General features: G+C 37.7%; 2 protein-coding genes and 1 long non-coding RNA gene across 8 annotated transcripts in view; 1 reads left to right on the forward strand and 2 right to left on the reverse strand.

Annotated features, from left to right (window-relative positions):
- Positions 1 to 24810: 24810 nt before the first annotated feature.
- FHL5 (four and a half LIM domains 5) lies at positions 24811 to 53764 on the reverse strand. 6 transcript variants are annotated; one of them, XM_035320018.1, is made up of 8 exons: positions 53574 to 53764; positions 53275 to 53418; positions 36053 to 36119; positions 35795 to 35976; positions 33209 to 33383; positions 30893 to 31062; positions 27471 to 27657; positions 24811 to 26495 (listed from the first exon to the last, which is right to left on the reverse strand). In XM_035320018.1, exons 4-8 carry the CDS (start codon positions 35951 to 35953, stop codon positions 26344 to 26346), a joined length of 843 nt encoding a protein of 280 aa, XP_035175909.1. In that variant the 5' UTR covers positions 35954 to 35976; positions 36053 to 36119; positions 53275 to 53418; positions 53574 to 53764; the 3' UTR covers positions 24811 to 26343. The 6 variants fall into 6 exon arrangements, with proteins under 6 accessions (XP_035175909.1, XP_035175910.1, XP_035175911.1 ...); XM_035320019.1 differs by lacking the exon at positions 36053 to 36119 and adding an exon at positions 51604 to 51664; XM_035320020.1 differs by lacking the exon at positions 53275 to 53418.
- Positions 31749 to 55740, forward strand: LOC118163439. Its single transcript, XR_004749054.1, has 3 exons — positions 31749 to 31786; positions 42768 to 42882; positions 55687 to 55740. It is a non-coding gene; the product is annotated as an uncharacterized LOC118163439 (long non-coding RNA).
- A 1150-nt stretch (positions 55741 to 56890) lies between these two features.
- Positions 56891 to 72089, reverse strand: part of UFL1 (UFM1 specific ligase 1) — a 22695-nt gene continuing 7496 nt past the window's right edge. Inside the window, exons 8-19 of the mRNA XM_035319986.1 lie at positions 71632 to 71778; positions 70260 to 70435; positions 69553 to 69732; positions 69070 to 69190; positions 66235 to 66357; positions 63774 to 63894; positions 62981 to 63144; positions 61527 to 61657; positions 61304 to 61384; positions 60483 to 60568; positions 59849 to 60029; positions 56891 to 59142 (exon numbers count right to left, since the gene is read on the reverse strand). Coding sequence (XP_035175877.1) covers positions 58939 to 59142; positions 59849 to 60029; positions 60483 to 60568; positions 61304 to 61384; positions 61527 to 61657; positions 62981 to 63144; positions 63774 to 63894; positions 66235 to 66357; positions 69070 to 69190; positions 69553 to 69732; positions 70260 to 70435; positions 71632 to 71778 — 1715 coding nt within the window. The 3' untranslated portion in view covers positions 56891 to 58938. The remainder of the gene's footprint in view (positions 59143 to 59848; positions 60030 to 60482; positions 60569 to 61303; positions 61385 to 61526; positions 61658 to 62980; positions 63145 to 63773; positions 63895 to 66234; positions 66358 to 69069; positions 69191 to 69552; positions 69733 to 70259; positions 70436 to 71631; positions 71779 to 72089) is intronic.

A 72089-nucleotide genomic window follows, 5' to 3' on the forward strand; every position in this document is an offset into this window, starting at 1 on the left:
TTTATTAAATAAATATTAATCATAACTTGCAATTAATTATTAAAGAATAAAAAATTAGGAAGAGCAAAGTCTTCTTTGGTTTTGACTCTGCTTAATAAGTTACTTGCTCAAATTTGAGAACCACTAAGAGGGGGAGGACATTATTAGGATTAATATTGAAAGAATCACCTTAAACAAACACATAAGAAACCTTTTTTTCTGCACAGTGGATCAAAATGGTGATGACTTCAAACACAAGATTGCAGGATTGTTCACTATAAAGATAAGAATTAAAATTCCATTTAAAATATACACACGGCAAAACAGCCTGAAAATTATTAGAGCGATCCCAAAACTCAGATAAAACGTATGACAAAAATTGGGAAATGGGAATTATTTCATCAAAAGAGATTTGTGATAAATATACCTCCAGGTAAATATACCTCCTATATATAAACATAGAGAATATTTGAGAAAATATTCTCTATAAAAAGAGAGAAGGCTTTTTTTGATTTTTATTTTATTTTATTTTATTTTACACAAGAAGAAGCCATTGTAAAAGATCCTTGTGGAGCTTACATCACCATCTTCTCCTGCTGAGCTCTGGAGTCCAACACAAAAAAAACAAGCACCGAGCTCATATTACTGGAAAGTTGCTGGATTGTATTTCTGGTTTATGTGGCATAGCTCACCAGAGTATTGTGAAGGTAGAGGGAATTTCCAGAACACTTAGTAGAATCCATTGCTGAAACCCATACAGCAAAAATGGAGAAAACTGAGATGGTTTACTACATTTAGAGCAATTTTTTTTGCATACTTTTTCTCACATAAAGGGGAAATCCTGGTGTCTGCTCCCTGCTCCCGGGCCTTTTTGGTGTTCCAGGTATTGGAGTACCCTTCAGCACTCTCTTTGACACACTAAGTTCTCTTCACTGAACATAATATTTTTAGGTGAAACAAAGAACGAAAAAAAGAAAAATATTAGGGGAATGTAACATATATAAATTGTTATGCAATTGAAGTAGCACTCCATATCCTATGCTCCTTAAAACACCTACCAGGGAAATGTTAAAGCCAGAAAACTAGAAAATGTAAAGTTCATGTCTTCCTCATGCCCTTACGATGATGTGAGAGTTACAATAAAAAACAATGAAACACCTCATAAAAAAAATAAGAAGTGATATGATTTACATTCAAAGAATGTTTTCATTATACATTCTGTCATGCTTCTTCCTACTCTTCTTCAGTTCACTTTAGGCCAGAAAGGTTTAATTTTCTGTGTTGACACAGAAAGGGAGCTAGCCTGTCAGTGAATGTGCAAGGGGAGTCTCCAGGGAAGGAAATGCAATTATGTTGAGTAACATTGTTTTACTTTATTTGTAATAAATATAAAGGCTTATGTGCCAAAGGACTGCAGTATAGCTGCATAAAGATCGAATACAATTGATAAAAGAAATAGAAAATATAGCGTGGATATATAGTGAGCTTCTGTTTTTCCCCAGTTGCTATAGTAATGTTTGGCACCTTTGTTAGTTATTCCAGCAAGCTCTCTCATGCTACGACCCTGGGAGATTTGTCAGTTCAGGAAGACTGAGAACAATCAGCCTGCCTTGGATCTGGAGACAGACCTCATTAGCTGTGAGGATTAGACTCAATACCTAGCGTGCACAGCTAACCAACCTTTAGGGGCAGGGGCTTCTGTGCAGAGGGATCCCAGCATACTTTTAATGAGGCCACTCAAACTGGAGGTTGGATTGCTCTTCGACACTCCAAAGCTTGCTGACCCTACAGAAAGTGCCATCCTAATAACTGTTGTTCGTGTTTAAGCACAGACTAAAACAGCTCAAAGGCTTCTACAACTTCAGGGGAGTTGCACTGACCACATAAATATGTAAGTACCAAGAGGCTGCTTTTTGCTACCAAATCAAGTTGTTGAAACAGTTTTGCTCTCAGATGTGCAACTTCCCAAGGAGTTAATCTGCAACAGTTCTTTATAGGTGTTGGGCCTTTCCTTTTGTCTTTTCACTGTCAACTACGTTCTCAGTGTTTCTCTGCTCTCTTGGGAGGGATGAGAAAGAAGTGGCAAGCAGCACTGGCACTCTTCTCCATTTCCCTGCCTGGCTTGTGAAGCAGGTGTTTTCTTAGTAACAAGGACTTTGGATGATTCAGTGGAAATACCTGTATCTATATCTATATATAGATTATTATTATTTATTTATTTTTTAAACAAAGGATAAAGCATCTTTCAATTTCTCTGTGCTGTAGAAAAGCATCCACCCTGAATCAAATCCCTGGAAACTTTGAAAGCTGTATAATAACAAAAGTAGCTACAGTAGCAACAAAAAGGACCTGTTTTTAACACTTTTAATCTTATGACAGGTGTTACAATTTTGGACTCTGGTGTTGGCCGTACTTCCTAAATACATATTTCCAAGTTGCTTGGAAAGTTGACAGGAGGATCAGAGATGAAAAAGGGATACTGAAACCTCTCCTGTCAGAGTCAACTGCAGTTCACCCCTTTCCCCGCTCCCCCTCAAAAAAAAAAAAAAAAAAAAAAGAAAAGAAAAATATCACTGTCTTTTAACATTTCTTGAGTGTATATATAGACCTGCCTGGAATCCTAGTAAATCTCTTGAGAGTGCTGTATTTATAATAATCCCACTATAACACTGAATTAATTAACACTGCACATGCGAATTTGTGAATTCACAAATGACAAGCTGCAAATAGATCTTTTTTGTTCTTGAGAAGCATGTGCTCAGTGAGGAGGAAAATTACAAGTCTGGTAAAACTTTGATTACTTTGGGCTTCTCCATGAAGGGCCTAACCAAGAGGTTAGGGAGCAGGTTAGCTTAGATCAGAGATTTCTTGTAGGGCTTACCTTCCTTGTCATGTGCAGTTAATGGCAGCTCTGTGCATAGGGAACTATTTTTAAGAATGTAAGTTAATGATGAGCTGATTATAAACTTTGTCACGAACCATGGCAACCTCTAGAATTATAGGAATACAGAAGTGACTTTAACTTGGATCTATCCACTTGGATCTCTCTATCCTGGATCTGGTTTATGCTGTGATTTTATTTTTATTTATTTATTTATTTTTTCCTCAAGGGATTAATGCAAGTAAGAGGTTATGAAGTCTAATCTATGTGGTCTTATTTATTTTTATATTTTCTTACAATTATTTCAGATGGATGTGCTCCACAATATAGCTATACAATGACCAAAGGGGTGCTAGAATTGGTAAAAGGGAAAAGGCAGGAATGTGAGGTAGGTACCTTCTGGTAGGGCAGCATATTTAAAAATCTAGCTACATAGAACATCAGAAGGAAAATGGTCAGTGAATGAAGGCTTTTAGGAAGGAAACTAACTAACAGTTCACATGGAAGGGGCGTTCTTCACTTGATGATGATGATAAAGACATTGCATGAGAAATAGTTATAAAAAAGACTGTAAAATGAAAGCTCTTCTACTGGCTATGTTAGGAAGGAGATGTAGGTAGAGAAATGTTTTATAAGAAAGCAGTGGGGCGTGGTATATAATCCTGGATGCTCCAGATCATCATTTCTAAACCTGTGAGTTGCTGGAAACAGATACTGGGGTGCAGAACACTTCCTGTCATTCTAGGCAACACTTATAAATGGACTGAAAGGAAGCAGAGTCCCAGAAGGTGCTGATCTAGTCCCAACAAGTGCTTGAAAATAGTGAAGTAGCTGAGGTGTTACATCTGAATGGGTTTATTTTGTATAGTGTGGGGTTTTTGATCCCTCTTGCAAAATGAGTGTCTGTTTGTTTTGATGAGGGCATGCTCCTGCAGAAGGGGACAGTAAATCAGTTCAGACCTTGCTGAGGTGGAATGGACTTAGAAAAACCAAGGATTTTTGCCAGTTAGCTCATGCCAGACTCAACAAAAGATTGTGCTTTTGCAAAAATTCTGTCTGACAATTTCACAAATATCCTATCAATTACACTGTATAAGTATCCAAATGACAGAGTGCTCCATGCTGCTGTCAAGATCCTCTCTCTGATGTGCTTTCTGTTTTTTATGGGTTGAGAGAAATACAACTTCTTTCTTTAATAACATTTTTTTCTCTTTCTTTAAAAATAATTGCCAATTACCTGGACATCTGCAGTCCACACTGCCTATTACCTGAGCCTGCCCTCATTTTGGCAGTCAACAAAGTGCATGTAGCCCAAGGTAGAACACTTGCCTATGAAGAAGCCTAATTTAGTTCAGAAAATGCTCCATAATTGCTAAGACAGAAACTAAGATGCATTTAGAATGCTGCTTTAGAAACATGTTTGTTAATAGTTTACTAATTTTATTAATACAGATTTCCAATTTAACTATTTTCCTTGTGTTGTTGTTGTGATGGATGGAGTCAGGTCATCTTGATGATCTGGCTGGAAATAAACTCTTTAAAAATTCAGGCAGTTGATGTGACTTACTGCAGAGCTGCATTACTTTAGTGCCAACAGTGGAGAGGCAGTGAGAACAAGAGGCCCAAATGAGAATGGGAGAAATCAACATAAACTGCTCAAAAACTATCTTTCAAACAGTTTCAGAAATAAATCCAGTTTGGTGAAGGACTGATTGCTTCACATGCAGGTGGAGTCATCGTCCCTGGGGGTGTTTAAGGAAAGGTTGGACCTGGTACTTAGGGGACATGGTTTAGTGGGTGACATTGGTGGTAGGGTGATGGTTGGACCAGATGATCTTGGAGGTCTTTTCCAACCATAATGGTTCTATGATTCTATGATTCATGTTAGTTCTCAAGTTTTTTGACACCTGTTTGGAAGCTGGGTGGTATATGGCTTTGAGAGCATTGCAAGAAGCTGCAAGAGAAATGAGGGATGGCCAATTACAGAAAACTATAGGATGCTTAGGAACAACTGGTAGCAATTAAGCTGAGGCTAAATGAATATGTAGAGACAGGAACAGAGAACTAATCAGAGTTGTCAAGGTTTTAGGTTGAACATATCTAGTTGAATGCATTTAGTATAATCTACTGCATTTGGTATAACTGAACTGAATTATCTTTTGATTTGTCTGAACTTTTGAGGAAGCTTGTATAATCTGGAAGGGTGTCTACTTGTTCAGTTGAGCTTAATAAAGTACAAAATGGGTTGTTTGACTGAAATGAGATTTTATATTCTACTTAGGCCTTTCTCTAGGAAGGTGGTGACAACAAAAGACTCTTTTTGTTGCCCAAACTAATAGCATTTGCATAGTGTGGAAACAAATCTACAGAAATGATATTATCTAACTCTAAAATTAGAATCCAGTTAAGAATTCAAGAAAACACCGGCAGGAACAAATGTTCTTATATACAGACATGAAGAATTATTTTTCATTTTAGTTCAGTTGTATTTAAAACACAACATTTTTTTAAATTACATTTTGTTGCATCTTTTCTGAGCTTTGTTATAGAACTCTTATGCTTAAATTAGGAGAAATGTCATTGTAGGTTAAAAGGTACAGCTCCCCGAGTAAGTGGCTTGAAATTGGTTTTCATTAGTTCAAATGTACACTGAACATCAACTGCTTCTGTAACTCTCGCCTGAAGCTTGGTCATCCCTGTCTAACACATTTTGTCTTTGGGTATATTCTTTTTTTTTTTTTTTTTTTTTTTTTTTTTTCCTTAATCAGGCACTCACTAGAATTTTTCAACTGCTGCTATTTTCCTGTTTTTACCATTACCTGCTTTTTATTTTTCTTTATGTTGTTTCACTGCATTCCAGAAGAGTTTTAATTATATCTGACTCCAAAGGAGAAAAGCACAGACCTCAGATTTTATGATAAATATACCACTGCATTTCCAGGAGTGTTATTATTTTTTTCCTCCACCTAATCTTTCTTCTTTTCTTCCTGAGGAAGAATGCCAGATCTTTAGAGGAGTTGGTTCTACTGGCTCTAGAAAATGCTTTCTCCACTATATTAACAATAAACTGGCAGATTTCAGTTAAAGCATGCTCCATTATCTGCTTTAGAGCTTTTTTTTTTTTTTTTTTTTTTTTTTTTTTTTCCCCATCTGGGCTACTGGTTTAATGAGAAAGACACTGGACTTACTGTCCCAGAAATCACAATTAATTTTTAAAATTATTTTGATTATGATGTAGTTCAACTTTTTCTTTAGTGAATGCTAATGGCCACTAAGAATCCATTTTTCTCATCCATTTTCCCATATATACCTTAATCTTGGCTAAGTTTATATACTTGTTAGTGTTTTCTATCGTCCATCAGGCCTTGGATGTTTATTTTTCTGCAGTTTTACATGGGGTATAGTGATGGCTCCAAGCTGTGATTTGAGTAGTATGATCCAACCAGACAAAGGGATTTTTCTTTCACTTTAGTAAATACATGGGGTTGTTTACTCAGTACCACATAAACTGCATCCAAGCAAAACTTAGTTAGGTGCTCTGCCAGGAAAAACCTATGAGAAGAGAGGAATGGAGAACAGCTGGTTCTGTCAGCTGTTACAGTGCTCAGACCTACAAAGGTAAGAGAAGTGTGACTGGCTTATTTCCACCAAGAGAGTAAATATGTGAACAAGCATGGATCTTTCACCCAGGTTATTTTATCTAATAAGACAAGAGGGAAGACAAGCTTATTTGGTGGTAGGTGAACTTTAAGCTCATTTGCCAACTCTAAATCCCTTGCAATTTTGTTATGTCCACAGACTTCTGACCACAGAATTTCTCCTGCATCAAGGATGTTTACATTTTTAAAAATCTTAACACAATTGTACTTAGTAAATAATTTTGTTGTCTTTCATACAGTCATAAAGTACATTGTATTCTGAGGTGACCAAGTCCTAGTTCTTCTACTTTACATATTTTTACTACTTTTAAATCTTGAAAAAGATGTTTACATCTTTTGTATTTGAAAAAGCTGTTTACATTGCAAAACTCCCCTTCTTCTCCTCCCCAAACACTCACACGAACAGCTGCTACTTTGGATAGCTTTTTCCATGGGTATGTATTGTTGCTGCTATCCAATCCATGGAAATCTGTCACTTGATTCTTGGTATGTGATACTTGATCAGGTTTGTGATTTTTGTGGAACTCAGCATAAGCTGGACAATCACTGGGTGAGAGCCAGCTCTGCTTTGTTGCAAAAGAAGTTTGTTGTCTGTGAAATACTCCAACTTTCTATTGCATCCTGATTTACCATCATCTTGCAATGAGTATTTTTACTCGGCAGCTGAAAGGAAGACACTGTGTACTGAGCTTGCTTAAGCTGGTTCTTACAGCAAAGTAGAGAGGGCTTAACTGCTTTTAACTTATTTTATTACTCTAGAATTAGCATTAAATTCAAGAGACCAGTAAGTGTTGTTCAACTATGAGAAAATAAGTGATTAAAACTATATGAGCGCTGGAGCAGTAGCGTAAATACTGTATTAGGCTGGTATGGATCAGCCTCTGAGGGTAGCATAGCTGGAAGGCAAGGATCTCATATTGACAGACTATCACTGAGATTACTCTGAGGATGACATCCAAGAACATCTAATGCAAACATGGTACTGTGGTCCAAAATGTATTTCTTTTGTAGCTTTTCCCATTTTACAGTCAACACTCTTGCACTACTATACCAGATTGTTTGTCACAAACAGCTTCTTGTTTGAAGTTTAAGCCTTAGGTAACAAATTATTTTCTCTAGTGTTTGTGCAAGTGGTTCTCCCTGTAGTGAGGTTTTATGTCATTCTGCAGTGCGAAAAATATGTTCTGGTATGCAGAACAATGCTTCTCTGGCTCAGTCCTGACAGATGTTTGCTGTGTCCATAATGTCAATAAGGACAAACTTCTTGCATGCTATAAAGTACTCAGATATGATTATAATGCAACTGAAGAACTTAAAAGTTGACTCTCTGCCTATTGGTCAGACTGTCATACCCAAAGTACTGCCCCCTTTGCCTTCCTGTAGCACTAATTTGAGAAGGTTGAATAACATTAACTTCAACAAGGCATGATTAACACTCAAATACATAAATGCAAGAAGTTCATAAAAATGTGAGTTTGCACTTAGTTATTATGCCTCACAGGTATTAGGTCATTTGGAGAAAATTATTAGGGAAGTGAAAAGTGGACTTCTTTCAACTTTTCTAAAAAATGTCAAGCTGACATCCCATTTAGTGGCCAAATACTCAGTTCACATATAGTGGCAGCATAACAGTTGCTGCCATTTTCTATTTCTGGCCATATGCGTTTATAATGCCAAGCATAATTTATATCCTTGCATTTTGCATATTTGAGAGGAAAATTAAGTTGACAAAGCCTCAGAAATAAAAAAGCAATCAAATTGTGTTTCTATGTTGGTGGAATAGCTCTTGAGGAGACAGAATGTTCCCAGAAGATGCTAAAACAAACATGCAAACAGAACGCTAAATTAGGACCAAGGCAAGAGTTCAAGTGCTTTATTTTTCTTCTGAGACAGGCAGTTTAACTATTTGCTTCAACGATACAGATCAAATAAATCTGGAAAGTTACATTGCCTTGCTGAATCACTGTCTGAAAGGTTATACTAAATATATTGGAATACAAACCAACCAAACATACTTGAGTTACCATTCAGGGTAAGCTTTTCACTGTGAAGAAAAAAGAGAAGTCTAACCCTTGTATATCAGTAGAAATAAACCTGAAATGTTTCTGTATGGAAGAAGTTGTCAATATTATTTGACACCAACTGGCATAGCTTCAGCTTTAGTGGTGTTAAGCAAATTTTTATTATCCCTAGATGCCAGTATAATTTCAGATGATGTTGGCTGAGTTAGTTTTACTGCAGCAGCTCTTGAAATTCAGTTTCTCAACATTGTGAGTGTGCATATATATATGCATGTGAGCATTTTGGAGAGGAGAGGCTGTAGATTAAGTTCAGCAAAGAAGGAGTTTTCATGGCTTAGTTTAGAAGCTGCAGATAAACTCAGGGGGTTAAAATCACTATCATGAATGCATATCTGAAGTGTATGGCATTTACAAGCTTTGCATATGTATATAGGAACAAAAGGTTTTTTAAAAAATGGGAAAGCAATGCATCATGCTGCAAGGTCTAATACCACCTATAAAAGACAGCTGCCAACTTGTTCACACTTGCTGTATATGGACAAAAGCATATGCACAATGATTAATCCAGGTCAGAGTCAGTCTGTCTGGCAGAAAACTGAGTGCAGCTGGGCTGACCACACGGAAGCCATTTCTCAAAACCTGGGCTTTGAGCACAGCTTGCTGAGGGTCATGTACTCCTGCCTTACTCAATGCTACTTGTAAGAGAATCAGCCCCAAACTGACCTAATTAAATGTCTGTGGTGGGAGACTGCTACCTCTGAGATATATCTGGAACAAGCTACAGGAGGAAATGATTCATCCTGTCTATTAGCAGACTGTTGTATAACATTCACTGATTTGATTTGTCAAAGCTTCACTGCCGTAACCTGTGTTTGGGGCACAGCAGAAGACATAGCAGGGAGGTTCTGGAGAATATTGCTGTCTGAGTGGCAGATGGCTGTCATCAGCGTTGGTGCTTCCTCTAGCAAAATCACTGGTGCTCCCAGTTCTCAGCACTATTGGAATGAATCTCTCTGCCTGCAGCTTAGCTGTGGTACCCACAAGATGAAAAGTGAACATTCTAATAGAGAGCTAATGGTGTCTTCATACCCCAAACCTCATTAGTCATAGCTGTCATACACAACTTCCCAGTAAAAATATTCTTGTAGTATGGGGCAAATAAAAAACAAGCTGAGCATTTCCACTGTATTTTCAAATGAAAATAAAGATTACCAGGATATTAGAATGAAACTGATTAATTCTTGTTAATGTTTGGATAAGTACTGTTAATGGAAAACAATCTTAATTTTTGTACTATCATTTTAGGAAAGTATACACTGTTCATTGTTTTTAAAGTAAAGATTTAGTAACAAATTCTGAAACTTCTCAAAGAGTTAAACCAGTGCATTGCCACCACCTGTGGCTACCATTAAGGTAGCTGTTGATGCACTTGTTCATTAGCATCCCCTGGAAAGCCATCTTAGGGTGTAGGTGTAGCTGAGGGTCATTGACTGCTTCTGGGCTCTGCTTTCTTCTCCTCTCCCCGACTTTGAGAGGAATTAATGTATTTTCTCCTTTCACGTTGATTTAAGGGAGTTTTGATAAGAAGTAAGGATGCGTTTTATTTATTTTTCTTTTTGAAAGAATGAGTCAATTACATGAAATTATTATTTGGTTTGGATGTGGGAAATGTTTTTTTCTAGAACGTGTTTTGAGTTTGTGTTGCCAGTCTCTATTTCATTCCTCTTTCTGAAACATTTTCTTCTATCCTTTCTCTTTAGCCTATTAATTCCATTATGTGATATTTATTCTTGGAGTGGAGGGAGCTGAAGTCTTTCCATGCCCTTTCCAGCATCTTCCTGTCCAGTGACTACTTTCTTGCTCTGATATGGCTCCCTCCAGGCCTTGGGCTTCCTTCCTCCTCTCAGCCAAAAGCAACAGGACACAGCTCTCTGTGCAGATTCCTGTTGCTCCACCACACAGATGTAGGAGTGATGTCTCATGTGCAAAGGTCTCCTGAGTGCCACAGCAAGTGTGGATGAAGGTTGGTCAGGGACACGAACTGATATCTCTGTGCACTACTGACTTACTTCATAGCTGATGAATTGCAGAATGTATCTGACTCCTGTAGCTGTTTATTTCAGAATTAAATGCATTTAGTGTGGTAAGACAGCCACACAAATCTCTCCCTAATAACCTGCTTAAAAAATCTGTTTAGAAAATATGTATATATATATATATATATATATATATATATATATATACATATACTTCTCCAAAAGCTCATGCTTTTGAAATACATTAGGATACGTTCCTCTGAAGAGGAGAGTTAGAAAAAGGCTTTTGTAACAAGTTGGAATGTGTTAGCAATATCATCATTTCAAAGGAAAATAAATCTTTTTATTTATATATTTATTTTATTTTTTTATGAAGTGTGTTGGTTTGTTTGTGGGCATGATTTACTGTTATGCACAGACAATATATCTTTGCAAACTCTTCTGGCACTTCTAACGTATCAGCTAAATAGTTGTGCTGTACAGTGGTGTAAAATACAAGAGTGAAATAATAAACTCCTCAAAATCCACTCAAGTTTTGTAACTTCTAGCCAACAATTTTATATTACTTGTAATTTCAACTTTTGTACTCTTTTTAGCCAGGCAAGGAGAGCTCATAAATAGTAATTTATGTTCCAAGTATGTGATGAATAGGGAAGCCTTCCAGTGGAGTTTTCTTGTGTTAGTTGCACACAGACTTGTTGAACACACCTTTGTGGGTGGTTATGAAGTATGGACTTGTTATAAAATAATGTAACATAACTGTGTCTAGTTTGAGAAGTTTTATAAGTGGCTGTAACTGAAAACTGTTGAAATCAATAGAGTCAAGAAGTTATGCTTAAGGGCTAATTACAGTGGCATCATGAATATTATCTAGAAGAACATGACAGCATTATCACTGGGTAGAAAATATTTGAAACTTTTCAGTAATTTGAGTTGTGGTGCATCTCCTGTTACCTAGTTTTGTGTTTTTTATTTTTAAATCTTTATTTTTTCTCCTCTTGGAGGCATGATTAAAGCTCATACAAAGTTTTTAGTAAGAGACTCAAACTCCTTGGCAGTTGCTACCGCTATAATTGCATGTTTAATTAATTGCATGCTTGTGACTATTTCAGAACAACCGTGAAGCAGTGTTGATGCCAAATATATCACCATCGTGTTTCATGTGGTCTCCTTCAGCCTCTCTGGTTTGACATACACATATATACACGTGCCTTAAAAGGATGCTGTGAAGATCATCAGGTTACTAACAGATGCAGAGGCCATGCTGATTAGAAGGAATCTCCAGAAGTTATCCAGTCCAACACTCTGCTCAGGGAGGGACCAAGCAGAGCAGGTTGCTCAGGGCTGTGCCCAGCTGAGATCTGAGCACCTCGAGGGATAGAGGCTTGACAGCCTCTAAGGGGCAGTGCCAGGGTTTGACAACCATCACGGTAAACAAACAAAATTTGTACACAGGTTCTGAGCTTCTCTTATTGCAGCATGCCCACTGCCTTTGATCCTATCACTCTTCACTCAGAGAACAGTCTGGCTCAGTCTTCTGTACCTGCCTTTAGGTGACTGTAGGCAGCAGTGAAATTTCACTGTCTCTTCTCCAGGCTGAACAAGCTGAGCTCTGCTAGCCTCTCTTCACAGGACAAGTGCTCCAGCCCATGATCTGGGCTGAATTTGCTCTGGGTTAGCAAGGCCTCTCTTGCATTCTGAGTCCCAAAGCTTCAGAGTATAAGAGGGAAGCAGCAGGACTCTGGATGCAGTATCACAAGTGCTGAGGGCAAACATCACATCCCTTGACCCACTGGTAGTGCTCTTCCAAACAGAGAGCAAGATATGATTGGTCTCCTTCCATGCAAGGCTGTATTGCTGGCTCTAATTCAGCTTATTGTCTGTCAGGATCCACAGGATTATTTCTACAAAGACAGTGTCACTCATCAATGGTCATCAGCCTGTACCAGTGCAAGGGGTTGTTCTAGCCTACTCTGCATGTCCCTTTCTTGAATTTTGTGAGGTTCCCATCGTCCCATTTCTCCAACCCATCTAAACTCTCTGAACAGCAACTCAGCCATAACTCATATTAACTTCCTCCTCTGATTTGGTATTGTCTGCAGTTTGCTGGGGATATGTTATCTTGTTATCTCCTGTAGCCTAGGTCATTAACAAAAGTAAGCAATACCCATTCCAATACTGTCTACATGGTAAAGGCATCTGGGCATCTGTATTCTTGTGTTTTATGCTATTCCTGCTGTTGCATCTAAAGTTTTTGTTGTTGTTTTTATTATTATTATTATTTTTTAATGCTGCTTGCTGAAGTTTTATGAAGGTGAGAGTTCTGTTTCACTACAAAAGAAAGAACTGCAGCTATGTGCCTATTTTCCCCTCTTCCCAACTGCCCATGACTCTATAAATATGTCAATCAATTTATTTAGCTGTTATTCTGCACCTTGAAAATATGGTTAATGTTTCCAAAGCAGTATGAAGTAAAGTGCTGCACTGAAAAACTGCCAAATATTATTAAATACAGATTTGTGCTTTTGGAGTATAAAAATAACAGCCTAGTATCTCAGACATGAAAAAGGGAAAATCCCAGTTAAAGAACTGTGTTCATAATCATAATTCCAATTTAAATCATAGAATCACTGAACGGTTTGGGTTGGAAGACACCTTAAAGGTCATCTAATTCCAAACCCCCTGCCATGGGCAGGGACACCTCCCACCAGACCAGGTTGCCCAAGCCCTATCCAGCCTGGCATTGAACACCTCCAGGGATGGGGCATCCACAGCTTCTCTGGGCAACCTGTGCCAGGGCCTCACCACCTTCTGAGTGAAGAATTTCCCTCTAACCTATGTCTCCTCTCTATTAGTTTAATGCTGTTTCCCCTTATTCTACCTCTACCCTCCCTGACACAGAGTCCCTCCCCAGCTTTCCTGTATGCCCCCTTTAAGCACTGGCAGGCTGCTATAAGGTCTCCCCAGAGCCTTCTCTTCTCCAGGCTGAACAACCCCATCTCCCTCAGCCTCCCTTCATGAAGAGGTGCTCCAGACCCTTGCTCATCCTCATGGCCCTTCTCTGGACTTGCTCCAGCAGGTCCATCTCCTTTTTATTTTGGGGACCTCTGAGCTGAACACAGTGCTCCAGGTGGTGTCTCACAACAGCAAAGCAGAGGGGGAGAATCACCTCCCTTGCCCTGCTGGCCATGCTGCTTTTAACGTAGCCCAGGATACAGTTGGCTTTCTGGGCTGCAAGAGCAGATTGCCAGCTCATGTTGAGTTTTTCATCAATCAACACCACCAAGTAGTTCTCCTCAGGGTTGCTCTCAATCCATTCTGTATTTGTGCTTAGGATTGCCCTGACCCACGTGTAGGATCTTGCACTTGGCCTTGTTAAACTTTGTGAGGTTGCCCAGGCCCACCTCTCAAGACCTTTAAGGTCTGTCTGGATTGTATCACTTCCCTCTAGTGGATCGACTGTACCACGCAGCTTGGTGCACCATTGCCAGAAATTCTCCATCATATTGTCTTTTATGATGGTTCTAATAAAGCAGTCTCTCTCCTATCCCAGAGGTTAAGCTGATTCATGGGCATTTACTCCTAATGGTCTTTCAAAACAAACAAGCAAACTCAGACCAGCCAGCCAATACTGGCAGGCCTAAAGTAGAAGTTCTCTTGACCTCCAGTAGTTCTCATGACTTATCCATAAGTCTGCAGTTTTTGAGGACATCCCCAGACTGTATTTTTTTCCTTCCCAAGCAGAACATGTAAATAGAACTTAGGTGTGCTGACAGACCCTCAATGAGAGTTTGATCCCAAAGAGGAGATAGGTTCCTAGTCCATAATAGTAGCACCTTACCTCCATGCAAAGCAGGAACTCCTGGATCAGGATGGCTTTCTATTTGATTTTGGTGTTAGAGATAGTAAATGTTACTTACCAACTCATATTGGTATCTATGATGAATTACTGACTTTCATGACTACTGGTACAGAAACAAGAGAAATAGTCACATTTCTATTCTACACAGTGTTGAGTGGTAAACCTTCAGGTAACTGGCAATGTCCTCAGATTATATGTGGTGTTGGCATGATATACTTCTCTGATGGGCTGTTTGTCAAGTACCATGTGGGAACACTAATCAACTCTGTTTCAAAAGAGCTGACTTTCAACCCCAGAAATGTAGAGATAGCAAAAGTGTGTCACGTTGAATACTAATTGTTTACAAAGAAGTAGCGCATGTTTAGTGATGAACGTAATGCTGAAGTTAATGAGAGCTGCGAAGAGCCCTCTGTGAGGGTATCATAACTGACCTGCATGGCACCTGAACTAGATTCCTGTGGTATGACAGGAAACCATTGTGTTGCAGACGATGTTTAACCAACTCTAATAGTTCATTCTTTCAACAGCTTTCTTTAGTGAGTTTTGAATTTATAAAGGATAATGGCAAATGACTTGCCTTTCTTTTTTTTTTTTTTTTTTTTTTTTTTAATGCTAAAAGGTGAGTTTCTGGTCATTTCTGATGGTTGATATGAAGAATATAAAAGACACTTGCTCTGGTTTTCCATTAAATCTGTCAGAGAAGCCACCTCTCTTTCGTGATCTGACAAAACATGTTTTTGAGTTCACTGGAGAATGAACTTTGGAAGGTTTGTTCAGCACAAGCTTGATGGGTAGGACAGCTGGGAACTGAGCTGCTTTGTGAGCTGTGCATTACCAGGTCAGGATGGGAGCACTCATCGCTGCTAGGTGGCTGGTGCACAATGCGTAACAGACTACAGCCGTAGGTTCAGTAGTAATTTTTTTATATATTCATTTGAGCACAGTAGAAGACTGATTGTGACCTGGTGGATTAGAAATAGCCTTGTTGGCTGTCTTGCTAACCTTTGGGCTTCTCTGTGTACTGTATAATGGCAGAGAAGCTGTGCTAGCTACTTGCATCCTTACTAGCCATACTTATTGCAGACTTACTGCAGTCTCATTGAGATCTTCTGTACATGAACAAAAAGGCAAGTTCTCCTATACTTTGTAGGTACAAAACCTTCTTTCCTGACTTTTCATGACTCCAGTATCACCAAGGACTGAGTTTTCTACTGTGAGTGTGGCCTAAGATGAGGTAACCAAAGCCTCTAAAATTTTGTCCTCTTTCTGTTGGGCACAGGAGTAAAACAATTGAAAGACTTGCTTCCCATAGATTCATAGAAGGAAAAAAAACACCCTTCTTTGTTTATGAACGAGTTTATGGGAGAACTAAGAAATAAATGTGCACACACACACCTATTCTGTCCAGTTAACAAGATATGGAAATATGTGTGGTAACACAAAATGCTTTAATCAAGTGAAAATAATCTTAGCTACCTTGGATTATAATGTCAGGCATCTACACAGACTCTACTGTATGTGGCCTAAGTGACGTAAATACTAGGTATGCTGAAAATATACCAATGATTTATGGAGAAAAATGCATTGAAAATTGTTACTGCATTTTATTGTGTTAACCTGTCACCTAGTGATTGCTCTGGCAATACAGTAGATAATAAAATCAAATATTACTGATAACTCTATAAGCTAAAGTATTTTGCTTTTTAAATTTTTTTTTCCTTTTTTTTTTTTTTTCAGAGATTGCTCCCTTTAATACCTGATACATATACTAAGTCTTTAGATTTAACATCTTTCCATGACTAAACTGCTGCATCATTTTAATATGAGGAAGTTTTGCTATTAATACTGATTGATCAATTACTGCTATTTTCGTATATTTCATTTGCTCCCTTTCACTTTTCTGTTACTATGCTTGTCACTCTTAGAACACTGTATGCATGTTTAATATTTGATATTCAGAGGAATTGCACTTATACTTTTGATTTAATACTTATAAAGCTTATTCTGATCAATAAAGCTGGAGCCAACAGACCTATTTGTTTTCTGCCTCATTGTGTTAGTTCTTACTGGATTTATTTTTCCATTACTATGTCTTTCTTTGGTTGCTTACACCGTACCCCTGTGTTTCAGAAGTTTTAATCCAGCCGTTACTAGTTATATCCACATTAGTACCCACCAGAGATATTGTTAAGGGCAGTCTATCTCTATTGTATCCAATCTTACAGCAAAGTAATCCTTCTTATCCTTGCAGTTCCTCCTGGAATACACCAATTGAGAGTTATTCTTGACAGTTTCTGTTCTATGTAATTTTAAAATTCCCATCTGGCCACATAGAAGAAGCAGCAGAAAGCAGACATGTTTGAAAGGTTTCCCATTTACTTGATAGCATCTATTATTCACCACCTCTGGAGTGCCCATGGGAACGTGGCATAAAAGTAGCTCTCAAGTTGTTTGACCAGAAGTAGGCCATGACACTTACACTCCCATTAAAGGACTCACTGCCCCTTGGCTTGCTGTTGTCTCTCAGTGTCCAGCAGCACTTCTACAAACCCATTTCTCTACTGCTCCTCAGGAGAGGGACAGTTTCCATCAGGGCCAGTCTCTGAAATCATAGTATTATTGGTAAAATCAATGAATGAGCTAAGTATCTTGCTTTCTATGTTTACTCTTCCAAGAAAACAAAGTAAATTGCTCAGAATACTGCAGTCAGCACACTGATTAATAACCCTGACTCTGGGTACTACCATGCTGAAAGTGGCTGTAATGGTACAGAATGCCCTTGTAGTGCAGTCTCAAGCAGAGAGAGGTTAACAATGTCCGTGCCCTGTGAACACCCGCAGAAGCAACCTTTCCTCTGGAAACTCTGCATCCTGACAAACCCACATCTGACTCTTAGAGATGATATAGTTAAAGCGTGACTGCATTCATCTGCTGCAGCTGCAAATGGACATTCAGGATTCCCCAGCCGAATAACATGACTGTGGATGTTAGAGATCTTCTCACATGTTTGAGCCAATGAATATTTAATTACATCATGTCATAGTAAAATATCTTTGGCAAGAAACACTGCTTTTCTTGCATGCAGGATGTACAAATTACCAAATAACCAAAATTTGATAGAGCAGATGCTAGGTTTTTGTCATTTCTGGTGAGTGTGCTCACTGCTGCTCTCATGTCTAGAAGAGTGGTAATGCACAAACTTCCTTCTCAGGACTGTGCATGCTTGAACTACTTGGTAGAGTGCTTCAGTACCTTGGTAGAGCTTTCACAGCTTTGAATCTCAGCAGAAGACATTTCTGGCTTTCCTGTCCTCTAAGTGTCTGGAAGCGAGTGCTATGACTTAGCCTCTAACCTTTCCAGCAATATTTTCTTCTGGATAATTTAGATGCTCCTCCACTCAGACCAGTGGCTTCTGGATCCTGGTTTTTGTGCAGCCTCTCTGTGCCTCCCAAAAGGAAGCCTATCATAATTCCTCAGGACAGCAAGGCCCTTATTATTTGAGTTCTGCAACTCCTGCACAACTGCTCCAGGGTGGCTGGAGACAAACAGTGTCAGTGGTATTGCTTTTCATCACATCCATTGCAGAAGACAAGCTATTTAGCAGTTTTTACCTTTGCACTAACTGTCTGTTGGATATCACATTTGGAAGGAAGGCTTGTGCTATTCTGCTAGATGGTATATTCTTGCTTTAGGCAGTAAGAAAGTGTCCTCCTGGCTCCCTTCCCTTGCTGTGAGTCTTCTGCTTGCTACAGAGTGCAAACCCATGCTTGCTGAGGGCTCCCCCTGGAAGCCAGTAAGTGTGAGGGGTGGAATAGGGATGTGATTTTGCTTCCCTCCCATGAGGAAATGGCGAGTGTTTTTTGTACCAGGAATGCAGCTGACTACTTGAGCCTCTGGGCAAAGGGGAAGTAAGGCAGGAATCATGTTAAGCCTCAATTCCTCTTTAATAGTTCTGGCAGTTTTAAGTTACTGTTGTTTAACTGTCAGGCTGCAGTTGCAGCTGAATTTCTGCCCTTGACCATTGCTTTTCGTCACACAGGGTGACTTTAATTTCAGTAATGAAAACCAATTAGAAGCACATAAAAAAAAACAGTATCACAACCTTATGTTCTGCCTGAATCTTTTGTCTGCAGTAAACAGTCCCGTGGCTTGCTTTCTGATGGAAAAAACTCCGTGTTCCTGAAACAGTTCTGCGGAAATCAGTGGGGGTCACTTAAGGGGAGGAAGGCAGTTGGGTGTCGTGCACCTCCCATGCTCGTCTCTGACTGCAGTACATAAATCTGCAAAATGAATAACTGCAGCTGCTCAAAAAAGTGCAACGCGCCTGCTGCACCCAGGCAGCTCACCCCTGCCTCAGACGTGAGGGCAACTTTTGTGGATGCTTGTGACTGCGATGGTTTACGGAGGTTGGCTGTTAATGCCAGCTATTCCTGCGACAGGCAGTAGGATAGGAGCCTGTGCCATCTAGTGGGGGTTGGCAGGAGGGGCCCGTGGGCCCGAGGCACGGGCAGAAGGCAGAAATCTTGCTAAATCCTGCTTTACACAAGGCTTGCAGGTTTTGGCGGTTTTCCAAAAATATGAAACGAGAATAAAAGCGACTAATCCTGGCTAATTTTGTTTAGGCTTTTCAGAGCTTGTCTCTGATCCCAGTGAGGAAATACCAGAAGTAGAACTGTCCCTGCAGCTCTCCTGGATATCCAGGCAGACTCAAAGCCTTTATGTCAAATGGCCTCTGAGATATTTTTCCAGGGAAGCCATTCCCCATCGTCACCTGTGATCCTGGAGTGGATCGTGCTCTTGTGGTGAGCTCTGGCCTGATTCTGGGCCGTGCAGCCCTGCTTGCTCTACGGCTCTGTGCTGAATGCCTGGCCAAGACAAGGAGCTTTCCTCTGAGGAAATCGGTCCTTGTCCGACTGGGAGTGTTACCCCTGTTTTACTGACAGCCTGGAACATTATCCAACCTAAAAAGCTTACAAGTGTATTTCACCAACAACCTACTATTACACAGGGCTTTGTACAAGCAAGGTAGGCCTCTGGTGTAACCCCTGGGTACTGGGGGCATGCAACAGTTCTGCAAGGTGGGCAGCGTGCTCTCCAGCACACCGTGGTGAGATGGGTACAGCGGGGGCTGTATGAATTACCCAGCATTACAGAAGTGGACCCTAAAGCAATTCTCTATGGGTACTTCAGTAATGTTGCCAAGACCCTTCATTATCCTGCAGCCCCAGTCTGCACCATGCGTTTGCTTGCCAGGAAATGTGTGTGCAATTCATTAATGCAGAGGAGATCTAACTGGACCAAGTGGATCTTTACAGGGATGGCACAAGGCATCTCCATGAGACAAAGTTTCACTTTTTGTTGTCAGTTAGGTTCTTGAACCAAAATCAAGTGAAGCACATGACCTGCTCAATGAAAAGTTTCAGGGCTCTTTAGTATACTGCAAACATTTTATACATATATATATATTTCACTTGCTTTGTTTTGTGAAATGGTAATTTAATTTTGACTGAAATCTTCTAGAGATGAAAAAGGGAAAGAGGAGAACAGGAGCTGGCCTGAGAAGGCCTGGTAAAGAGCTCAACAAAAAGCATTTAAATTTGAGAGTGTTTCATAGGCAAATAGAAACATGCTTTAAATTGAAGATCTCAGTAAACAGTACCACACATGTTCCAGAAAAAATAAAAAATCAGTCAGGGTTGGTTTACCTTTCAGTGAGTTAAGAGTTAAGACTGCAATAAGGATTTTGTAGAAATTAAAAAAAAGAACCAAGCTAACAAGGAATAAGTTGGCTATCATGAGAAAGCCAGGACAGGTTAAAGAAATCCAAATGTTTAAAAACATTGGAAAGTGATATTCAGGTGACCCAACTTGCCACTTCTCCAAGATGGCATAAAAACAGGCCCCTGAAAGGAGACTGGGAGACTGGTGTCCTAAGGATGGTCCTCTGTCACATGCTCAAAGAGAACATGCTGGGCTACCATCTAGGTTACAGTTTTATTACCAGTCCTACCTGGGGAAGGTGCTATTAGCAACCTTTTACAGACATCTGCTTTCATAGCCATAAATTTCTACTCTGATTGCAGCCATTCTAGTGAAAATGTTTGACTAAGAGCATGAATTACTTTTTTTTTTTTTTTTTTCCTTTGACAAACAAGAATGATAAAATATGAAATTCATCAGAACTAGATAAAGATGTTTACATGATTTTGCACTTTTTAAAGTCTGTGCTCAGGTGGGAAATATGATTTTTTATTTTTTGCTAATTAGTCTAGCAAAATCTAACCCCAAGTCTAAGGTGAAGATGGAGATAGCTAAATGAGGATCTTGTGGATATGCCTACCTGAGGCAAGCTTTTAATATAAAATTACTCTAAGCTGAACACTGGGTTTCAAATATAAGCAACTGTCTGAGGCCGTTTGGATTTTGTTACCTCCTGCTGGAGCAGTGCTCTGTTTAGTAACTCACCCAGGAGAGGTTTGAGACTGGGTCTTTGTGCCAGACTGAGATTATTTCCTGGTGAACTGCTCTTCTGGTCATGTGTGGACATTACATGAATACACCTGAGGACTACCAGGACATGAGCAGTTGTGTGAGCAGGAAAAAGTGACTTGAGAAGGAGCTAAGGTGCTTGAGTGGAATATTTGAACCCCTCAAAACCTGCTCTGTTTTTTTGTACTTCTGTACCTGTGCCCAGTCTATAGGCAGGAATCAAGTGATTGTTGTTTTAATGTGATGTGTCCTCAAAGCCTCACACAGACTAAGCATGAATGGGATTTGTGGCTCATGCTTTTCAGGAATGTGGTGATAATGCAGCCTCTTGCACGCATGAACTTAGCAGTTCAGGCAGTGCTAAAAAAATCTGCAGTGAATGAGATGAGCATCTTGAATATCTTACTGGAGAGGACAGTAAAAGACTTAGAGCAGAGGCACAAGCTGATAAAACCAGATACATTATATCCAAAACAGAGATAGGGTTCATTAGCTTGGACATAATGCTGTACAATGGTTGTCCTTCTGACATTGAGTTAGTTTGCATTGAACAGATCCAGCTTCTTACGTGACATATTTGCTCACCACTGGGGATATTTTTGTGGCTGTGCTGTAAGGATGTTGCTATCTGGTCTCATCTTCAGGGAGCCCCAGTAAGAATTCAGTTTAAAAATGCAGGGCCTGGAAAGACCCTGTCCCGGGGGCACTCTGGGTGTTTCAGCAATCCCTTAACTTATTTATTTATTTATTTATTTATTTATTGACAAATCTTGTAAATAACAATTCCATTTAATTGGGTACTTCATTGGCAGATGTCCCCTGCACTACTGAGTAAAGGATATCAGCGGAAATGGAGACCAGTTGCATTTGTCAGTAAATCCAGAGGAGCAGAAAGGTAAGCCTACAGAAATATTGAAATGGATATTATTGGATACGTTCTCTCTAACATGCCAAGAAAAGCTTATGGATTCAGGCCAAAGCTGATAATATCCCTAGACCTTCCACTGCAGACATCTATTGCCAATTGCATGACACCCCTGCAGTACAATCACTGCAGCCATATCTGTCCTCCAAAAGTCTTATTGCCCTCTTGTACCTCAAAATACTTGTACCTTGCACATCTGGATATGATGAACTGAAACTTCTGTTTAGAAAAAATAGTCTGTAACCTCGCTAGGTGTTTTGTGCTTTGATTTAAGTTGCCAGGTTTCCTGTGACTCAGTCCTTTAAAAATTTGGTAATTTGAGGGTGAAGAAGCATACAGGCATACACATACATTCTCTATGAGATATTATTAACAAGAATGTAGAGGATTTATTGCAGCATTCCTGCCTGATTTGTAAACAAGTTTGTTCTGGGTATGGGCTTGAATTCCATCCAACATTTTTGTTTACAGAAAAGATCTCCCAGCTTCCACTCAGGCAGTCAGTTAACATCCCTTTCAGCTATTGATATCTGTCATTGTATAAATGTCTCTGTTGCTTTTACTTGTCTTCCTAAAATACAATATGCTGCTCTAGATCCATTCTGTTAAATAAAGTGTGTTTCACAAAAACTTTGACCGGGTGCTGAAACTGATGGTGAAGTCAATGGGGTCTAAACAGGATCCTCTCTTTCTGTTGTGACAAGGCCCTTGAACTGTTTGAAACAACAGGCCCAGGAGATCTCATAAAACCTTGCTGCTCCCCCTCTAATGCACCTGTGGCTAGACTGAGCCACTCTTACCATCAGCAAGGCCTGGGACAATATCCACTGGTAGACTACAACAACCAGTTGAACATGCATATGCTGAAATACTGCAAAAAAAAAGTACATTGTGATGTGCGACCCACTTCACTGATGTGGCCAGACTATACCGTAGCTCTTCCCCAGGCTAAGCTCACATATGTTCTTTCCAGAAAACCAGGGGACAATGGCAGAAGAGAATGGAGGATGTCTAGGTGGTTTCATCCTACGTTTAAGTCATAGGTCTGGAGCACGTGCCTTGGCCTAGAAATGCTGGGAAATGATCCCACATTCCAGAGTTAAGTTACAGCTCGTGTGTGTCGCCTGCAACAGCATCTGCTGAAAACATGCCTGGATTTTAAAAGTAGTAGTCCAGGGAAAGACTGACAACTTCCTCTCACTGCATGAACTTGTCTGAGAGTGAAAAATGTGACATTCAGAAATATGGGTAGATAAGGGTCACTTGGTGATAATACTGCAGGGCTTGTCTGTGTATTTTAAGCATGTTCTTTCTGGGTGTTCTCTCAGGATTAGGCAGTTATTGAAGAACCTCAGCCTTAAGCACTGAGGGTGGCAATAGGGCACCTACTTCAGTCTTAAGAAGTTAGTCCCAAATGACAGTCTCCTTCCTGCTTCCCTGAGGCAACTGTGAGTACAGCAGCATGCGATCAGGACATCAGAGACACCACTGTACCCTGGCGTAATTTAGCTTAACCATAACAAAAGCAGGGTGATTACCTTAGAGTTGGACAGCTGGGGAAGAACTAGATATATCTGAAAATAAAACAGTACAATGTTAAAGAAAAGCACAACATTAAAAAAAAAAAAAAGACCTACCAAAAAATAAATCCCTCGAACTTCCATCCTCTGAGGTTTATTAAACAAAATTGAATTGCATTGGAGTCTGTACCCTGATTATCCTGCAGTAAATCGAATGCTAGCAACGAGGACTGAAGCTGACCATCTGGCTATTTTGTCCAGTGCTTTGCTATCCCAGGCACTTATGCTGTATCTGCTGTTTAATGCAATGATCAAAAAATACTTAAAACTGACCACATAGCTCTCCACCCTTGGTTCCAGGCTCACCTACAAGCCTCACCATTACTTAGTAGCAGCCTTCTAATTTCCAGTTTCTGATCATGAGAAATTTGCTTTCCTTGTTCTTGAGCCAAATACAGTCTCTTGACTTACAGCAGCCTTCTTATCCCCTCCATGATCTATGGTCCTCCACAGAGATACATGGTTTATTCTTGTAGCCCTTCTAGGCTCCTATACAAGTTGGGTTTCATCTGTCATGAGCACAGGTGACCCAAATTGTGCAGAGTATTACTGTATTTATGTTTAGAAATAAGTAGCTGGTGACAGAGACTAGGAAATATCAATCTAATGCGTAATATAACTTTTATTCCAGCTATTAATAGCAATCACATTTATTTCTTTTTATTACTCTGAAGTGAAAATGCTCAGTTTCAGATTTGACTGTAGTGTATTTACTTCAGGAGAGATAAATAATTCAGATGGTATTTCTAAAAATATAATTGGTTGATGAGTCAGAACAGAATTTCATTTTAATAAACGTTAAGGCTAGAAGATTGGGATTATTGTGATCAATGTGTGTGATCTGTGACTCTGCCATGTTTTAGGACTCTGCCTGATAATTCCTGCGTCACTTCATAATTAAGCTAGAACATTGCTCAGACAAGATCAAATAAAGGGCTTGAGCCACATTCTTGCAATTTGCTTATTTCACACAACAAAAATAAAAGGTATGCCCCACAAACATGATTCATCATTTTCATTTAAAAATTTAAGACCATTAACATTTACTAATGGGATAATTTCTAATAGTTCAGTACACATTTCTGAGCATCTTACATAACCGTGCACTACTGTATGTGTGTATATGTCTGTGTATATATATATATATTTATATATATATATATATATACACACACACCATTTCTTAAGGCAATGAAACCTATTTCTATTTATGAGAATCCAAGTCTTACCAAGAACCTGTATCAGCCATGTGCAATGTGAAAATAAAAAAGGAAGCATCTGGGATTAAATGAAAACGCATAAACCAATCGAACTCCAAACTCCAATAAAAGTTGTTGTAAAAGAAGAAACTGAAAAAAAAAAAAAATGAACAACACGCAGAGCAAAAGATCAATATTTTATTGACTGGAAAACAGACTGCTATGTACTTGTTGGTCAGTCATTATCCATATTGATTTTACGCCACTGCAGTTCAGCTCTGCCTTACCTATGCTCACATGCTCTTTTTTCTCCCTTTTACACTTAAAGTAGAGTTTGTCTTCAATATCAATATAGCCCTCTCAAGTCAGCCAAATAACTGTAAGCAATTAACATCAGAGTCTAAAGGAGAATGCATGGTTTTAAGACATGTGAGATGAGGAATAAAACAGTGCTGAGTGGTGCAGAACCACTGCACCATTCACCACGGCCTGGGAGATACTGCAACATGAGTCAGACTGTTGTAACATACAGCATGAAAGAAGGAAGAGAAGAAATGCTCGTAACTCAGTTCTAGATGACCTTTAGTAATAGACAATTGAGCAACGAAGCTTAGCAAGCAGGTATAACCTTCTCAAAGCCAGCTACCTAGAAATGAATACCTTGTACTACAAGTGAGGACTGCCTAGCTTGCAATGGCAACATTACAAATTCTTGACATAATATTGGCAAATGCATGTGGCACATGACAAAATGAATGAGGTATTGGCTCTGAAGAGCTTATAGCCTGCTACCAACAAGCATGCATTTACAAGAATAGGAGTAGACTGAATAAAAGACAGCAGTGTGGAAATGTCAAGGCCTTTAAGTGTCTTGATTGCTGGCAAATGGGCTTTGTGAGGAGGAAGAGTGCAAAGTGCAACTTTAAGGGGACAACTGTGAGTTGGTTCTTGTCTCTTCTAATAAAAATATATATTTTAAGTATGTATTTGAAGGTCCAGTGAAGACAATGGAGACAGAATTTTAAGGTGTATTAGCTATGGGAAAATGTACATTAGCACTATCCAATCTTGGGCAATACTTACCTCTTAAAAATATGGCTTTATGTTCTAAAATATTTATACCTAGAGAATTAAGTAAAATTAACCACTTTTGGGAGCAGACCGATCACTCAGTCTTTTGGATGACTAAAGTCATGGGAAACTTCTATTTTCCTGAGGAACAATCTCAGTAAGGAGAGAAAATGTGATTCTGTGAAAACAAACAAACAAACAAAACTTTTATCCCTTTACCTGGCTCTGGAGTGAACTTCTCTGACTTGGTGTCTCTTTGTGTACATCTACATTCTCTTCATTAGGTGTGCTAATGCCTCATCATCGGTATGCCATATAGACTTTTCATACTTACTGGTTCATGGCAGACGAAATGTAAATTTTTAAGCTTCTAACAGCAGAGTGCAGTATGTTACAAGGAAAACATACTGTAGTTATATTTTAAATATATACTAATATTTTCTGCACTTTTCTTAGCCTGTATGTGGCTATTTATTATTATTATATTTTTAACAAACAATTCAGAACTATGATAGAATTAAACTGCTGATTGAAAATTATGTGAATGACTAAATAAGCGGTATGCCTTTTAGATGATTTTCTTATTGCAAGTAACATGGTTAAAGAGTGAGAATAATGCATCTGTATATCTCTCCACAGAACTATGAAGCAGAGCCACATTCGTTACAAAGGACATCATCCTGCTTAGTAAGGAATTCTTCGCCCACCAATGAGACAGAGCATTTTGCACAGTTAAAGCATTCCCCATGCCACTGGCGCTCTTCAAATGAGATAAACTTGGCACCTCCAAGAGCTGAAAGAGATTATGAGAATGAAGATGTGAATCCAGTATTTCTGGGCATGGTTCAGAAATGCAACAGATTATTTTCTGATGTACGATTATGTTGTTATTCATATAGCAAACAAATTAATGAACAAAACTCCATAGTCTGAAATGCCCTTTGTTAGCTGAATTGGAAAAAACAAACAAAAAGACAAACACACAACAACAACAACAACAAAACACTTTAAGATAGTGAGACAAAATAATAGTGAGATAGTGCGAAATATTTTAAGTAAAGCCATAAATCACTTGATTGTTTTCATATCCCATTATGAACTCTGAATGGAACAGGTTTATTTGAATGTCCATTAAGGTTTGCAGATCTTCCCAACAAACTCTCATGAAAATTATTTGCAATGCATAGATACATATAGTTTCTCTACAACACTGAGTGAAATTTAATTATTTTCACCAGGTATCTTCAAGATAGTGTCTTTGGGAAATTTCCAGATCATGGAGTTTCCAGACCATGGAAGTACACAAGGATGCATACAATAGAGCTTTGTTGTGTTTGGCAAGCTCTCTAACTTGATAGGTGTGCCTTACCAGCAGGTAGTTACCTCATATCCAATTTATCACATTTGTATTTAAAAACAAAGGCAAACCAATTACAGCCATGAGGGACTTGTGTGTATTGGCTGAAGAGGAGCCAAAAATGCCTTTTCCTATATTCTTGGGGATGATTTTTAGTGCATAAAGTGCTAAGTCAAATGATGAGAGAATGTTTGGCACATAAAAGAGCACAGCAGTCAGGGAACACGTGATCAGTATGTCATAGCAAGACATGTTGCATTTGACAGAGAGGGGGTCTCTCCAGTACCTAGCTCCCTCAGTCTTTAATTATGATGGGACTATTTTTAATGCCATTTTCTACAGTAAAGATCTGATTTGAGAGGAGACTGATGATTTCTCAGTGTCTAGTCCCTTCTAAAAGATAAGACTCACCTGTAATAGGTTTCTTGCAAGCAGCACACTTCTCAGCATAAAATCTGCTGTAACAGTCTACACAGTATGCGTACTCATCTTTGGAAATAAACCTTTGTCCAGACAGCTGAGTTTTACATCCAGCACAGACAAAGCATTCTTTATGCCAAGGCTGGTCATGGTAGGTCACTCCCCCAGACGTTATTACCTAACATATTGATAAAAAAGAACAGAGCAATAAAACAAAGGCATGAATCATAAAGGATTATCAAGTGTTTAATAAGTCCTTCCACTTATTTTTTCTCTTCCAACATGCACAAGTGAAGAAAGAGACAGTATGGTCACGTCAACTGTTTTTCATCTGGAATATCAACTTGAATATTTTCAGCTGATCTGAATATACCAGTGTTTTGTTATTCTTGATTTCCTATCACAAAATAACCTTATGGTTTGTAATATGTAATAAACAAGTCAGCTTGTTATGACTTTTTTCTATTACCCATCTGGGTAAAGGCTGAGCATCAGGCATACTCTCAGTGCAATACTTCTCAGTGATGGACAGTGGCTGATAGAAATGATGATGAGAATATGGCTAATCTCCAACTGGAATCGACATTTTGCTGTCTCAAAACTGAAGCAGCATTTTAAGTAGGAGGAAAAAGACGGTAAAGAAGCAGAAATGAGACAGAAAGGAGATCTACATTGTTAGAAGACGGAAAAAGAGTGTTTGTCACTGTCATCAAATTTCCATTCCCTGCAACTCACTCACAGCTCTCCACTGGTTATTTCTGAAGAAGGAAATTTCCAGTTGTTCTATGGCTTCCATATGTGCAGTAAAGAGTAGGTTTCACAGAATTTTTGAGGGACTGTATAAAGAAATTTCTCTAGAAATAAAAATGAGCTCTAAGATGGTCTTTCTACTGCCAAGACACGTATGACAGTGAATGAATGGATGAGTGAGTGAATGAGTATAGTTGGAACAGGAGAAGAAAGAGTTGGAGAAACTTAATTAAATAAAAATAAAGGCACCATGAAAATGTCCTGGGAAATACAGTTTCAGGAAAATAAAGAATTATACTGGGTGATATCAGGCAATAAGAAATTTATATGGTTCCCGATCCTCTTAGTATTCTAGTATTGGGCTACAATAAAAGTTAATTTGTCTTTCCATTAAAATCTCAAAATTTCAAGTGTTTTTTCTCTGGCATGGAATTGAAGACTTAAGTTTAGCAATTCAATTTCTCTGAGCTCACTTCTTATTTATGGAAACCGACACAGTTTTATTTAGTAAAAATGTTTTAGTATTCATGTAGTCCATTTACATTCCTAGAATTTTTAAGAAGCAAATCCTGATTATTTTATATAAATGCTGTTAACCTCAATTTCTATAATAAATACAAATTATATACAGAATTACTATATTTTTCATGTGATCATTTAATGAAAATAAATGGCTAGATATAGAGGCACAGGGATATTTAGAGGTATTTTCTAAAGTTTACTGAAGAAAAAAACAGGAAGCAGGTTTTTCTTAGATTAAAAAGTTTTGTTAGAGGTTTACAGCTAAACAGTAAATAATTTTAGAAATTATAAGTCATTTGAAATGAAATAAACAAAACAACAACAAACAAGTGAAATTCTACCATAAAAAGCAGCTTAAAAATTTGTTAGACAGCAGTATCACACCAGAATAATACAATACTTCAATTGTTTTCACCACCCAGAGATAGTTTTAAAACATGAGAAATTGAGGGAGGGAAAAATGTATTTATTTGTATTTGGGGGAAGAAATAAAAACTCATTTGAAAACAGGCTTTCTGGTAACCACAGGGGAAGCCTCATGTATAGAAACAGTGGGACTCTTGACCTGTATTATCACAACTAAATATTACTTAATCTGATTATTGCCTGATACATTTCAAGAGAAAACGATGTATGATCTTGAACACTTTTGTCAGCTTAGGTGGCTGATTATGCATGTGAATACATCTGACAAATGTAAAGGGAGGCATCAAGGCAGGGTCAGTTGTTATCAGGAACGAAGGGTTTAAAACAACTTTCTCTAAAATTTCAATCTTTGTTAAAAATCACAACTAATAACAAAAAAAGTATTTGTTTTTGTCAATAAATATATTACAAATATAATCAGGCTTGTATTAATATTAGCTACAAGAAGATGGCAAAAACTGTCACAGTTACTTTTCAGTGTCCCATATAAATACCAAAAGGAAGACTTGGCTCGTCCTATCAGTTCACCAGAAATTTTGCATGATCCAGCATCTTCCCCCATGAGCAGTGTTGCTCCACTAAGGAGCACAGGCATCTTTGTTATGGATTTAAAGTTAAGTAGTGTGACACCCTCATTATATCCTATTTCTCCAGTGTTAGGAAACCTAGTACCTTGATATAACTTTGCTGTCAGGAAAAGAATTAATGTCTTCCACAGAAGTAGTTATTTAAAACATAACACTGTTTCCCATAGACCCTGAATTACTGTGAACAAGACACTAAACAGAGACACACAATTTTTTGTTACAAATGCACATCTCTTTTTCTATTGTTTACCTCCTCTATTCCCCAGGCTTGTCTTACTGAGCTATCTAAACATACCACCCTCTCTGGTATACTTATTGCCATAATTTGCACCCAACATTTCCATGAATTCATAAAATTAACGGTTATTCCCATTCTATTGTTTAAAAACTGAAACAGAAAGGGAGGCACTAAAGTGTCCTAACTTCATCCATTTAACTGGGGGATCAGATATACAAACTTAAGCTCTTTATATACTCACAGGTGCTCTCCTAAATACCTTGAAAGCTCTACTGAGGAAAAAAAGACTAAAAGCTTCTAAAAGCATCCACATTAAAGACTTTAAAACAGGTGATATGAATACCTGTTAGAGAAACAAAGCAAGCTCCAGGTGCTAACAGCAATTATAAATAGTTGTTGTAGTTACAGACAATAAGAGTTCTGTTGATCTCAAGATCATTTTCCTCTGTTCCTCATCTGCTTTTAGAAAAGCATTTTAAAGCACTAAAAGCATTCTTTGTTGACAAAAACTGCAAGTAAACAGGGACAAAAATATATTCTTACTTTGTTAAAGATTGTTAATCACATAGTCTGAACTTTCATTCAGCTATGTGACTTGTCCTCATGAGCTCAAATACATAGTTTGTCTTTTTTTAAAGACTTTGGCTGTTTTACAGAAAAGAACTAATCTAAGAATTTGTGTGCTCTGCTGATATTCTCTTTTGCCCATTATGAATTAAATTTCAGACTTCCAGATGAGAATGAAAGTAAGAACTTGCAGAGGTTATTTTAAGCCCGAACTTTAAAGATTTCAGAAAAAGTTGTTGGCATAATTTTTGCTGTTGGACAACCTGGTCTTGACTTGACCAAAAATAACATGGCAGCACAGTGAAATTTCTCCATTGTAATACCTTTTTGCAAGAGTAGCAATGGTGAGCAAATTGCTTCTCAAAACAGGGCACACAGTAATTCTCATTGTCTTTGGTGATCAATGGTTTTGTTCCCAGTGGTTGCCGGCAGTACTGACAAACAAAACATGATTCATGCCAGGAACTTCCCTTAAATTCCATCTTACGGGAACCTGCAAAAATCATCACAAACAATGCTCCCAAATATACCCTTGTAACAAAAGTTTTAAATGTCAGGAAGACTCTTATTTTCAGTCTTTTTATCTCAGTATCACCTACCCAAAAAAACACTTATCCTTAATGCCATAGGGTTTCTAAGTGTGTATTTAACCTCTAAAACACATTCAATACCTAACAGTCATCTGGCAAAAGACATACTAAGCTGTGATTTTTTTATTTTTTATTTTTTAGTCCTTACTTACATGATTCTTTTAGGGTTACTGTTCTGTGATACGCTTCATTTGTTCAAAGCTTTTCTCAGTGCAAGGACAGATGCAATTCCAAAAGGAAGCCACTTAGTTAAATGTCTGCCAGATGAGTTTCAGAGCTTTTAAGCTGTGTACAGGTGCACCGTACACCTTAATATAGATGTGTAAGCCTAAGATATGCACATTTGTTTGAAAGAGACTCTCCACCATAGCTTCCTCCTCTGCCAGTAGCATCAGACTGCAAAGAGAGGTGCCAGGCACTTTACCATCCTTTCCCCAGGAAGGAGAGAATTGGTGATATAACTGATAGATCCTGGAATACTTGCTTGCTGGACTGTGGGTTTAGAGGAAAGAGAAACTATTAGTTGTACTTAAACATAAAGGGTCTGTAGCTTCCTCTTGGTGATCAGAAGGCTAAATTTGCTATCTTTCAGCTAGCAAGCTGAAGAATAAGTCAATAATTAGCAAGGTAGAAACTGGTTAGCATCACATCAGTTCTTTGTTTGCATTGTTATTCCTACCCTCAACATTTGCTGTGAGGATTTAGTCTCCTAGACTCTAGGACAAAATCTACAAAGTGGATGGTAGAAGAGGGTGGATGGGGTCGGGGGGGGGATGCTCGGGGGAGGGGGAGGGGAGGGAATTGGGGAAAGGTGTTTGTTTTGAGTTTCTCGCTGGTCTAGTCTGCTGGTGATAGGCAGTAGATTTCATTAATCTCCCTATGCTGAGTCTGTTCTGCCCACAACGATTGTTGAGTGATGTCCCTGTCCTTGAGCCCTTTTCATCATATTTTCTCCCCCTTTTTCTTTGGGGGGGTGGGGGGGAAGTATATTGCTACAAATACAACTTTAACCTGCAATGAAAAAGAAAATAAATACAATAGTACAAGTGCATAGTTTTATTAACTGTACAGGTTAAACCAGGACATGGGTAACCTAATATTTATGTTAAAATGGTAATTTTCCACAGCCTGGATCTTATTGTTTGGCATTAATCTGAAAAATAAACTTCCTGTGTTGCTGGTAATTTTACTGATGTTCTTGGCCAGAGGTTCCCAAACTTGTAGTTATAAGGCCATGGCACATAGCTGGCTGCTGGTATTTGGACCTATGTGTGTGATCTGTAAGAGGATGTAAGTACTGAGGGTTTCCAAAAGTTTGGGACCCTCTTTCCTTGGCAGTCTACTCCATTTTGCTACATACATTGTTGTTGCTTCTCTTAGAGGCAGCTTTAAGCAGTGTCTATGGTACATTAGCTTTACTGGTGTGGAAGCAACGAAAGACCTGGACAAGCAGAATCAAAAGCTGAGAAGCGGTTCAGTGGAAAGTGCGGAATTTTCAAAGTTGCTGATGTCAGGAAATAAACCCATTGTAAACACATCTGTATGTGTTTTTTAGTAAAAATGTTGATAATTATTTGAACATAAAACACCATGTTTTGACAATTAAAGCAAAAGATATTTCTGAGGGAAATAAATGGTTTATAAAGACTGTGAGCTAGGTCTGATACTCAAGGTCTTGCCAAGGCAACAGACAAAATGCAGATGTCTCGTCTAGCCCTGCACTCCTGCTAATGATCTCTGTTTGTCTACCTACACTCACAGTGGGATACACTTCCTAAGAACTGCAGGCAGAATCAAGGACTCAGTATGAACACATCTTTTTCTATTTTGAACTCTAATATTCTTTGTAAGGATTCATAAGCCCTCCTAGTGCTAGACCTGAGGTGTTTGCCTTGCCTCTCCTTAATGCTGGGAGGGTACTACAAGAGGGAGATGCAGTCACCTGCAAGCTGTTTTGAATGTCAAGGACTTTGAAGGTAGGTTATTCAAGGATGTGATTTTAATTAAGATGCAGTTCCATTTTTCAGTGAAGGGTCCCTGTTGTCTTACCAGGCATAATGGTCTTCTGACAGTGGAAACACTTAGATGAATACTCATTAGAGTAGCATTCAGTACACAGCAAGAGCTCGTCCTTTGCAGCAAATGGTTTCTCCACAAGAGAGCGACTGCATTTGGCACAGTTGAAGCACCTCTCATGCCAGTGGCGGCCTTTGTAGGCCAGATCCTTGAAGAAAGTAAGTCCATGTTAATGAAGACATTTCTTTACAGTGTTCTTTTTGCTCAGCAGGGAGTGAAAAATGCAGGACATTGCAATGGCAACTCGAAGAGATTACAGTTGCACCTGTAGAAGGTGTGCTCATAGGTGGTGTCAGTCCTCAAAGTCTCTGTGTTAGGGTATTTTGTAACCCTCTTGTACAGGACATTAGGATCTGCTTTGACACAGGCAATTGAAGCAATTATTCTTCCATGTGCAACATCAGAGTGATGTTTATATTGGAAGACCAATCATATATTTTTAGTTAGCCTTCAAGGGAAAGCAAATAATTAACATTTTTAATGTGCACAGGCCACCTGACAAGAAATGCATTCTCTGTAGACTTTTAAATAGAACTTCATGCATTTTTTAATGTTACTACTTTTTCTTCCAGCTGACTCTACATAACACTAAAGAAAGATATTATTGCAGAGAGCAAGCAATTAAAATCTCATTAATTGAGAACAAAATGATTCTTAGGAAGAGTATTAAAAAATCATTGCTTTTGTTTACACCTAATATAAGTCCTCCTAAAAAGCTGGCAGAAAGATATTTGTTTAAGACTCAGCAGGCTTAGGAAATGAAAAATCTAATAGTATATGTATGAGACCTCCACTAAGAATTCACAAAAAGAGCAAACACCAGATTTTATTTTTCCAAGGTTAAAAAAACAAGGGAAAAGTACACCACAATAAATAAATAAATAAATAAATAAACCAGACCCTTTCAGGTCTCCTTTATAAGTAAGAAGCACAAAAGGGCACAAAGCCAATCTCATTTTTCTAGTTTGTCAGTTCCCCACCCCTTAAAATGCTAAAATGAGAAATGAAATACATACTAGGCTTCATTTTAGAAGGTGCTGAGTGCTTACAACTTTCATTTGCTTTAGTTAGCAGCCTGAACCTTTTGGGAAATAGGCTATCACCCCAGGGCAGCCTGAGGCAAAGAATGGGTAAGATGGAGAGGAAGAGATCCAAGCTCTAGCACCTTGGCAGAAGTGGGAAAACCAGCTGTAGGCCTCTGTGGGCCACTTCTCTTGCTGTGGCCCTCCTTTCATGTTATTTGATTTTTTTTTTCTTTTTTTTTTTCTTTTTTTTTTTTTTTCCTTCCACTCAGTCAAAATAGGTGTATTTTTTAAAAACTTTTTTTTTTTTTCTTTTTTTTTGTTAATGATCTTTGGTATCAGTAGTCCTGCCATTTAATTTTAAATTGTAAAAGTGGAGTTATTGAGCAGAGTACAAGTTATCCAGGTTACCCTGACTGGAGCTGCACATAGAAGTTGGCAACTGAAAAACACTGGTGAGTGTCTGAAAACAATCATAATCCAAATTAGTGTTTTCCTTTGACTCCTTTATGGAACTGAGCTATATTCACAAAATATACTTTGAAAACCATGAAATATGTTGACCAGGGAGACCTCTCAAGAGGCTTATTTTATTAACTTTATGGCCCAGCATTCTTTGTGACACAAAGGGGCATGGTTTAGTGATGAAACTTGGTAGGTCAGGTTGGTGGTTGGACTTGATGATCTTCAAGGTCTTTTACATTCTAAATGATTCTGTGATTCTTTTATTTCAAAAGGACATAGACAAAATGAGCAGGGGGAGAATGTGAGTAGTACATACTGAGCAAATCCAAGGTGTTTTGACAGGTTTCATTTCAAATTAAAATTCAAAAAATTAAAAAAAAAAGTGTCTGGCAGTAAATCAAAATAAAGGGTACTGGAAACCCCGTCAAAGGCCTCAAAGGAATTTGTATTATTAATTAATATTCTCAGAAAGGAGAGAGGTGAAAGGAAAGTATATACAGAAATGCTGCCTCTAGTGTTTTGTCTGAGAGATGAGCAAAGTGGAATTAAGTTAAAATGTATTTCACTTCCAACAGACAGAGGGTATAAAATAAATATTATAAACATTGCTTCTTTTCAGCTTGACATCTGTATGTCAACACCTGCAGTCAAAGTATTTTACAGAATAGTTGAAGTCAATTTTTCCAATGCACATCCCAGAAATTCTAAAGCTTCACTCAGCCTGGCCCACTGAATTCCATCAGCACCCTGCTGTTCCTCAAGCATTGTGGTGAGCACCTTCAGTTGGTGAGTGAGCAGAGGTGAAGGATGGAATCCAGATGTGGTCCATGCAGACACCACAGCCTTAACATATGCTTGAAGTCTATGTATGCGCAGATTTCCTCCTTTAGGAAAAGCCCTGGTGCTTTTCTATTCTGGAAGAATAGCTCTGCTGTATGTATGTGTACAACCACTATGCTTAGGTTTCTTCACCAGCACAGGAGTATGCAGAGGGACTGATATGGAATCCATCATTTTAAAAAATGGGATTTGTGCGTAATCTAAGAAAAGACCAATGAAGTTAAATCTTTACCTTAGAATCACACTCAATAGGTTTCTTGCACTCTTCACAGGGGTTGGCAAACAGGTTGTCATAACATGTGACACAATAAGCATTTTCTTCCCTTAATGCATACTTCCTTCCACGAAGAGACTGCAGGCAGTAATGACAGTCTGTGTGATTGCTGGTCATTCTGGTGGGGTTTTCTGGGTGATCTGGAAAGATGGAAAAATCATGTAATTGAATGAATGGCCAAATAGTAAGTAATGCTTGTCCAAAATGCTGCATTACCTGTGAAAGTCAGGATAGGTGTGTTTTAGTCCTTTGCAGTGCTCTGGATTTCTAATGCTGGGCTATTCTGTAATAAAATGGCAGTCTTTAATGACAAATAGTATATATTTTGTTACCTAAATAATAGGGAACTAGAAAGTTACTTCAGCTTAGTTGAACGGTATTTACGCTGATAGGTCAGGTACCTGAAAATGAAGGTGCCTTCGTGTTCTATATGTACAACTACTGATGTCACGAGCATTATGGATGCTGGATGCTGAATTGAGGGAGAAATGAGAGTTCAAAAATTAAACAAACTGCTGAGTTAAAAGGCTGTAAAGAAGAGTCAAGCACTTTTTGGTGTTCTCCTGGCTCTCCCTTGTCATTCCTGTCTTTCTGCTCATTCCTCTGTTTTCAACATGTTCCTCCCCACCCAAACAAACCAACAAACAAAACAGAAGGAAGACAAAGGACTTCAAGCTTTATGACTGTATTTTTGCATAATCCCAACAGTGCTGCTAATACTTGATGGCAATGTAGGGTAATAAAAATACCCCTGGGTAGCAAAAGAGCAAAACATAAAAAGAAATCAACAAAATAAAATCCAAGCAAAATCATAACTCAAAGCAAGTTTCTCTTCTTGTTATTGGAAGAGATTGTTTTTTCTTATGTTTCTGTATTGCCAGGTTCCCTGTTGGCACAGCCAAAACACTGTGAGATAGATGATGTTTCTGTGCCAGCCAAGTGCAGGAAATACCACAAGATTATTGAGATCCAATTGTATGAGTTTCCCATCCTTCAGTTTTTCAGGCTAAAGAGGCTTGGATAAGTATCAGAACTTAAGCTGCTTATAGTTGAGTAACTGCTGAATGTTTTAAGGATTGTGGAGATGCAGACTTTTTTCAGTCATCTTGTTACTGGCTGGATCATCAGCACTTTGCTAAAATTGGGTCTTGGTTCCTGGGAATGAAGGACGAAGAATCCAGAAAGTTCCCAGTGAAGCAAACCCAGAAACATCTGCTGGATTCATTGGATTGCACTCTTCATTAAGCTCATCAGTGATTGTCACTGCATACAGTGCCAGCAATCATAAATTTTAGATTGAAAACAACTGGGGAAGGTCTCCTAAAATACTTACATATCAGTGACTTTGGGCAGCTGAAATCTTTTTACGCTGACTAATGGTGCAAGTTAGTTTATCTTAACCAGATGCAAGGCCTGATAGCAAGGAAGAGAAGAATACTAGAAACAGGATTTGAGGGAGCACTTACCACCACAGAGCTTACATCTAATCCATTTAGGACAAGTCACTCACACTTGTTTTTATATATTCACTAGCTATCTTATACACATGGTTCAGCTTTGAAAAGGCAATTAACTTTTGCTGGGTTTCTGGTTTGTGAGATGTAATCCAAACTGATAGCTTCAACTATGAGAAGGAACAGTTACTGGAGGTCTCCGCTGGCACTAATGCATAAAACCAGGAATTTATTAATCAATTCCTGGAGGGGCTGTAGTAAGCCTGTGGAAAAAGTGGCAGGGAGAGAAACTATAATGCTTATCTCAGACCAAAAGTAATGACTTGTTCATTTGGCACAAGCTATGGAAAACTAGTTCCTGTAAATTGAAAATCTTTGGAGTTGAATTGATTTACTGTTTTTCTGACTGTCCTAAATCTTAGTGCTAGCCAAGACAGGGTGTAGTAAGGAAGTAAAATAATCTGTAACTCAGATCAGTGGGAAATGTGCTTTCTTAAAAACATTAAAGATGTATTTTATGTGATATCTTTGGGATAATAGTATTTCCTTAAGATCAAAGAGAGCTTTGAGTGTACAAAGAATGAACCAAAGTATGAGAGAAAATGACATCCATCATGCAACACATATAAAAACCAGGCACAGTGCAGTAATTTGGTGCATGATCCATACATAGTTGTCACTAAAACTAAAGTTAAATTTTGCTCATTTTCTTCTAAATTGGTGGTTATAGAGATAGTCAAGAAGGAATGCTTGTGGTTAACTGGGTTCCATGTTAAAGGTCATAGGACAGGCTTGAAACTGGGTTTCAGAGGAATTTTTTTTTTTTTTTTTTTTTTTTTGTGGGAGTTAAAATCACAGAATGGTTTGGGTTGGAAGGGACCTTAAAGATCATTTAATTCCAACCACCCCTGCCATGGGCAGGGACACCTCCCACCAGACCAGGTTGCTCAAAGCCCCATCCTGCCTGGCCTTGAGCACCTCCAGGGACTGGGGCATCCACAGCTTCTCTGGGCAACCTCTGCCAGTGCTTCACCACTCTTGTAGTAATGAATTTCTTTCTCGTATCTGATCTAAATCTCCCCCCTTTTAGTTTAAAGCTGTTGCCTGTTCTCCGATCATTGCACTCCCTGACAGAGTCCCTCCCAATCTTTCCCGTAGCTCCCTTTAGGTACTGGAAGGCCACAATGAGTTCTCCCCCAGAGCCTTCTCTTCCCCCAGGCTGAACAACCCCAAGTCCCTCAGCCTGTCTGCATAGGTGAGGTGCTCCAGCCCCTTGATCATCCTCATGGCCCTCCTCTGGATTCATTCTAATACATCCATGTCCTTCTTGTGCTGGGGGCCCCAAAGCTGAACACAGTTCTCCAGGTGGGGTCTTATGAGAGCAGAACAAAGAGGGGGAATCATCTCCCTTGACCTGCTGGCCACACTGCTTTTGATGCAGCCCAGGATTCAGTTAGCTTTCTGGGCTGCAAGAGCACATTGATGGAATTATGTCAGAGTTATGAACTAGTTAGAGTTATGAAGTGCCTTTGAAGATAACCCTGACCAGACTACCTTTCTTATTTCATCTCTGCTGAATCAGTTCCTCAGCTTCCTAACAGAGTTTCACCTCAGCCTAAAAGTGGTGATGGTAAAATCCTAAAAGGACATGTATGATGAACTTATCTATCACTTATAGTGGGTTGTGTTGCACAAAGCTCATCAAAAAATAGCTTCAGATATCTGCAGATACATCTCCATTTTTTTTGTTGTTGTTGTTCTAATGAATGGCAATAGGTTTAACATTATTGAAAACTGTATTATGAATGATTTTGTTCAAAATGTGGTTCTCTTGAATTTTTTTATTTATTTTTTTTTCCCCGGGCCAATCTGTTCCAGGAAGCCCAGGTTATGCATTTGCGCAAGACACGCTATCCTAATAGCTAAGAACTTCCAAATCTGTCATGTATTTCTTATTTAAGTCCTTCGTAAAACCTGTATGGGTATGGTAACAAAGTCCTACTACTCTTGTCTTAGAGATGACAGTGGTTGCTGGAGAGTATAAAAAGGGTATCCCCAAGACCGGATTCAAAGGCAGAGGTACCTTTAGGCTGCTCCTCAAGTAAAGCCCTCAAGTCCTTGAAAGTTTCCTTCAGAAACTCTTCAGAGTTTGACCATGATAACATAAGACCATGTTTGGGTATGAAGCATAGATTGGATGAAAAAGAATGTTGATTTTTTTTTTATTACTATTATTATTTATTTTTTTTGCAAATCCTTTGGCAAAGGTCTGGGTAATCTCTGTGAACTGCTTTTATCCTTAGACAATACAACAAAAAAGTGAATCTCGGCTCCCCCAGCTCCAGTTACCCTTGTTCCAGTAAGTAAATCATGTTACAAGCACCATGTAGTTAAGTAGAATGTTTTTCCTGTGCTTTGATCCCAATCTCTAGAGAAATGTGTTTACTTTAAGTTTGCTGGAAGCTAGACTCCGTGTTTTGAAGGTCAGTTCAGAAATCTCTGGAGGTCTGGTGCTATTCACTCTCATGGAATGAAATGCTGACTCCAGCATTCCAGCTGCTCACTTGCGTCCTAGGCACAGGGAGAGACTGCCATTTCTCTGTTCCTTGGGAAAAATGATTTTGTTATCTAGATAGGAGCAAAGCTAGAGTACAGCTGATTTTTGTGTAGATAGTAGGCACAGTTATGCGATGCCATTTGTACCGTTAGGATACTCCTAAGGGTGCACAGAGATGTTTCCAAGGATGCAAGGATATTGCAGCTAATGTCCCTGGGGTCAGATCTGAGAATGCAGCAGCCTCATGGTACAAATTATAAAGCAGATGAAAATAAAACAACAGAGCTAGCTAGTCTGCCTACTGTTCTAACAGATTAAGGTAGAATTTAGAAACAACAAATTAGGAGAGGGACTTTCTGTAGAGTCAAACGGTTTCTTATAAGGTGTAGAGCACTGGAAGTCTTCTAGCACAGAAAGCCGTAATAAAATGGCTGCCAAGTCCACCCAAACCTGATAAATGTGGAACCATCAGGAAAGGAATGCTGTTTTTTTCACTGGACCTAAGAAGGACATCCATAATGTTAACATATCTCTTAATTTATTTTAATATTTTCTATAGAAGTTATAATACACCTTATATTATGTAAACATAAAAAGCACAAACGTTAATCCTACTTAGAAGGGAATTAATATATATATCTATGTACTTATATGCATGCATGTAAAAATATATCTCTTGCTTTGTGCTGATTTTAATGGATTATTTTGTGATCTAAATAAGGCTGACATTAAACTGCATCATCTTTTTCATTAAGAACATACCAGGAATGGAATAGGGCTCTCTGTTAGGCTCTGAAACAGGCATGAATAACGAAAAATGATGGCAAAATAAATTGTCGCAACAATGAAGGATAAGTAAAAAATCGATCTATTACAAGGGTGACACCCTTGCAAGCTATTCCAGACAATTTTTTACTTTCAGTTAAGTACATATTTTCATCTTGGAACATAATTTTGCTTATTCACATGCATTTGCTGATTTAATATTCCCCTTTTGTGTGTGTGTGTGTGTGTGTGAAAGCTGCTGGACAATTCATTGCATACATTTACAAAATACATTAGTGACTGAAGGTTACAGCTGCATTATAGAGCCAACATCATTATGAGAAAAAGTATCTAAGAATGCCATTATTTTATAAATGAAAGTTTTCAGCAATGTTCTCCAAGAAACATTTCGGAGATTACAGTTTTTGATTTCTCTGCATGATTGCTACCCCCTAAAAATGTACTACTTTATTGTGGCTAGACCTAATATAAACCCTGACAAAAAACAACCAACCAACCAAACAAACAAAAACCCCACAAAAAACAAGGACAACTAAATGGGTGTGTTATTTTCAAAACATTGGCAATACCCTTGCTTTCTCTCCTCCCTCCCTTAGTGTAACTGCAGTTTTCCTAGTGATACCCTGAAGTTATATTTGAGTGTTCAAAGATACCAGAATATTTGCTCTTCTAAAAACGGCTAGAAAAGCAATAGGAACCAGAGGCATAAAGCACAAATCAAGTCAAACCATGTACTTACAGGAAAGTACAGGCAGATGTTAACTTTGAACAAGCTGTTTTATCTCAGTGGTGCAGCACAGTAGCTCAAAGTCAGATCCTGAAGGCATTTGGGCAGGTGCAGAGCTGTCACTGACAAAGTCCTGCTTTCAGTAGCCAGGACAGCCGTGCTAAGCAGGGCTGTGCTGTACTGACATGACTACAGTGCTCCAAGGTCCACCAGAGGCACTGATTTGGTGGACTGTCTCGGCAAAGCAGCTCATATAGAGGTTGATCTACTAGTGGCACCACGCTGCATTGTGCCACGTTTATGCACCCTGTGACCATGAGTGAAAAGGACAAGAGCTCTGGCTTAACTGGGGGATTGATCATCCCAAGTATGGTGCAATTTTCTCCTTAATTGGTATTGCTGTCTGCTTTGTTTACACCATGCAAATTCAAACAGTGGTGTTAGTCAACTAAATTCTTCCTTCATCCCGGTGCAATGTAATTTCCTACTTACTCAAACTTCAAGCAAGCACGCCAGAGCAGTGAAGGGGCCTGGACTGAAGGTGCATGTCTTGCAGACATACAGAAATTCTGTTGCAGCAGAGACATGGCTAGCTGGTGTCTCTGTCTCCTTGCTAGCTGCAGAGTGGGTTGGAATGGCCTTACTCTGTGTTTCTACAGCAAGCTGGGTATTTCCTTAAAATCATCCACAGAACTTTCACCAGCAGCACCCAGCTTGTCGAAAACCACTTACACTTACTACCGAGGTCAGCCTGAGGGATTTAGTTGGCAAAAGTCACATTAATGGCTCTGTATGTTTCTCTCCTGAAGCATATTCTTCCTCTCCTGTGAGCTTTGCAATCGAAGATCAAGAATTACCATACCCACCGTACAGAGAAATTAGAGGTCAGAAATAAGCATATCACATGTCATAGCTGAAAGCTTTTTTTTTTTTTTTTTTTTTTTTTTTCTTTTTACAGAAAAGTAGCTAACTGACTACACAATTAAACGTAATGATCTGCTGTATTTTTTTTAACAAACCAACATATGAAAGTCTGAGAGTGCAATTCATCTTTTAAAACAAACATTACACCGGATCCCAGCAATTCTAGTCAGAACTGACACCATTATTGTGAATGCAGAAAGCTCAGCTGCTCATCAATATTGCTGTTCTGTAATGCTGCTCTGTGTTTAAGATGAGACAAACAGTCTGGGGAGTGCTCGGTATTGATTCAATTCTCTCCCAGGCTGTTACCCAGAAATACAAATCCTTTCTATCTGCTCAGATTCCTGGGTGCTGTCAATATTGTCAACAGCAGCCATTCAAGAAAAAAAGGAAGGTTAATGCCAAAGCTTAGATTGCTGCTTTTATTTTTCCAAAATCATTCTCACCTGCACTTTTTTTTTTTTTTTTTTTTTTTTTTTACAGGTTTTCACAGTCTGGTACAGCCAGAACTTTCTCCAGTGTGCACGGTGGATCTCAGCTCTTTATGGTTACTGTGAGATTTACAGAATCACATGAAGCCATTAAATGTTTCAGTCAGGTACTGGTATGCATTTTCATGTAAAATCATGGCAATATTCTCAGTCATAGTGTATACATTTAGTCATAGAATAGGTTTGAAGATTGCATCTGGCACAAAAGGGCCACGTAGAGAAGTATACCCAAATTACCTGGTGAGTTATATACTTAAAAGACATTTGAATAGTTTTAAATAGATGAAGCTTCAACTGCCCACGCTCAAAAAGCAAAGCAGTCATGAATTTAGGATGTGGATGAAAAATCATTAGTGAATCCTAGGTACAACATTAAAGGAGCAAGTTTAAAGTAATTTAATTAGTGGTGTACTCCAGGAGCTGCCGCTGGGACCAATACCATCATTAATGACCTGGATGATGGGACAGAGTGCACCTGCAGCGAGTTTGCAGGTGACATAAAACTGGGAGGACTGGTGGATACACCAGACGGTCATGGTGCCATCCAGAGGGACCTTGGCAAGCTGGAGAAATGGGCTGCAAGGACTGACATGAAGTTCAACAAGGAGAAGTGCAATGCCCTGCACCTGGGGAGGAACAACCCAGGCACCAGCACATGGTGGGGGTTACCAGCTGGGAAGCAGCTCTGCAGAAAAGGGCCTGGGAGTCCTGGTAAACAACAGGTTGAACATGAGCCAGCAGTGCACCCTTGCAGGTAAGAACAACGGCAGCAGCCTGCAGGACATTAAGAATAGCACTGCCAGCAGGTCAAGGGAGGGAATCTTTAATGTCTGCTCAGCAGAGTTGAAGCCACACCTGGAGCACTGCATCCGGTTCTGGGCTACCCGGTGCAAGAGAGATGTGGACATCTTGGAAAGAGTCCAGTGAAGTGCCACAAAGATGACTGAGGCACTGGAGCCTGATGACAAAAGGCTGAGAGAGCTGGGACTGTTCAGCCTGGAGAGGAGGAGGCTGGGGGGATGTTCTATAAATGTCTATGAATACCCAAAGGGAGGGCAGAGCCAGGCTCTTTTCAGTGGTGCCCATTGCCAGGACAAGAGGCAATGAGCATAAATGGAATACAGGAGGTTCCCTCTGAACATCAGAAAACACTATTTCACTGTGATGGTGACAGCATGGGAGGAGGTTTTCCAGGGAAGTTTTGGAGTCTCCTGCCTTGGAAATGTTCAAAACCCAACATGGTCCTGGTGAACCAGCTCTAGGGGACCGTGCTGGGAGCAGGGGGCTGAGCTAGATGTCCCTTCCCACCTCAACCATTCTGTGGCAGAAAACAGAAAGGTTTATCACTGATGAATGATAAAAGAGGCCGTATAAAACAGTCCACAAAACCCATGTTCTCTTTTAAGCATTTGGACAGGAGCTGGATCATTCTCATAACAGAAATAAAGGTGTCCCATAGGTGACGTGAGCATGCAGTCTAAACACAGGAGAAATGTGATTGCTTTCAGTTGGAATATTTACATGCTCAAAGCTGAATGCATGTTTAGCACTTTGCTGCCTGTATCCTTGAAGCATAAATTTTGAAAGACATTTTCAAGGATAAGCAAGAAATGGGATTTTAAAAAGTATAGACACAATTAGGTTCTTCATTACCATTAATGTTGATTCCTAATATTTCAAATCTGATAAACACAGTCTCTAAATCTTTCTCAATTAAAATACAGTCAGTGGAATTGCACAAATTTGGTTACAGAGGAAACAGCAAATTAAACTAGTGATTCTAAACAATTTCTGTCAAAACAAACAAACAAAAAATAGAAACAAAAACCATTTTTCAGTAGATCCAGCATTTCTGCAGGGAAAAATCACTTCCAGTATTCTCAAGTCCCAGCCATGTGTGAAATTAAGAGAGACTGATATTATTTCCTATTGTCATTGAGTGTGAAATGTGATCAACATATCCTTTGTCAACCAGCCTGATATTAAGATCTGAGTATGGCCCAAAACCTTGGCCCTTTTTGATGGAAAGGAGTTACTGGCTTGTCTGTGGTATCTGGTTTACCACAGTAAAGAAGATTTTGTTACTTCGGTTGTTACAGGCAGATGCAAGAAAAAAACTCATTTTCTTCACCAGTTATTTTAAATTTCAGCTGATGTTAGTATAGACGAGGCTACAGAAAAGATGTGGAGGTCTGGATGCCTTCAGTCATCTTGACTATTTTGACAGCTTGGCTCAGGAGGAAACATAGGCTGAGCTCCACTGCTCAGCCTCTACCCTGCATGGTACAATAAGGAAACAAGGACTGACATCTACATTAAACATAGTCAGTACTAGAACTCAGGAGGAGAAGCAGATCTAAAAATAATTTTGTAATGCTAAATGACTATAGGGGTACTTATCTTTTTCAGTTCAGCAGGCAAAGTCATCCTAAGGAAGATGCAAGAAACCCCGTACAAGGTGCCTAGGCAACAACCTGCTCATGAGGAAAGTTTCCTAATCCCTTTTAGAAGTTTATATTCATGCTCTGAAACCTGAGCATTTATAAGCTTCCAAAGCCAATATAAATTAAGAGGTTATTGCATCAGGGTATTTTTGGAAGAAAAAAGGAGTTTTGCAGAAAGCTTATTTGAAAATGCTCTAACAGGTTTTTTTTTTATTATATATTTCTAAATTTTGTTGTATTTTAGTAGCAAATATTTGTGAATAACAAAACAATGGAAAATGTCAGTTTGATTTAGAAAAGTAAGATTCAAAAAAGTGAAATCTGAAAAAGATATTGGTCTAAAATGAACCTTAAATTCTCAACAGAATCTTTTAGTAAAAGCTTACTTTTTGGCTTTTGATAGAGAATTGAATATTTCACTGGGAGAAACAATTTTATAGCTAGCTGTATGTTTTATTCTAGGAAAAAAAGATGGGAATCTGAGTTAGAGTCATCATTTTGAGATAAGAAATTCGGTGGCAAAAGGACATTTGTGCAGGGTGATAGTTTCTTCAATTAAAATGGTGGAAAGGTAGAGAATAACATATTGTACTTGAATAGAAATATTAATGTATTTTCCTTCTATCAACCCACAACCCAGCAAGTACTAAACGTCTTTGAAAGAGAAAAAGGAACATTAATAATTTGGGGCTGAAATGGTCACTATAAGAACTGAGGTCACAGGTGATCTCTGGCAGTGAATACAAATTCTCCCCAGCTTTTCAGCCTGGCTTTTCGAAGTCCCCTTTCCTGCCTCCACTCTCACCTACAATCCCCCAGTTGTGGAAAGTACTTTAAAAGTGCTTGAATAAAAAGAAAATGAAAGTTACAAATGGAGAATTGTATTGAAAAGTGCTGATCGAAGACTTTTGCCAGTGAATTCATCTTCAGCATACAAATGAAAGCAGCATTTCTTACTGAACTCTGCTAGAAGTGGGTCTGCACACTGAAATACCCCACCCAATTCCTCCGTATACAGTGCAATAAAGCCAAGGGTCCAAGAAGAAAATGGCAGCATCTTAACAATGCACTAACACTACTGGGCAGGAATACATCTACCTGAAAACACAACAAGCTTGTCTTCAGGACAGAAAGCTTTCCTGGGAAAAGCAATAGTTGTAGGCAATGATGCCTGTGCTTCACAAGGAGCGAAGTGCTCATAAAACGAAGCAGCCTTGTTGCTTATTAGAGGTAACAGAGCCTCGGTAGGCAACGTTGATGCTGACTGCAGCCTTTGAGATCTTAATAAGAAATAGGCTACATCTTTTCTTTGCAGACACATCATCTGCAGACTGGATTTCCCCCACCCTCACGTTTTAGTTCAGGGACAGAAGGGAAGACGGAGAGTGCCATGTCCTGTGAAAACAGGGACACCACATGAATTAAAATCCTTGTGAAAGAATACCAACAATTCACTACTCACTACAACTTTTTCTAGCTGGGTTCTTTAAAAGCCAGTGACCTACTTTAGGAATGATTTAAGAAATAAAATGAGCTATAAGAAAAAGATGAGCAACAGCAGCAGATATGTTTTAAAGTAAGCTAAAATTGGAAAGGGTTTTCATTAATCTTTTTTTTTTTTTTTTTTTTAAAAAAAAAAAAAGACATCCTTCCTCCGAAACCAAACATAAAACCCCCAAGTGGTAATACAGCATCTGCTGCAGCAGCATAGCCTTTACTTTTCTCTCCCAACAGTACTGGGCCAACCTGACCTAGTTTTCTGAGGAAAAAATAAACTGAGCTGCAGCACTTTTGTAATAAAAATACGACACCTTATTGAAATGAAACAAATCTAAGGATTTCTGATCTCAGCTCTGTTAAAAGATTGTTATGAGTTAGGTAGCATTACAGCTTAAGAAGAGCAAAGGCTACTGGTAAGGAGTAATTGAGAGACTTGAGATCCCTGCCTCAATTTCATTTTTCCCAGTTATTTACATTTTTAGGCCCAGTGAACAGTCAGTTTTGCTGGGGCTCCATCAGTTTTGGCTGTCATCTTATTAGCAAACTTTACACTGAAAACAGAGATGACCTGGTTCTGCAGACAGACTCTGGGCTGTTGACTGTGATTCAGTCTGTGAAGCCACTGCTGGGCACAGTCTAAGAAATTCCAGTAACAAAAAGTGCAGCATCTGCAGCCTCCCTTCATGTTATGTGCAAGGTGTTGTGGGGGACCATCGAGAAGGAATGGGCAAGTACACTGCGTACAGCTACTACTAGCCTCACCACAAAGTGAGGGCTTTTATTGACAACTAACACACCATGTCTCAATTGTAACAAGAAGTTAGCTTGTACTGCTAACTATGTGCTCTAGCAGTAACAATCCTCTATGATTGCAAACTCTTCGGAAAGCAGGGATGCCATAAACACTCAGTCTGGTTAAAATACATATGCATATGTTGCATCTGCTAGGTTATAGGTGATAAAAGATCTAATCTGTTAGAGAAAACATGAAAGATGCAGTACTTTTTGCATTCTGATGCCTTTGCAGCAATGAATTAGTTATAGAATGTAATTGAGATGGGGGTAAGAAATGTTGCCAGGAAAACACACTGTGGATGGTCTTAAGTAGACTTATTTGACTTCCTCTCTTTCCCCTAAGGGTTATGTGAATGTGTGGTTTGTCTTCTCTTAGAAAAAGGACCCTTAAAACACATACACATGTATGCAACTTAGCATAGCCGAACAATTTCCCTCAATTTATGGATGTTAAATTAGGTGATTTAATACACACTGGATTAGGTTTTTAACTCTGCATGCTAGTGTTGGTGATCTCGTATCTATTGGGCACAATTCACTTACAAACTCTGAACGTTTGCACCAAGGTTGCAAAAAAAATTAGTACAATATGGCTGCGTGTGCATTTCACTGAAGATCTGGAATTATGGCAGTGACTTCTTGTTTTTATTCTCTGCCATGCATTTGTTTTAAATACACTGTAAAGCTGGAAAACCAAATAGTTATCTATGCAGATGAATCAAGTGCAGCCTGCTGCTCTTAGGATTCTAGGAAAAAAAAAAAAAAAAAAAAAAAAAAAAAAGATAAAATATTTGGATCTATGACATTCACTGTAAACCAGCATATTTCATTCCAACACAGCAAAAGGGTAAATGACATTCACTGTAAACCAGCACTTTTCATTCCAACACAGCAAAAGGGTAAATGAGTCTCAGTGTAAAAACTCCTTTCTAGAAGACAGCTCACTGTAGGCCTTTCAAGGCAGTGAACCCCTTTAGGAGTGGAGTGGCTGATAGAAAGAGCTGGGAGCAGAAATCTGTGACTTCTTGTTCTTCCTTTAGCAGTGAGGAAAAATAAAGGAATGTTTCTACGACTGAGTATAGATTAATATAAAAATATATTTCTTTTATATGTGGTTTTGTGAATTAGACATTAACCAGAGTAAAAATATTAACTGAAGATTTCTTGAATCTTGAGCAGTTGAGTAGATAACATCTTGCCAAACAAGATAAGAGTATAATGGCATCAGCTCTGTTTTAACTTCAGTTCTTATATGTTGTGAACAGCATCACTGACCAGTCAGTAGAAATTCTCAGCTCTGGGTTTTGTTTATGCCTTGCCAGTGACTGCTGTACGGTCTTTCTCATGTACCTGAAATCCGCATGCCTCTTTCTTTACCCGTTCTTCCCACTTAGGAGATAAGGTCTTCAGAAAAGTTATGTGACTGGGTATCCTAACATTTCCCTTAAGCCTTAAAATCTCTGTGCCAGACATTAGACATATTTCTATTTTAACATAGTCTATCTTCCTAAAAGTGGCAATGATTTAAAATTAGAGCCAGAAATGAATAGATCTTGGTATTCTGTCTTTCTTTATTATGATGTGAGGTTACTGACCTTTCAGTTACTGCTCTGCTGGGAGTTTTGTAATGTCCTGGCACGTGAAAAGGTCCCCCCCCCCCCCCCCCCCCCTTATTTTTTGGCCCTATGACTTTCACAGTGGATTTCTTTCTGTGATTACAAATACATGCTATATAAAAGCTGGTTCAAGCGTAGGATTGCCCTACTTTGATTGAAGGAAAATTAAAGCTAAAGATTATCTGAACACCTCAGAGAGCCAACATTTGACTCAGATAAATTACAAGGAATAAAAACCATCAGTTAATTCTCAGACTGCTGGAGGAAACTTAGTAACAATGAAGAAATTCCTTTCTAACATTTAGGAACATCTTAAGAATAGATTACTTAGCTCAAGGATATTGTGGAATAATAAGCTCATTGAAACCATTTAAGTCTACTCAAGTGATAACATGAAGCCTGATACCTAGCTATAGCAAAGCAACCATCTTAGTGAACCTGGAATGGAAGCGAGCTGTTTCAATAGGGGATGATGCTCAGAGTCCCTAACTGACAGGCTGTGGGGGATGAGGCTGCTCTGCTCTGAGGGGGGCAGAGTGACAAGAATTAGCAGGAACTGTTAACAAAGAAATACAGGTCAAGCCTTTTTTTTTGCTAAATTACAATGAAATTGGTAAATATTTTCAGTAAAAAGTGCAAGACAATGATTAAATACATCTAAAAATTCTGTTCCTGCATTAAAAAGACAAAATATCCCCCCCCCCCAACATTTTGAGCTTTTAATTTGAAATGTTTCTCAATGCTCTTCATTTACAAATTAAACAGACTCTCAGCTCATCAGCATTAAACAGTTTTCCTCTAATCTTTTCCTTTCTTTGCATGCAAATAGCACCCCAAATCCAGATACTCACAAAACTCTAATTATGCTACAATTTCACATTATAATACATAAATGAATTATGTTGTGGTTGAAACTTGCAGAGCTCACTTGTGGAATACTGGTCTCCTGGTTATATATTTATAACCTAATACTGTTCTGGGCTTCTGATAAATAGAATTATAAGCTAATACTCTGAAGTATTTTATAGTCTTCCTTTCAAAGGTTTTAGAATGATTTCCTAATGATAATAAAGCAATCCCAAAACACATCTGTGAGATACTTGTCTACAGAAAAGGTTAATGCTTGTCCAAGTAGAGCAACTGGCTTGCTCAAGGTCAGAGCACAGACCTGGAGGAGTGGGAAGACAAGCATCCAGTCATTACGGCTTTGCCACTTGGTGGGTCTGCTCATTAGGCTGTAGGCATGGCGCTGGCCCAGGGTAGCTAAAAGCACTGTACAAAGGTTGCCAGGTGGTCAGCCTCCAGTGCTACAGGTAAAAGGCACTTCTAAAATTAGCTGAAGCAATAAAATATTCCAGTTGTGAAGATTACAATTGTCCTTAAGGACTCTGAGGTGATGATTAATATTCTTACACGGTTGAGAGAGTTCCTGGTTATTAAGGCTGTTTCCAGTCAATAAACGTGGTTATGGGCTCATTTTTTTTTGTCCCTGAAGTAAAAAATCCAGTTCCACATGTGGGGAACTGAAGCACAGAATATCTTGCTGAAAGTGGCTCTGAGCGGAGTTGTGGCCTCCCACTTGCGTTCCGCCCAGTTATGCCACACTGACACCAGCATCCCTCCTTCTATCAATTCTGTTATCTGCATAGAAAGATAGGTATAAGAAAATGAGCATTGTTCTGCGTCTTAAGAGCATCTAAGTGTGAGGCCAGCAATGAACCAGAGCAGCCTGTTTAGATCCCTTAACCATAATATGTTGAGATGTGCAAGAATTTACCAGTCCTCGTATATGGACCTAGAACAAATTCAAGCTCAAAGGCAACCATGACTGAGAAGGAAAGTAACCTACTAGCAATGAATGAAGTAAAACCAGAAAAACCCTCAGTCTGAGAAAGGGAAAAAAGAAGGGATAGTTGACATATGCTGTTCAATATCAGAGGAAAATGGGGATATTCACAAAAGCAAAATTAAGCCTACTGAGGCTAATTCACAAGACATGTTTTATAGGTAAAGAAGAGAGAAAAATTCCTCTCCAGGATGATTCCTAGCAGAAGCTTAATTTAGCCTTTATTATAGAGTCAACCAAGGGAAATTAGTTAGCCTTTGTAATAGTTTTGTCCCTCATTGTATCTCTGTTACATAAAATTATGTCACGGAGTTTTATTAACTTATTTTTAGTCTGTTAGTTCAGTGTTTTGGAGTAACGTCAGTGCATTTCTACAAAAATGCCCTTATTTCATCCCTCTTACATTTTACAGGAAAATATAAGTATATGACATCAGAAGTTCACAGCCTCCTAACTAGAACTGCGCAACCTGTTCCCAGAAGAGTGGATTCCTCTGCAGGAGCAGAAATGGAGCATTTCGTCATTCCAGTTTCCGAACTTTGGGTCTGGAGGTTTTAATAGAAAAGTTGAGCTGGAAATCATTAATTTTATGAACATCCTGGAATTAGACATAAGACATCATCTTACCTTTAACTGGCAGGAAAACATGCAGAAAATCTTAGTTTTATTCCCTAGATGATCTAAAAGCTTGAACTAAGTCTAGAGCTTGTTTAGTTGTCAGGAGGAGGGGGTCAGGATTTCACCCTCTGAGTTTAGGGTTGAAATTAGTAAGTATGCTGGTTAAGATTTTCACATTTCTTTCTGTCTGTCCATGGTTAGGCAATACTGATTTAATTACCTTTTTCTTAAGAACTCAAAATTTTAAGAAAAGGTATGCAGAAAGCTGGGATTATTGGTATATGGCCCATAGAATTTACATTTTACCAAGCCATCAAAGCACACACACTTAGCAAGCTTTGATTGCCTGCAAATAACCCGGAGAGTTCACAGGTCACAATAGATCAGAATCCCTTTCAAGCAGCTTCTGCTTTCATGTTGCTCTAAACTTGCAAGACAATTAGTATGTCATCTTAGGTTTCTACCAGTTACACAACTTTGAATCAAAGTGGTTTTTTTGTGGCACTGCAATCAAATTGCATGGCAAGACCATCAGCAATCTCTTATAACATTAATATATTAAACACATTCTGTTTTGTTCAAAGAAAAACACGTTCTGTTTTGTTCTAGAAATGTCAACTCATCACAGAAATAGAAGAAAAATGGGTGAAAATGTTGAAGAAAAACAACAAAGGCATCTGAAACTAAATAGAATGCTTCGTGTCCAGCTCCAGATACAAAAACAGAACTTCTGAAAACAGAGAGAGTTAAAGAAAAATATTTTCAATATTGGTATTATTGAAATATTTTAATTCAGTTCTGATAGTTTCATTCAAATTCAATTTTGACCCCATTATTCAAAAAAAATTGCCACTGTGAAATCAGGTTTCAGTACAATTCATATGTAGACTTTTTTCAATGCAGACTTTAAGGAATATTTCCACCCCATTACTCATATTTCTTTTTTAATTCTGCAATATAGGCACACATTTCCAGTAAAATTTCAGCAAGCAGTGGCGTAGCCTTTCAATTCCACTCTCTTTACATTCCAAACCAAGATTACGTTCATAAAAATATGACAGATAAAAATAAAATAAGTTATATAGAATTGCAAGATACTACTTGATTTCTGTAACAAGTCAAAATATTTCTATAAGTACCAGCTTGGAAGCTGGTTTTACTTCAAAGAAAATGCAAGATCACTATTAGGCAATGATACTGTTTGTGACTATAGAAACAAGTGACTTATCTGAAAAGGCATTATTTAGAAACTTTTCTTGCAACAGCAAATGGCTATGAAAGCTTGCTAAGACATGAGAATGAGGATTCAAATGTCACAAGAAACAGCACACTCTTTTTGTTGGCTTGTTTTGTGGAGTAAACAAAATTATTCCTCATCTCATTAAAAAGGAAACCACAAGCTTCCCCTGTGTTAATGAGTGAGCCAATTCATAAAATGAAAACTATTGCATCTGAAAAAAGTGGTATCTCTTTCAGTACACAGAATTAAATATTTTTTAAAATATGTATTGAATTTTGCATGTAATTTAAAGAAGCAGTAGCCATTTGAATTAGTAGTTCTGTGTCTGAAGAAAAATACTTCTGCTTCATTTCTCAAAAAGGTAAATTAGTTACCTTGTACAATACAACATCTAAGCGTTGTCATATAAAGGAGTAACGGAAAAGAGCCTCAATACTCACATTTGGTTTTAAGCTGCTTCTCCTGGTAACTTGTGTAGCAAAATGAAGAAATAATTACACGTCTGCACAGAAACAAGCATTCATCAAGTCCAAAAGAAACAGAACACTTTGCCAGAGCTATTTGAGGGTCCCATCAGAATTTGGCTGGATGGAGGAAGGCTGAGGGTCAGTTTGTTTCCCTGAGACCTCATGACATGCAAATAGCTAGCTGCCTCACCACTTAATCAAACCTTTTTTTTTTTTTTTTTTTTTTTTTTTTTTTTTTTGACATACTGTGTTTACAAATTGCAAATACATACCATGTAGGAGGTTCTTAAAGGAACATATTTCAGACAGTTGTCAAAAAGAGAAGAGGCACTTCTGTTAAAAAAACTCAAGAATTAAACCCCCCAGTCCCCCAACTGTTCAGCAGAAAATGAGGAGACAGATCATCTCCGGCTACATTGTGGTCCATGCAGAATGATTCCGACAGCCCTCACTTGGGCTTGTAATTCAGAAAAGAAACAGAAAAATTGTGATTACTAACGTATGACTGCTGCGTACAGGAAATGGGTGGGGGGGGGGGGGGGGGGGGGGGGGGGGAGCAGGGAGAAAGACTTCTCCAATTAAAGGAAAGATTTTTTTGGGGACCGAGTTGAATTCCTCTAACACTACTAAAGCAATTTCTGGGCTGGAACAACTCGCCTCTCCTCCAGCAACTTGCACATACGGCATTACCATTCGTGGTAGGCACGGCCTCGTCGAGGCTATCCCTCAATACTTCTCAGTTCTGGCCTACTTCAGCTTGCAGTCATCTCTTTTTGTTTGGACACAGGAGGGGCCAGCTAAGTTTTGCAGACTCTCTACTGTGTGCACGAAGCACGCAACGAGCTTGTAAGCAAAGTACTGCATCAGGCTCTATGCAGCACTTTGATCAATTTTAGCTGAAAGTAAGTATATTGTGTCCATTTAAAAGAGCAGGCTGAAGCTAAGCAGAGTGAAAAAAAGGATGGCTGCTTGTGGTATGAACTACTATTGACCTCCAGGCAGATTTTTCCACCACCAAGAGCCAATGCATCTGAATCATTTAGTCTATAATGTCAAGTGGGTGCGACCTGCTTCATATCACAGGCAGAAGAAAGAAGGAAGCATTTAAAAACGTTAAAGATGTATTATGTTCTTTGATAAACTGGCAAATGTGGACAACGCATTCTGGAGGTTATCTGTGCCTGGGTAGTATCTTGCAATTACAGCTGATCATTTGATTGTTATTGCTGAAAATTTATCATTTCTATTTGTGGCTGACTGGTTTGTTAAAACTCTGCACACATTTATTTTGTCTTCCAGTCAAATTGGGTTGAACTTTTACCTTATTGTACAAACGATAAGCTTTATTTATATAGAGCACTTCAATGCTAATTTTTCAAGCTTGCAATTTTTGTAGATTGAGAAGGAAGACAGCAAGTTAGGCCTGAATGCATGTCCAAAAGGAGAATCATGAATAGTTTCCTCTTGCCTTTACTACCAAAAAGAAAAATAATCGGAAAGTACAATTTTTGATCAAGTATATTTTGAAACCCACAAGTATGAGCAAGACAAAAATATTAACCGATCTGTCAAAAGCCCTAATGACACTTAGAAATAGTTCCAACACAGAAGGTTCTTTCCAGAAAGCACAAAAAGCACAGGAACCTCCTCTAGCCATATTATCTTCCTTAAAACTTCAAAGACCATCCTTTTCAGATTTTTCTAGTTGGAGAGATAATTGCTGTGTTAATAGAAGTCTTGCCAAGAGAAGCACTTAAATGAAAGTATTTTTGCCAACAGGTGCAAATTGAATACAACTCAAGAGAACAAAAATTCTGCTGCTTTTTCATATCTCAGTAATATGATGTCTCATACAGCTCTCACATCTTATCCTGAACTTCCTGAAATAGAAAGCAGCTTATTTTGTCTGACCTCAGATGCAATCTGTCTTGACCTAGCTTCCTCTTCATGTTGAGGACTTAGGAGCTCATAAACCAAATGATGTTTCTCTTTAAAAATCTCAAATTGCTCTTCCCATCTTGCTTTAATTATTATTATTTTTTTAAAGGTATAATTCCTTGCTTAAATATTTAACCATTAAAAACAAACAAACAAAAACAAAACAAAAAACAAACCAAACCAACAACAAAAAACATTATCAAATTATTTGCTGTTTTCCTGAGAAAACATCTTTGCCCTTTACTTAATATGCTATTATTTGAGCCAGCAGAGAGAAGGAATCCTGCTCTCACAAGTATCCTGTTCATCCCAAAGCTTCAGATCATTACCATTTTGTATGTTTAAAGTACAATCATCATTCAAAATGTTTGAGTAGCATGTATTTGGAGGCTCCAGAAATACCAAGGGAAAAATCACTACATGCCTTGTGCTTATACTCCTCCCTAGGCATCCCCTTTTGGCCGCTGCTGGAGGAATGATACTGGGCTACAGACATTTGATCAGACCCAGTACAATCACTCTTGTGTTTTCTGTGTAAGTACTAAACCTCCTATTCCAACAACAGCAACAAATCTACCCAGTTTTGTAGAAATTTCCATTTTCCTGGCCTAAGGAAATGTAACTGCTATTTAAAAAAAGGAAAATCACAGAGCAGTATTTCAGAAGCCTATTCAAAGACCCTAAAAAGCATGTAGCTTTATCTGAGCAAGCTGTTAAGCTGCATTAATCCAGACAACAACCCCCAATACTAACTATTATTTGGAAACTTGTGCCAATTTTTGTTTCAAAGACTTTGCAAACCAAGAGAACAGGAAAGAAGACTGCAAGTTCCAGCAGAGCGCCTGTTCACTTATTTCCAGCAGACCTGCAAATAACCAGCTACAAAAGTCACAATTTGCTACTTAGTAATGGGGAAAAGAAAGGCTACTGCTGAGAAAGGTATTTTTCTACCTACTGTTAATGCACCTACTCCAATTTGTTGAGAGCAGCAAAGGAGACTATGAAAAGCCTGTTTATAAATGTTTGTATGTATGTACATGCATTCACAGAAGCTATAATGGTGGTGTTTAAGGTGAAGGACACAAGAGGCTTACACTAAATACTTAAAGCCAAAGTAAGAGTGTTGATTTGTACACTGTGCATCACTTTTGATTTTCCAAGATATGCCAATAGGCACTTTTGTTTTGTGAACTGAACCTGTGATTTCTAATACAAGAATACTCTTTCTCTCACATACACAGAACCATAGAGTCATTAAGGTTGGAAAAGACCTCCAAGATCATCTGGTCCAACCATCAGCCTACTACCAATGTCACCCACTAAGCCATGTCCCTATGCACCAAGTCCAACCTTCAATTTCTCATAGAGAGAGATAAAACCCACAATTTAGCAAAATATTTGGGAAATTATAAATATTAAATTTCCCTCTCTTTTAAGATATTTCTATTTCATAAACTAAAGACTGTTTTTCCATATCTAAGAGACAACAAAAGTATCTGTGGAAAGGTTTTCCAACCTGTGTGTCCTCGAATTCTTAGTAACCATAAAAGACCTCTGAATTTTAGTGGCTTTTTCTCATCTACTTAGAAGAATACACATATTTTTATAATTCTTATAACAATGGCTACCATATAGCAACTCTAATGCATGATTTAGTAGATTTTGTCAGTTATTATTCCAGCATAAAACAGAATCAAACAAAAATACAGGGACACTCAAAACAGCATGTTATATAAAACAGTGCATACAACTGATTGATGTTTGAAAGCCGCAAGTTGCAAGATCATCAACCATTGGTTAAGTCAACAAAATGCATTTTAAATACTTCATCATTTAATATTATTAAAATAATTTCATATATGCATACAGAATGTCATGTGGCATACTATTTACAAAATAGATCCATGTTATACAAAATCGATTACATTCAGTATAGGAAAATTGTAATTATTCTGGCTAAATAACAAGTCAAGACTATACGCTGTATGCAAACTTTTTCTTAAACAAAGCTAAACAGCCAGAACACTACTTTTCTCTTATTCCTCACTGCCCTTTATTGTCATCTAACATAGCCTCCATCCAAAGAAAAAGAAACAACTACCTTTGCTTCTGTCTTAGAACTAGCACACCGCATTAAATATAATGTACTTTCATATCCTTAAAATTGTTTTTTACCTTATCAAAATTAACTCAAACTTGGTTAATCTGAGTTTCCATACCTGACCTCATCAACTCTTTTTTTTCTAATTTCAGGCTTGCAGATAATTTTGATTAAGCATGTAAAATACATGAATGGTATTTGTTTTGCTGAAAAACAAAGTATTTAAACAAAGTAGGACTTGCACAGAACCTATTTGCTTTCTTCCAGCATCAAAGAATTTTGGCAAGTATGGATGAATGACTTTTTCAGTAAAAAATGCTTTCTTGTCTTAGTACTCAAATTTGATTTTATGCAAAAACCTGCAATTACACACGTGAAACCAATGGGCCTTACTGAATTAATATAAAGCTAAGGATTTGATACAGCTAAAATATTTCTGGTTTGAAAACGACCTTATTTTAAATACAATTTAGAATTTAATTTGACATAGTGTTATGACAAGTTTTATGTCATAAATAGTGGCAGAACTCTATTTAATGTACACATTTCCTGCTTTCCCAAATTCATAAAGTACTTGTGAAAATAAGGCAGGTAAAAAATTTGAGGGAAACACTTTTAACAGTATTTAGCTATTTCAGGTTAGAAAAACAAATTTCAGTCCATAAAGTTTATGTAAAAATATCTTAAAAGTTAACTTTGAACATTTTTTTTTAAGAAATTCAGGATAAACAGAATACCAGAAGTTCCCTCAAGGCAGCTGCCAGAATGCAAGCATGTGCTTCAAACTGTGAAGTGAACTGGACTGAGAAATCAATAAGACTGATGAATAACAAGTTGTATGTTAAATATGGCAGGTACAACATTATTTCTCCACCCCCAAAAATATCAGTGCAAAAGGTTATTGCCTCCTATGTCCCAATTAGAAGTTTTAAATAAGCTGTTATTATGGATACATGAATAGTATAGGTGTGCTGATTTTTGAGTTTTCAGTACCTTTAGAAACTCACATTAATACTGAGTCACTTAAGTTTAGGAATATAAACTTGTACTCAGTGTTTTTACTCTTGCGGTTTAGTGAACAGAAGCTGAAAATATCCACTAATGATATCAGAAAGTAAAAATGGCCTTTCATTTGTACATCATTTATAGCAATATTATCATTTCAAAACTAGTCTTTGAGATTGATACATAGGCTTATATAAACATATCTTCAATCCTTGTATCACTATAAATTCAAATCAGAAGAGCATAACTAGAAGCATGTAACAGAAGTGTTATATGAAAAATAACCATTTCTTGAGGTCTCATAGAAGTCGCCAATTAAAAAAACACTGTTTTTATACCCAAAGTGTCCCCAGTTGCTCTCTGTCACACCAACACCTAATGCATTATTATGCGTGTTACAGGTATGCTGCAGTAATACAGAAACAAAACTCCATTTGTCACTATTACACAACAGCTGTGTTCCCTGCCTGTGATCTGTGAGAAGCCAAATATTAAAAGTTTTTCAAGCATTTTCTCCTATCCTTCACCTCTGGATAAAAACAAATAAAATAAAAATTCTGACTATATCATGGATGTGGATGCACTCAATCATTTTATTCCTCTGTTACAGAAGATTTTCTAGGTCTGAGAACAAGATCTTTGATAGAGATAGTGATTTCCTGGAGCTCTTTCCGAATGGCATCTGCTCCTTCGTCCTCTTCTGTTTTGTCACTGTCCCCCTGTTCCGTCTTCTTAGTCTGACTGATCAATTGTTTCACTACCAATCCCTGGTATTTGACTAATAAAGAATGCTGATCCTGAGGGGAAAAAAAAGCACAACAAAAATAAATGTCAACATTATGGAGAAGGTACACAAACTTTTAATTAACTGAAGAATAACTGTTAAAAAAAAAACAAAACACACATTCTTCCATTCTTGTCTAAAGAAGGTTAGTGATGTATATATTTCCATCAAGGTATTTTGCAACCTAACCTAAATTCCGTGAAACATAAAGGTAGAAAAATAAAAGTATACCCACGGTGAGGGAACAGGACAATTAACCACTGAAGCAGTAAAGCAACGTAGTCAGTAAACACCATCAATTTGGGCTGATTAGATATAGAATTTGAAACTTTATTTTTGAAGAGGTACATCTTTTCTAAGACTGAATCAGAAAAGTTCAAAAGCATCCATGCTCTAGGTAGGAGAAAAGAGAGTTTTAAGAATTTTCAGCGATCATAATGGATAGCTGACTCTACAGATAAAGGCAAAAGCTACAGTACAGACGGATGACAGATAGAGGATTTTTAATTTTATTTTAAAAATGTTGAAAAGAGATTTCTGAAGTGATATGCTTGAATAGAAACATAAATCAGACAAACTGCATATTCTGCACATAAAGATTAGACATGAAAAACAAAGGTGCTAGTGTTATACAGCAGAAATAGTCAGTATGAGGCACAAGTCTTATATTTAGTCATAGAAAAAATGTGCTTTCCTACTAAAAGGCTAGAAAGGAATACCTCTGGGATCTTGCCGCTTAGGAAATTAATGATCTGTGGTACAGATCTCCCTGGTGCATGAAGCATACAGTGGGTGGAAAACTGAAATAACAGTACTGATGTCAGGTGCAGAACAAGAGCTGGATCTTCTGTCACTTTTAGCTGTTCAATCAGAGCTTGTCTATGCTGAAACAAGACTTGCCTAAGAAACAGGAATATATTAGATTAAAATATGTTTCCCATTCTGTCTTTGAATAATTAAAATAGACTCTAAAGCTCTTCTAACATTAATAATGCTATTTTCTCCTCTGACTGACCAGTTCTTAATATAAAACTCCACACTGAAAGGAAATAAATAAAATCAAACAAACAAAAAGCACTGGTGTAGCTCAGATTTTGAAAAACTCCCTAGTGAACCTACACTGCTATGTTGTAGTAACCAGTCAGCCAAGCAAGTTAGGAAAATTCAAACTCTCCTCTCTGCCTTACCCCATGGAATTAGGGCAACCACCCTTTGTATTTTTCAGTTAAACGGTTTGGAAAGAAAACTGCTTCTTACACATTCTGTGTGACTGCTACCAAACTAGCTATCTGACACCTGTGCATCAAAGCTACATTTCACACAGTGTAAACAGAATAAATAAAATTAAGGTACCTTTCTTTCTTTTTGTCTCCTTTTTTCACCATAATATCACAAATATCTGCTGCAGAATCAAGGTATGAAAGGAAATCTTCTAAACTCTATTAAAAAAAGTAATAATTTCAGGTTACAAAATAAGCTAACTACTGTTCATAATTTATCACCCAAACAGATGACAATGAATACACTTGGAATAAACCATGGTAGAAAAACAAAAAAGTATTTAATAAAAAATAAGTTTATCCACCTTCCAATAGTTCATGTATTTAAATTTAAAAACTATACTATAATGTTAGTCTTAAAAATGAAATACTAAAAAGGAATTCATTCTACAATTCTTTATAGATTTTTTTTCTTTAAAAATGGTATTTTGCATATAAGAAATAATAAATTGCATTCCTTTTTCTCACACTGCCATAATCTGTTATGTTTTTTTTTTTTTTAAATACCTGGGATTACTAGTCAAGGAATACATGGGAGAACATCAGGAGCTTCAGGAAGTAAATACAAGAAACACCAATCACTTTAAACTGCAGATTCTCTATCAGTTTTTGTTTTTCTCATCTATACATAAAACATACACTAGAGTCCATCTGGAAGCAAAGAGCCAGGTGACTATCAATATCAGAATAAGAGATCACCTTTTCACCTCTTAAAATTCACAGATATGAAAATGTACTTACTCTCACTGACTTACATAAATTCGAAAGATGACTTTGCCTTCAGCCTTTAAAGCAGCAGCACCATTATGTACTACACTATGTGTTCCAGCTGTTTATTAGCATAGTATCACCAGAACAGAAAATCTGAACTCAAAAGATTCTGGAATACTTTACCTTGCCATTCAGAGAAGTATGCAGTTTAGTTAAAGGACCTTTGGTGTCTTCTGGCAATTTACCTAAAATCTTGGTCCTGACCTGTATGAGAGAAGAACGGAAACAATATGCAATGCCAATTACTATTTTAACTGTAGGCATATTTGAAGAGAAGATAATTACATATTAAATAAATATCACTGATCTACTTGAGACTGTCAAAAAGGAACTGATAGCTGTGTACCTCACTTGTGATGGCAGAATAATTTTCTGTTGTCATCATTGAATCAGATGCTAGGAAGTTGAAAATAAGGTTTGTAATGTCTGTACAGACAGTCTTCAACAGGTGCTTGACAAGGTTAGTCTGAGTTTCATCTGTTAAAAAACAAAGATTTAAAGTGGGAAATGAACTTATTACAGCTGATTCATATGAACAGTTATCATAATGCTTCCTAAATCATGGACTCAACCAACCCAGAGTAGTACAAGAAAGTTATCTAGATACATGAAGAGAATCTTCCCTCATTTACACTTCCTCATTCTTCAGTGAAAACGTGGACTTTCAGGTCCATAATAGCATTTGAATGCACTGTTAGTACTTCAAAGGAGTATCTGTATAAGCAGTACACTAGTCCATGTGTGATCCTCTTGAACTACTAATGAACAGTGTTCATTCTACCCATCAACAAGTCAAAGTATGTAAAAGAAAAGTGAAGCAGTTAAATGAGCAGGTACGTAAGACTGAAATAGCAGAATTTTAGGAGAAAAGAACAGAATTTTAGGTGTACAAGAACAGAGGCTAATGGAAAATAACTAAATTTATTTCAAAACACATGAACTATTTGTTTTGTGTATGTTAGTATTTCCTTCTGCTGTCAACTTTCCACGTGGTTTCAAAAGAAAGTTTCAAAAGAAAACTGAACAGAGCACAGATTCTTGGAAACATTTACAGCATTAGGAAAATGCTATAGATATATGTAATATATAAATACATAAAAATAATATACATGTAATTTACATATATTATACATAAACCTATTATATACATTTTATATATAAAGCCCCTATCACCATATCGATAACACTCTTTGGAACCACTTTGATGGCAGGGTTAAGAACAGGAGTTGGCCCATAGTAACTCAGCACTTCTGTTTCCAACCAATTAAAAAAAAAAGCCACAAGCCTTTGCTTGTAACAGAAGTCCTTTCTGTAACAAAATATAGATAAATAAGAAGACAGAGTAACCCATGGCAAAATGAATCTACACCTTTTTGAAAAAGTATTTACAAGGAGCAGTTACTTTCAATACCAAACCAAAAGAAGGTTGAGAGGGGAGTTCTCAAGAGTCAGGTGCTATTCTGTGTTTTCACTAGTTACATAAGTGACAGAGTGAAGTCAGTTAAAAAAATAGTAAAGAGACAATAAAAACTGAAATGGGATGCAAACACTTTGGAAGAAAGGACAAGAACACACAATGACCTGGACAGAATTAAGACTATGGATATGAAATAAAGAGAATGTATTTCAGAAAGTGTGCAAAGCAGTACACTCCAGCAGGTCAGTTTTAGACACTGTAATACATCCCTAACTTTTCATTTTCTTAAAACTGTTGCTCTTCTTTGACTCTGAATATAGATTCCGGAATAAATTCAACATCCTTGAAGGAGCGTATTCATTTTAACTATATATTTACTATACCTGTGAAATGCTTTGTTCCCTTTTCAAATAACCGAATGTTGTTGTACAAGTTTGAGAATTCTTCCTGCAAGTCCTTCATAGTCTGTCTTCTGCTAGCTCCAGAGGAAGATGTTGAAGACGTAAAAACGGAACGCACAACTTCTTGATAACTTTTTGTTAGAGGTCTTCGAACAGGGAAGATGAGGGAGAAAAAAAAGAATATTAATTAAGCAAAGCGTAAAAATGTTGGAAGGTTTTTCCAAACATACCAGTAGAGAAAGCTATGTCATGACAGAGTGAGTGGAACATAAAAGCCACAGAATGATGATATAAAGTAAGCCCATAAAGGGCTCTTCATGGTCCTCTTATGCCCTTTTTGCCCTGAACACATACATTTATCTCTCTTTCTCTCATGGAACATCTTTTAAAATAAATTATTCATCTTTGCTGACCTAGCTTACCATCCAGTTACACAAGTGCCAGAAGTGCCACAAAGGACAGGGGACATACAAGGGCTGTACAGAAGGTGGCACTGGTGAAATCCGAACATAGATCAGTGTAAGGGTGTGGAAATGCAACCGTGACCCTGAAATCTCTTCCTGACATGGTACAGAGAACTTTCTACATCTTGGCAGAAGCATTATTTCTCATTACTGTGACAGTACAGCTTTCTAATACAAAACGAAGTATATAACACAGAAAGAGAATATTGATTCACTTCCATCAGTAAAATATATATATATATTTAAGCAAGAAAACAGAATCAAGAGAAGATTCATCTGAAATGAATCACAGACTTTCTAACTCAAGTTACCTTATTAGATGTTCAGCAAGTTCTGTAATAAGCTCCTCAGGGCAGTCTTGCATATGGGTCTTTAAAACATCTTGAATTTCCTCTTGGGTCATGAAAGGGAACTCCAGATGCTTACTCCTATCTGTAGTAGCCATAAACAACATTCATTGAAATAACTCTATACTTAACATTGATTTAGTTACTCTGTGGCATGAGACATTGAAACGCCTCATAGTTCAAACCTTCTCAGAAGAAATGCATTACCAACAACACAAAGAAAATGACTGTAGACGACAATAAAATTCTGTACATATGAAAAACTGATAAAATCTCTTTTGATCACAGTTATTTTCTGTTACAGACAACTTAAGAAATACACAAAAACATTCTGGTGGAAGATTTCAAACTGCCTGGCCCATGTATTAGTTCAGGAAGGATTATGTCACCAGACTTTTTTTAAATGTCAAAACTGAATACAACATTATTACTTGAGGGATTTCACAAGATATTTTTTTTTAAACCCAGTTAGTAATGTAGACAATCATATAACAGAGAGTATCCTCAACTTTACAGTTCAGGATTACATAAAATTTCAGACAGGATATAGCAAGAAAATTAAGACAAGAAGTTCCGGTATTAAGATCACTTTCTACGCTGCTTGTAAATGCATATAAATTATTGCATCTGTATTTTTGTTTTGGGCAATATATTAAGTTCACCTGCATGCTGCAGATGTTAGTTTTTACATATAAGAATGAGATCAGGATGACGATGGGGAACTGGAAAAGCAGAGGCATTACATATTCCAGCTGCAGGATAAAATAGAGTTATTCTGCACATAAGGTACCTGAATGAAAGGAAATCAATGATTCTCCCAGTCGTGCTACAGTGGCAATGAAGAACACACAAGAAAATATAAAACAGATGGAAAGGGGACTTAGATCAGTTTTTGGAAGGGTGTTATTTATATTTGAATGGTTACATCGGAATTTATCTTGGGATTTTAGTTCACGAATATGATGACTATTTTTTTTTTCTCCTGTAAAGGAAGTAACTCAAAAATGAAGTTAATCAAACAGCATTCATCAAACACTATTTAGTTCAGTCTGTTTATTTACAACACAACAAAACTAGCAACAATTGTAAAACATGGAAGGTCACACACACACACACACACACACACACACACACACACACACACAAAAGGCTGATTTAACACTGTGTTACTCAGTAACTCAATCTAGAAAAATAACTTCATTTATATGTGAATTACAGGAAACTATGAGTGGTATCACCCAAAATTAAGATGGTGTGCCTCAAAACTTCAAATATAAGTGTTCTGCAGTCACTATTAGAAGCCTAGATACTACATATAAAATGGAAGCATGCATCTGGCACTTGAATTAAATAAGTAATACATAATTATCACTGTTTCATTTACAGCCACTGGTTAATAAAAGTCTAACCATGTAGGCATCTGGTTATGAGGAAGCTTCCATGCTCGTTCTCCTAACAATCAGTAGGGAGAAATGGGCACCAGTAGGGAGTGATTCAAACTCCTCCTATAATACACATCTAAAACTAGTCAGACTGATGGGCCTTCAAAATACCTACTTTCTGCCACTACAATGTAGGCTTATAAAGGTAACTAGCTCAGATGTAGAAATCTCATTAACACAAGATAAATCTTATTTAAAAATATTAAAACTGTATTTTTGTGCTTATGAGGACTAAAGTCTAAGTAGCGTTTTAATGCTATGATTTTTTTAAGTTATCCAGGCTTTGGAACTGGATGGGAACTACTTTATTTATCATAATTCAGCATGAGTTAAGAAACCAACTACAATATCCCTATCACAGAATCACAACATAGTTGAGGTTGGTTGGGACCTCTGGAGGGTCATCTGGTCCAACCCCTCAGCTCATGCAGGGCCATCCAGAGCTACTTTCCTAGTACCATGTCCCGATGGCTTTTGAGAATCTCCATGGAGGGAGACTCCACAACCTCTCTGGGCAACCTGTGCTAGTGCTTCATCACCTGCACAGTAAAGAGTGCTTCCTGAACAGATGGAAGCTCCTCTTGTATTCCAGTTTGTTCCCACTGCCTCTTGTCCTGGCACCAGGCACCACTGAGAAAAGCCTTGCTCTGTCTTCACTGTAACCCCCTTCAGGTATTTATGTACACTGATTTCATCCTGAAATCTTAACCATTTCCTACATAAAATCAAAATTTAAAAATATCTGCTTTATTTTCCTTTAGTTAGGTTTTGTTTTCAAAGACTAAGTTATACTATTCAGTGAATATGTCCATTTCATATAAATAGCAGTATTTTATCAATTGATATAATCCTGAAGAGTATTCTCATATTCTTTGATATTTTACCTGGCCTTACCAATACAATGGGGAAATCAGAGATGATGAAAAGCAAGTGATAAAAACATGTCTCTATGAGTAGATAGTGCCCAAAACAAAATGACATACCTGTGCTAGTTGTTTGTGACTCTTCATCACTGTCAGCATCCTTCCTTCCTTTCTTCTTGGTTTTCTTAACCTTGATCTCTCTAGCATTACCACCACCTCCTCCTCTCACACTTCCACTGCCCTCTGGTGGAGAATTACTTGCTTAGTTCACAGTTAAGTTCTAGCACTTAAAAGTACACAGTACTATAGTAATTTATCTGCAGTACTTGTTAAAAGTTACATTAAAAAAATGAAAAGTCAACCTGAGTTGAATGGTAACCTACAATACATATTCCAGAATATTAGTGTTCCAAGTTTCATTATTAAAAAAAAAAGCATACCAAGTGAAAGCTTCATTTAAATTAGTGTCACAAATAGATACAAATACTAACCATGTATGCTATTAAAAAAACAATAATGTCTTTTTCCAGATTAAAAGAGATGAGATACTAATTTCAATTTTGTAACGGGAGATTTTCTATTGGCTGAAAATATCATTTTAATAAACATTTAGCATTTTGTTCAGTGATGCTGACGTTACTCACAAATATTCCAGATAATGCAACTTTGTTGACTTTCAGAGAAATAATCCTCCATAGTAAGCATTTATCCAAAATATTCTTGAAAATGTGCATTCAATTAACTAGAACACTAACTGTTGTTCAACTGTTCCATTGCTTCACTGTGAAGCAATGAGATGATCCAGTTCCGACAAACATAACAAATTACTTAGTTCATAGGTGCTGTAACCCACATATTTATGCTGCAGATAGCAGCATCTCAGCTTACAAAACGTTACCTCTGCACAACGTAAGCTGCTTAGCTGTTTGCTCCCTTTTTCATTGCTCGTTCCCTTGTTTTTTGACTTTAAACTCCAGAATAATTAGTTCTATGCATGCATTAAGTCTTGAGAAAGTAATTGTTTTTTCAGTTAAATGTAAGGCGCAAGTTTTCAAGTTACTATGTTACCTACCATCATTTGAGAAAAGGAAATACAAGGGCAAGATGCTACTACTGAGGAAGCTAACTGCATAGCATTACTTAACAGGAACAACAAACTTGTCCAGTAGCATCTAGCAGCGCATCGTGAGATCTTCTGAGTTTCTGACCTCTCCATAAAACAGGAGCTGATGTTTTTCACAAACTTATTTAAATCAAGACTGCATTCATCTGAGCAGATACAAACTGTTTGTCAAGTGTGCAATGTATTAGTTATTTTGAAAGCAAGCTACTTTCATCCTGCATTTCACTTGAACAGCCACACAAAAAAGCCGCAATCCATAGTCAGGATCTCATTCAGAGAGCAATGAAGTAAGTGAGACTGCACCTGGGAAAGAAGTCATAGTTTATGACAACAGGATGGACTGTAACCTACAGGAAGGATTGTTTCTGCAGCCTCCATATATTCTTATTTGTAAGAGACTGCTACAAATGGCGTTATAAGTGGACAACTGACAATTTATCTTGAAATCACTAAGTACACGGCAGAATCCGTATTCGTATCAGTGCCGTTAACACTTAGGCCATGCCAGGTTACATGCACAGCAGACATATGTGCACAGACAAGACGTTAAGGCAATGTGACATCGGCCACATTTTGCCATTATGCAGCAACACCTAATCCTTAAACCATGATTTGAATGTTGTGAGGTAACACACCTAACAGTCAATACAAAAACACTTCAAGGTAGTCTTGCTTATTGCGCAGCATATGATATCTGCAAATATGAACAAAACTCCAAATGGTACATGCTCAGTAGAGACATTAATCCTCAGGAGGCTGAAAACTAAAGTCATTTTATTTATGACAGTTCAATTAAAGTTCAAGCTTCTCTACTTCAGCTATGACCCAGAAAAATCTGCTGTCTCTTGTGGCAAGAATAAGTTTAGTTTCCATGCCAACTCAGTCATGGCCTTTTTAAGAGTAGAATCATATGTTTTATTTTTCAGATGAGGATATTCAATTAAGCTAGATGCATCAGAGCTCTAATTCTGTTGTTTTCAATAGCATATAAAACTCTGCATGTGGGTTCAACATAGATTGCTCAGCTGTGCCGTAGCAACACAAGAGTCATGTAAAATCTCTGGAACTGAAAATAGTGTTTAGTCCGAAAAATGTTTTAAAAACTAGAAGATTTCAAAGGGTTTTTAAAACTACACATTAAATTCAAATTAAAATTTATTCTGAACAGCCACGAACAGCATAAGTGGAATATAGCATGGAATTAATTTAACACACAATATACCATAAAGTAAATCGTGCGAATCTCTGAATGACTGTTATGTATGCAAACAAAATTATTGGCATGGGATTCTCAAAAAAAGAAGTGTAACATTCTCAAAAAAAAAAAAAAACACTTTAGTATCTCATTTCTGAAGTTAGACTGAGTGATTTTGGAAGTAATTTCTGAAGACTATTAAGAAATATTTTCATTTTTCAGGATCCCTGACAGTGTAGAGAATAAGAGCGTATCTACGCTGTGTAGTATAAAATGGTAGAGATGTCTCTGAATTGGTTCCATGAGACCTCACACGCAACTCATTCTTCTGTGAATATACCAAATACACAAATAAATGAACATGGATTCCATTTCTAGAGCCAGGTGCTTCGTGCTGGACTAACTCAGGATTTCTTTATGGTACTTCACCTGTACTTTGAATCTGAAATGAGTTCTCATGTACATAGCTCAGATACATCTACAACTATAATCATGACAAGTGGTTGGATTGTTTCCTAAGCATCTTCAGCAATGGACTGGAGGAAACTAATGGACTACAAAACAGAATAACTTCATATTTAAATATTTCTAAGGCTAAACTTTTTTTTTTTGGATAAGCAAAACATTGATGACTTACCTGTTGCCTTCTTTCTTCTTTCATCTTTTTTATCTTTTTTATTAGCATTTGAATTTTCTAAAACAGAAGCCTGTTTTAAATCTTCTTCAGTGATTAAATGAACAGGGTTATTTTTCATTTCCTACAATGAAGAACATGCACTTAGTAGGGAAGATACAGACAGCAACAAAAGATACATACAGGAATATTTAAGTCATTTAGCAATTTCAGAGTATACTAATCTAACATGATGTTTTCCAAGACCAACACATGAAGACATATTTATCCCTCTCTCCCAACTCAGTATCTGATCATACTGTTACTGTGATGGTGTTCCCTGAATATACACTAAACTACACCAGCTGCATACACAAACTTTTCTCATTTTTTGCTTGTCTTCTTAAGCTGTATTTCAGATGAGAAGAGATGCTAACAGCAAACAGAAAGCCAAGCAAACTATGCTTCAAAATTCAATGTAGCATCTTGACCAATAAAAAACCGTACCTTTTCAGCTTTCTGTTTCATCATATCAGAAAATACATCAGTACAGCTGCTTAGAAATTTCTCACTGACCACAATCGTGTCACTGAAGACTAAACCTGAAGAGCTTTTGTTCAAAGATCTCATCACTTGCTGAAGCAAAATTCCACAATCTTCTACTGACAATGAACTTGGCAGAAGAGTCTAGGGTAAAGAACATCAAAGTCATTTACATACAATAATGTGTTCTAGAATGGACAGACATATGTGTATGGATAAATAGGATTCAGATTTGCTGTTAACTACTTAAAATAACATTAAATGAGTAATTCAAGAGTAAACACTATTTTAAGTCTCCTAACATCCCAAAACACCACTGCTCAAGTTGATCAGTGCTGGGGAAAAGCACATCAACTTCTTCAATTTCCAAAAGAATACCAAAAAATATATTGCTCTCTAGCAAAAAACATTACTGTTAAATTTAAAATGTAAAGTCAGTCTTAGGTATCTATCAAGTGAATGCTGACATGGCCTTCCTCTGCTTTTGTTCAGACCAATGTAAAGGAAAATAAAATAGTCTTTTTATTTGTTATGACATTTTATCTGAATATTTTTGTCTGATAACATGGGATTTACATTAAACATACATGTAGCTTCAATAAAATATCATCTGCCACAAAAATAAGATGAAGCAGATAAATCCAACAACAACAACAGAAAGGATCACTTACTGCTACATCTATCCAGGTTCCAGAATTGATGGCTTCTTCTACAGAAGCTTCAACCTGATCCACAATTTCTTGACCAACACAAGCTGCTCTCAGAAATAAGAGTTTTGCGGACTTGTATCTTTTTTTAATGTAGCCTGCTGGGTCAGGGATGCCAAGTCGGTATAATGCATCAAATTCTATAAAACAGTTAGAAGTCTGTTAAATTTAAGTACCTTCTTATACTACTCATGCTACTTACAGGATCTTATGTAGCAATTTTCTAGAAATGCAGGAAAAAAAGAACGATGTATTGTTTCTATATGCCTAAGTGCAACTTGAAACTGATGCTGATCTAAAACTTAGTTCAATACAAGCTAAACACAGTCAATAGAAATATGAAGAATAAACCATGGACATGACTTCAGTCCAAGTTTTGGAAAAAATGTTTTTTTTCAGATTCTTACACCATTAAATTTATCTTTGCAATGACATCTTCCCAAATTATTCTAACATAGCATAAACAGTATTTACAATTATGTAAAATGTCAACATCTTATGTTTTCTAAAATTACCTCAATATAGTCGCAGAATTGTTCAGTGCCTCACAAGCAAAGCATTTAAAGCATTTGGCAGTTTAAACTTAGATGTTCTAAAAACATTCAAAGACTTTGACAGATACTCTATTAGTTGAGCAATATTACAGAAACAAAAGTACTACAGTATGTAGCAAAGTATGTTGAGCCTTTCCAAAATTCAAGACATTTTTCAAAATGAAAGACTAATAAATGGCCCTCTGGGACCACAAGGGTACTCTCCCCTTTTTATTCAGGTCCACATTTTCCCACAGCTCCCGTTTTAAAACACCACCACCAGGCATCAGTCAGGTTTAAGTCAGATAGACATATCTGGATTCAAATCATGACATGAGTGCTATCCACTACAGTTCTGCAAATCTTACTGTGGAAAAGGCTCTTCCTGTGCACTGCACGCTTGGCTATCGGGACAACCAACAGTCAAAGCTTGTCTGCAATCTGGATACCCGAGTTAAAATTCTCAACTATGTGGGCCAAATACAACCATCTGAAAAGTCCACAATAAGCAGTCTATTTAAGAAATGTTTTCAGAACAGTAATAGAAGTAGCATTTTTAACACCCTTTGTGAGAAATAAAGTTACTGTTTAGTGGTATGGTTCTCTCTGCTGAAATATGGTTCCTTGTGCTGAAGTAACACATATTTATAAGCAAGACAGTGTTTTAAAATGAGTATCAACTGTACTTATTATCACTTATACTTGCAAGGCTTCACACTAGATAGTACGTATATTAGAGTAAGACTAAATACCTACACTAACTTTAGAAAGATGTTTTATCCATGAGAAAAAAGATTAATTACCTAAGTAACCATTCTGCTTGAAAAAGGAATCCACCCAGTTGCTTTGTGTTCTGGCATAGATGTCTGGAACAAACACAGCCTTATCCTGTTTCCCACCAACCACAGTGCCTTTTAGACGACCAGTGTTAACAAGTTCTTCTAGCACAGCTAAAAGAAAGAAAAACAAATGAAGCGACATTTACCACTTTGTTGTATCCATTAATCTAAACATAGCAATTATTTTCCCCATTTTGTTTCTTCTTTTCCCCCTCATTAGTTGTTTTTCTTTTTACTATTAATTGAAAGAAACTAGAGACCAAACCACAAGTGCTTGTTCTAATGAAACATTACCAAGTTCTATCCATTATTTTTAATGCTTCTAAGGATTTCTTGACAAAAGCTCACAAAATCATACCATGTTCTGAAAGAGTGAGCAGGATCAAAAATCTCTTTATTCAAAACATATCTGGACAGTTTCT

The sequence above is a fragment of the Oxyura jamaicensis genome, chromosome 3 (assembly GCF_011077185.1).
Source record: "Oxyura jamaicensis isolate SHBP4307 breed ruddy duck chromosome 3, BPBGC_Ojam_1.0, whole genome shotgun sequence".
Classification (NCBI taxonomy): Eukaryota; Metazoa; Chordata; class Aves; order Anseriformes; family Anatidae; genus Oxyura; species Oxyura jamaicensis.

Coding starts and splice junctions, on each gene's coding strand:
- FHL5 (XM_035320020.1), bottom strand. CDS start 35,953: ATGACCAGCAATCACACAGACTGTCATTACTGCCTGCAGTCTCTTCGT. Junction 33,384..35,794: donor CTATTGAGTGTGATTCTAAG/GTAAAGATTTAA, acceptor ACTTTCTTCAAG/GATCTGGCCTACAAAGGCCG. Junction 26,496..27,470: donor TTGCAAGAAACCTATTACAG/GTGAGTCTTATC, acceptor AATCTCTTTCAG/CTCTTGGAGGTGCCAAGTTT.